The following is a 72,089-nucleotide window of genomic DNA, read 5'->3' on the forward strand; positions in this document are numbered from 1 at the left end:
TTCCATGATGCGTTCTACCATATCACTGAAGATGCTTAGCATACATCTTTGGAAAGTTGCAGGAGCATTACATAAACCAAATGGCATTCTCCTATACGCAAAAGTACCAAAGGGGCATGTAAAGGTTGTCTTTTCTTGATATTCCAAATCAATCTCTATTTGGAAGTACCCCGAGTACCCATCTAAAAAAACAGTAGAAAGGATGTCCTGAGACTCTCTCAAGGACTTGGTCCATGAAAGGCAATGGGAAATGGTCCTTCCTAGTCACTGAATTCAACCTCCTATAGTCTATACACACCCTCCATCCTGAGGTAGGACGTGTAGAGACTTCCTCCCTTTTTTCATTCTGGATCACAGTGATACCAGATTTCTTTGGAACTACTTGGGTGGGGCTCACCCACAAGCTATCAGAAATGGGATATATGATCCCTGCTTGTAGTAGCTTCAGAACTTCACCCCTCACCACCTCTTGCATGTGAGGGTTCAACCTCCTCTGGGGCTGTCTCACTGGTTTTGCATCTTCCTCCATATAAATATGGTGGGTGCACACCAGAGGACTAATCCCCTTCAGATCAGAAATTTGCCATCCAATGGCTTTCTTGCATTTTCTGAGGACTCCCAAAAGACTATCCTCTTGATCACTTGTGAGATTTGAAGAGACCACCACTGGACATTTCTCATCTTCCTCTAAATATGCATACTTCAAATTAACAGGAAGGGCTTCAAGACAAGCTTTGGAGGATCCTCCATAGCTGCTCCTTGTGAGTCCTCCTTATTGAATAGTGGTAAGATCTCTTCCCGTCTCCTCCATGGAGACATGGTAGCTAGCACATCAGAGGGTTCAGGTAACCCTTCTTCAAGCACTTCAAGGCTTTCATTCAAGGTCTCTTCTAAGCTCTTGTCACAATGCTCTTCAACCAAGGTGTTGATCAGGCACACCTCTTCTGGACCTTCATCCTCTTCTGGGTGAAGATGCCTCTTGCAAAGATGGAATATGTTTAACTCCAAAGTCATGTTTCCAAATGTGAGCTGCATCACCCCATTTCTACAATTGATGACGGCATTAGAGGTAGCCAGGAAAGGTCTCCCAAGGATGATTGGCACATAATTGGCTTCCATAACAGTGGGATCGGTATCAAGCACAACAAAATCCACGGGATAGTAGAATTTGTCCACTTGCACTAGAACATCCTCTATCACTCCCCTTGGGATTTTGACAGATCTATCAGCTAAGGAGAGAGTGATGGCTGTGGGCTTCAATCCTCCAAGTCCCAGTTGCTTGTACACAGAGTATGGGAGCAAATTCACACTCGCCCCCAAGTCTAGTAAAGCTTTCTCTACCAGTGTTCCTCCAATGTTGACTGCAATGGTGGGGCAACCCGGATCTTTATACTTGACTGGAGATTTACTCTGAATGATAGCACTTACTTGCTCAGTGAGAAATGCATTCTTTGTCACATGTATTCTTTTAATTTTCTTTAACCTCTCTAAATTTTTTCATTAGTGAAATAGATTCCAAATCAAGTAATATTTAATATATAGGATTTATTCATTTTTACAAATAATTTAAAACTCAAAAATCAATCCAATTAATACTAAGCAGCCATCAAACTCAAAGTCGATCCAATTAATATTAAAAAACGAAGAACCTTACAACTATATTGAAAGGTGATATCTTTTGAAGCATTCAAGACCTTACAACCATACTGAAAGGTGACATCTTTGAAAAATTCAAGTCCACACAAGATAATGGCCTTACAACCATATTGAAGGATGATATCTTTTAAAATATTCAAGACCTTACAACCATATTGAAACATTCAAGACCTTACAACATTCAAGTCCATGAAAAATATTCTCCACACAAGATGATATTAGATAAGTTTAATAAATTATTTTTATATCTTACTTCAAACTTATTTTACTTATTAAACTCTTCTTTATAAAGATTAAATGATTTAATTATATATATATATATATATATATATATATAAGTTTCTTATTAATTTTAATTATATTTTTTTTCTTATTTTCGATAGTAAAACCAAATTTGAGAAAATTATTTTTCTTAATATTTTATTTTCTTTCCTTAATATTTTTGAAAACCAAACACAACCTATATATTTCTTCAAATTCATTTATCTTATTTTTCTTCGATTATATAAAAATTAAATAATTTTAAAATGCATAAGTTTTTAAATAATTTTAATTATATTTTATTTTTTTTATATTTTCTATAGTGATACCGAATATGAGAAAATCATTTTATTTAACTTTTTTTTCTTTTTTCTTAGTACTTTTAAGAACAAAACATAGACTTAAGGAATGTTTCAAAATAATTTAATTAGTGAATTCCTTTGCAATTGAAAGTCTATGTATTCATTTTATTTAACATTTTTTTTCTCTTTTCTTAGTAATTTTTAAGAACCAAACATAGACTTAATATAATTGAAATTACCCGATTAAAGAGGATAACCGAAAGATCCAACCATTTGAGCATTAATAGAAGGGGCTCCAGCTATTCCCTAATTTTCTTAGTCTTTGTTTCCTATTATTTGTCAAAACTCCTTAACTCTTACTCCACGGAAAATGACTCGATATTTGTCAAAACATCAATTTCAGGTGGACTAAAACCTTGAGAGGTATAGAAAAAATTTCTAGTGACTGAATAACATTTGCCCAACGAAAAGAAGGTAAAGAAATTTGTGTTGAGCTTTTTTTTCAAGTACATGTGATATATTTTAAGATTATGTTTGATTTTTCAAAAAGTATTAAGAAAAGAAAAAAAAATGTAAGAAAAAATGGTTTTTTTTTTATATTTGGTTTCATTGTGAAAAATATTACAGAAAATCAAATATAATTGAAATTAGTTAAAAATTTTATAAATATTTAAATTATTCAATCTTTATATAATTAAGGAAAATAAGTGAAATAAGATATAAAAAAAAATTATTGATTTCAAATATATATATATTTTTATTTTCCTTTATTTTTTCGTTCCTTCTAATTTTCTTTTCTATTTTTTCTCTCTCGTATTTTCCCTCATATTTTTTGAGAACCAAACATAGACTAAACATTTTTTTGTTAGGAAAGAAGACATTTCAATTAAAAACTCTTCTATAGGAATAAATAATGAATCAAAGTTGCATCAAACTTCAAGTTAGAAGAGTATTTAGAGTTGATTTGATAGTAATTTTAAGAAGCGTTTCTATTTTTCTTTCAAATATTAGAAAAACTAAAAACACTTTATAAAATCATTACCAAACACACTCTTAATCATCCATATAACTTTTAAACTTGTTACACCGATATTACATTTTAAGTATTAGTACTAAACATATCTCTCCACGAGCTCCACTTGAATAATTATATTTTAGCACTAAAATAGTTCGATAAGTAATTCGTCTGAGGACTAGATCTAGTAGAATGTTAGCAGTAAATTAAGTGCAGTAATACGTCTTAGTTGTTGGAAGAGGATTTTAGTTGCTATTGACTGAGGACTAGATCCAGCAGAGTTTTCCTACGTGCCCCATACGGGAATTTATTTTCATAGTTTAGACCATAATGAACTGTCAGCAAAAAATTAAAAAATGAATGAAGTATTAGTGGAAAAGTATGGAATGGTGATAAAACGCTCATTCCTAATTCTAACATAAAAACCCTAAGTCGAATTTATTTCATTTATTTTTTCTTGTCTAGAGAATCGACAATCTTTTTGGTACATCCTTGCGTTATTCTTAAGAGCATTATTTCAAGTTCTATTTTTAATTTTACTATATATCTTCATAGTATGTTTTTAGATTATGTTTGGTTCCCAAAAAAATTAAGAAAATGTTTTTAGGTTATGTTTGGTTCCTAAAAAAATTAAGAAAAAATGTGAAAGAAAAAAAAATAGCAAGAAAATTAAATTAAAAGGAAAGAAAAAAATGAAGGAAAATAAAAATATAAATTTAAATTCTATAAATTATTTTTATGACTATGTTTGGTTCCCAAAAAGTTTGAAGAAAAATATGATGAAAAAGAAATAAAGAGGAAAAATAGAAGGAAAGAAAAAGTGAAAGAAAACAACAAAATAGATTTCAAGTTAATAAATTATTTTTATATTTTACTTCAAACTCATTTTATTTATTTAACTCTTCTTTATAAAGATTAAATGATTTAAATATATATAAGTTTCTTATTAATTTTAATTTTAATTATATTTGACTTTTTTCCCCCTATTTTCAATAGTAAAATCAAATATGAGAAAATCATTTTCCTTAATATTTTATTTTATTTTCTTAATATTTTTCGAGATCAAACACAATCTATATGTTTCTTCAAATTTATGTTTATTATTTATCTTTGATTATATAAAGATTAAATAATTTTAAAATGCATAGATTTTTAATCAATTTTAATTATATTTGATTTTTTTTATATTTTTTTATAGTGAAACCAAATATGAGAAAGTCATTTTCTTTGACATTTTTTTTTCTTTCTTGAGTACTTTCTAGGAATAAAATATAGCCTTAAGGAATGTTTAAAAAAAAAAAATTGTTAGCTAATTCCTTTGCAATTGAAAATCTATGTATATATTTTAAAAGATAATCTAACATAATTTGCTAATGTTGACATTGATACTTGGTTTCATTAAAATAGTATTAATAATTATTATTAAACGCTAGAAATATGTCCTCAAAAGATTAAAAAAAAATTAAAACAAAAGTGGCATAGATTAAAATAGTATTTTGTTTCATATTATTTATGTTTTCTTGACCAAGCATTCATTGGCTCCAAAGGTAAAAATATTAAAGTAGCTAATTTGGTTTTAACTTTAATTTTAGCTCATTTAAATTCTTTTATACCCTTGTAAATGACATAAAGAGAGAGAGAGAGAGAGAAAAAAAAGAGAAAATTTTTTTCTGAACATAAGAATTTTGGAATCCCAACATGTAAGTTGATATATAAAGCAATTAACATAGGTAAACAACCATCTCACTTTTCACAAACAGAAATCTTATAATTACATCGAGCAAGTGAAAAAATTTGTCCACCTAAAAGATAATGTCTACTAAAATTTCATTTGTCATCATTTTGTGTATTCTGTTCTTTTTTGTTCTTCCAGAGATCAAACTCGGGTTTTGATACCAGTTTATTATACTAACAAAAGTTTTAATGCAAACAATGTTATTTCAATAATACAAAGATAAAAATAATCCATATAAAGGTACAAAAAATTTTAATATGGGTTGACCAATCATACCTACATTTATAAACGAGAAAAAATCATTCCACTATACCATGGAGAAAATTACAAACAATAGAAATAAGATACAATTATCGAGTTCACGAAACATCTTATGCATGTTTTCTCATTCTTTGTATCTATATTCTGAACCACGAGTCCTCTCACCCCACTAGGTATCTCCTATTCACCTTGTATAGTCTTTACAAGTCTATCTTCATCTAATAACATTTTCTCCTCATGACTTAGAATGTTTATAAAGATATTCCTAATAAATTTTCTTATTTTATAATACAATTTAATATTGCAATAACATATCAACTTAGGAAATATTCTATATAATATTTTTTACAAAAAGAAATTTATACTAATTAAGAATTTGGAACATTTTTCAACACCAACAACGATTTGAGCCAATCGATCTTGCGTAAGTACTTCATATGTATAACTCAAAATGTTGATTAGGAAGCGCTTGGAGGTAATTCATTAATTTTATATCACTTTATGTGATAAGCATTTTGTTGCCCACAATAATTTTTATTAATTTAGCGATTGGACAGTACTTAGGTTTATTTTGAAGTACAATAATGGATTTTGCACGGTGTAGTTTCATTAAACATTTTTTAAAAATAAAATATTTACAGACTCTTTGTTATTGCTAAACAAAGCTTTTTCATAACAGAAAACCGATAAAAAAAAAACAAAAAAGCCTTGGCTTCTAGTATTTAAACTCTACAGCCTCGAAATAAAACATACCATTACAAATACATTTTATTGTCACCCTCTTTGGTTTCGACCATTGGTTGCTCCTCTTCTTGCTAACCCTAGTTTGTTCACAAAACTAAAGTAAGCTTCACACCAAGATCTCTTGAAGGCCAAAATAAAAAAGGGAAATAAAATACCCACTGCAAATCCCAACCCAACACTAGTAAAACCACTCATCAATGAAGCCATTTTCATTTTCTTCTTCTTGATCAATAGTACTTTGGCCTTGATCCTGATTCTCTCCTTCACATTTTGTAACAAGTGGAGCTCCACAAAGACCTGGGTTTCCATAAAAAGCACAGGCATCGAAGGTTGTTATTTGCCCTATAAAAGGGATTACACCTGAGAAATGATTGTTAGATAGGTTTAAATAACCCAGATATGATAGTGAAGACATGCTCCGAGGAATAACACCTGAAAGCTTATTACTTGACAGATCAAGAGATGCTAATTGACGCATCCACGAAATATTTTCTGGAATTGAGCCATTGATGCAGTTGCTTGACAAGTTCAGAATCACCAAACCCCGCAGGTTTGTTAGTTTCTTGGAAAACTCTCCACTCAACTTATTGTTGGATAGATCCATGCTAACAATCAGAGAAAGAGTCTTGGTATACTCTAGAATTTGGCCTTTTGTACTCACAACCAACCTTTCTTCGTAGTAGTGCCCTGCTAACCTCCCATATAACAAATACTTATTTATGGTTTCCTCTTGATCCATGGCTTTAAGATCACCAAAAGTAGGTGGGATGGTTCCTGACAAATGGTTTCCCGCAAGGTCCAGAACATGTAGTGAGCTTAAGTTTGAAAGCTCAAAGGGAAGTCCTCCAGTAAATGCATTGAACCTAAGATTAAGAATTCTAAGATTCATGAATGCAGCTCCAACCCATGCTGGAATGTTGCCTGACAATCTGTTGTAGCTGAGATCAAGGGTTTCCAAATTTGATAAATTGCAGAAAGAAAAGGGGAGCTCTCCTGAAAGCTTGTTATTTCTGAGGTGAAGCGACTGGAGCAATCTTAATGAACCAAACGATTGAGGAATGGTCCCAGATAAATTGTTGTTCCCAAGGTCTAGAACAATTAGGTGAGAGCAATTACTCAAAGTCCATGGAATGCTTCCTGCCAAACTATTCCTTGAAAGATCAATGACCGCAGCAATCCTCATATGTCCTATGGAGGGTGGGACGGGTCCAATTATTTGATTACCCGAAAGAGAAAGGAAAGACAAGTATGGCATGAATTCACCTATGCTCAATGGGATAGGACCAGAAAAGAAGTTGTTTGATAGATCCAGTAGCTGTATGTATTGGTTTGAAAGAGGAATGGGTCCTTCAAAGAGATTGGAACTCAAATCAATATATGCAGTAGGCCCAACATTTAATGGATTTGGTAACTGACCTTGTAACTGGTTGTGAGAAAGATTCAATCTCACTATATTAGAAGAAATGTCCCAAAACCAGTTTGGTATGCAACTTGAAATGCTAGCATTTGAGAGATCAAGATCCCAAACCTTCTTTTGAGACTGAAGCCAAGTCGGGAATGAAGGACCTAAGTTACATGAATTCATTCCAAGCTCAAAGAGCTGGAAAGGAGGGATCCAATTGGAACTGACATTCAAAATGAAAGAGTTGGAGCCCAAGTGCAATTCATTCAGACGAATAAGCTTCGAAAAATGTTCTTCAGAGAGACTTCTGGCCAATCGATTGCAAGACACATCGAAGTAGGACAATTCAGAAAGTTGTCCAAAGCTATCTGGGAGACTCCCATTAAGTCAATTACGGGCAAGAGATATACTTGTCAAATGTTGGAGTGTCCCCAAAGAAGCAGGGATGGGACCTTGGAGCTTGTTGTGAGACATAGAAAGTTCCACAAGATTTTCAAGTCGGCTCAACCACTCTGGCAATTCTCCATCGAATTGATTGTTGGACAAGCATAATGTAGTCAAATTAGGCAAAGTCTTAGGACCGCAGTTTTGGATCCCTTCGAGGGATTTGGGTAGACTTCCTTTCAAGTTATTACTATCCATGGAAAGAAACTGTAAGTGGCAAAGTCTACCAATATAGTTTGGAAACCAACCTGTAATATTACAAAGAATAAAATTAATTAATTAATTAATTAAACAATCTAATCTTAGAACAGAAAAAATAATCTATTTAGGATTAATTAACTTCAAAACCTAAAATTCCTTATTTTTAATTGCAAAGCCATCCAGATGTTTTTAGAAGTATTAGGATTAATTCAAATTTGATATTGCACCCCTTCTATATAGAAAATAAACTACTTTGAAAAATGTTGATGTTTGAAGATGGAGGATGAAAATATATAGCTAATATAACAAATAGCAATAAATTTATTATTTCTTTTTATTCAAATTTCTAAAATGAAAAACCAATTCAAAGCTAATGACATATTTACATGTTTTAAAAATCGGATTGGAGTAACTAGTTCAATCAGTCAAATCATTGATCAAACTAGATCGGTTGATTCAACTAGTCAGACCGTCGACCGAACTTTGATCCGATTTGATTCACCTAATTGGGATAAAATAGAGTTGAACTGACATCAAACCGGTCAGCCCCAACTGGGCTAGAATAGAGTTGAACTGACATTGAACTGGTCAGCCCAATGGGGTTCAATTGCTAGATCAGTGAGTTGGGTTGGTTGGTTCAACTCAAAAAAAAAAAAAAAAACCGCTTTTGAATGCCTATGTTCACAAGCCCAATGTTCAACTAACTTTTAACTTTTTTCTTAAAGCCCACCAAATTAATAGCCCAAATTGATGCCCTTTCACAAATCTTTGAATTGAGTTGATTGCTGCACTCCAGAGTGGCTTTTTATATGGTAGTTTGGGACCTTTGGGTCACTCATTTTCTGAGAGATTCACAAAGGACCTTTTGTTTTTTTTTCTTTTTTTAAAAAAAAAAGGCTAAAAGCTATTTAAAGGGCATGGAAGGATGGGGATTTAACCTGAGTCTTTAGTGGGAAAATACCAAGGGTGCAACACTATGATGTCTCAACATGCAATATGTTACTTATATTATATATATAGCTAATTGTTCAATATTAGTGATCAATTTGTCTTTCCTTGATTAGGTAGGAATATCATATTGAAATTGAATATAAATAATATAAAGAAAGTTATGCATAAGTAATAAGAATAGAAGTACAATTAAAAAAACAAAAACAAAAACAAAAAGTAATTCAACATGGTCAAGGATGTTTGATCAGAATAAACAACTTATTTCAACATACTCAATAGTGGAAAATAATAAATAAAACTTATTTTTATTTATTATTGCATGTTGAAAAAAGTAATATTCCACAATATGTGACTTTACCATAGAAAAATTCAGATTGGTACCTTGAAGGAAGTTATGGGACAAGTGGAGATCCACGAGATTTTGAAGTTGACCTATCCATTCAGGCAATTTCCCACTTAATTTATTATAAGACAAGTCCAAATATGTCAAGTTAGGCAAAGGACTTTCAGAATCACAGCCCCTAGTTTTATTGGGAAATTCGGGTAGCTTTCCTGACAAGCCAGTCTCCTTCATATTCAAGTATTTTAAGTTGCAAAAGTCTCTGATGGAGCTTGGAATGGCACCTATATCACAAAAAGGAAATAATAATTAATTTGATTAAAAAATAATAAAGATAATAAAAAAAAATATTATAATTATTTACCATTCTATTCACATAAAATCTTAAAACTTTCTATTCTAGTTAGAAGCTTACCATATAAGTTACTTCTACGCAAATTGAGAACTTCTATCTTTCTCCAACTCTTGCTAAATAGTTGAGAGAGGCTGCCTCTTAGATTTCTATTCCAAGATAAATCCAAGTATTGCAAAATGGGTAGCTCCATGAGACCAAGTGGAATCATTCCGTATATGTAATTGAAACTTACATCAATGAATACAAGGCTACTAATGTTTAGAAGCCATTGAGGGAACTTAGAATCAAAATTGTTGTAACTAATGCTAATAACAGCAAGTGAAGTAAAATTAATAAAGCTCGGAGATGAAATTGAGCCAAAAAGATTACAGCCTGATAGATGCAATTCAGTTATATAAGGAAGTTTATTTAATACCTCCACCCAATCAGATCCTACCATTGACATGTCAACACCATTCATATGAAGATACTTTAAAGACACAAGGCCAACCATCCATTCAAGATTGTTGGCAAATAAATAAGGAAGTCGGGAAGAAAGATCAAGATACTGCAAGTTAGAAAGATTTCCCAAATTTGAAGGAATTGCACCACTAAATCCGGCATACGATAGGTTTAGATATTGTAAATTCTTCAAAGACCCAAAGAATTGAGGAATCGGGATGTCATCAAATGAGTTGAAACTCAAGTCTAGATATTGTAAGGACCTAAGTTTTATCAATGAAGGTCTAATCTCCCAGACAAGCTCATCAAGCTCCAATTGTTATATGCATTCCAACGAGAATATGGATTACGGAGATCAATTGAAACAATAGCTCTAGTGTCATTTTCACAGTCGATTCCGTGCCATTGACAATAATTACTTCCTTTCCATGATGAAAGCTGATTGTTGGGATCTTTGATGCCATTTTTAATGTCAATAAGAACATCCCAATCAGATTCTAGGTTAGTGTTGAAATGTATATCACTGTTACAAGAAACTTCTTTTCTTATTATGCACAAACTAACTAAAATAAAACCAATAATTGAAATTATCCTCATATGATTTTCCATCCAGCTAGGAACACCTGTAAGAAAATAGAGTCAATATGTGGTTAATTGTTTTTATTAAATTAAACTAAAAGTTTATATGAAAAACATAACCCAAATTTTAAAAACAAGTGCATAGAGTCAAATAACTTATTTAAGCAACATATTTAAACAAGGGAAATCGATCTAATAACATTTAAAAAAGCCTAACTAGTACAAGAACTTAAATATATACCAAAAAAATATAATTGTAATCATCTCATAAATCAATCATGGGCTTTTGAAGAGATACACAAAGAAACACATAAGAGATAACTTACTATTGTGGAGTAAAACCTCACCTAATACCTTTGTTTTTGCTTGTTTATTTGATTGAAGCCAAATATATAGAAGAATGGTTATATAGAAGAATGGGTTGGACATTGAAGAGTCTTCTTCTTAATACCAAAGAAAGTAGGTAACTTAATTGAAAGTAAGTGGGCCCATTATCGTAAGCAATTAATTTCAGCAAATAATGCAGGAGAACAACATGAAATCAGATGCATACTAAAGAAAAAAAAAGTCATTGACGAGAAATCTTGTAAATATAAATTTTTATTAAATTTATTTCTATTCAATAATAATGATTCCCACAACTTTTTTTAGAACTAATTTTCATCTTACTTAAAATAATTTGAGAGTCAATTTTGATATTGCAAATTAAAAATTTTATTAGTATGCTCAACTTTCAAATAAAAAAGAAAACAAATGTTTGTAATTATTTTATATCTTCCAAAGTCTTTCATGGGCGCATATTAGGTCAAAATGATATTAAACATTGCACATGGTGAAGGAGTTGATCAATCCCTATCAAAGAGACTTTTTCTAGATAAAAGATGACAAGTTACCAATAATGTCATAGAATTTTCATAAACCTATGACCTTGTCCCGTGTAAGGAGGTAGAAATTTCATTAGTATGAGAAAATTTTCCACATCCATACCATCATTCACGGAAGAAATAATCGTGCCTAGCTCAACCCAAAAGGTTAGAAAATTGTAAATATAAGAAAATTTGCTAATCAAGTTCTCACCTAATGGGGTAAGTAACCATGTTATCACCTAGAAAAGAGATCATTTTCTTAACTTACATCAAGTGTTATACAATATCTGCTGAACTCTTATAAATCATGCACTACATGGAAACTCTTTTTTAGAAAATTTCTATTAAACCACTCACAGTGTATTTTCCAACAATATAATCTAACAAAAGAAGTAAAAGTTTAATAAATATAATACATATATGTTATGTTTAAAGAAAAAGATCTATATGATTGCATATTTTTCTCAAAATAATAGTGATGATGATAAGAGAATATCATTGACGCATCTTGAAAATCCATTAATAGTTAAAGCAATTAATTATAAGAATGAGAGGTTATTATGAATAATCTAATGGTATAATTTAATATTCTATATACATCCCATCAATTAAAATTACTATATAAATGATTTATATGGAAATCATGCATCAAGAAGTTAAAAGGTTTAGATGGTGGAGCACAGAAAAGGTGTTTCTGTCTTCTCATTTCTTGTTATTTGGGTTAAGAAGAATTGAAATTCTTAGAGATAAGGAAACAGACTTTGTAAATCAAGGCATTGATACAAGCATTTTCTATGCCCGTAATTAAAGGATTTGGTAAGCCACAATCAAAGAAATAATGCTTAAATCTAGAAGGCGTGTAATTAAGAGAGTTGACAATTCCTATTTGGTTCATTGTGTTTAGGAATATGTTTCAATCATTTCCATAAAATGTATCTCACATTCATAATATATCTGTTAGCACACTAAGTTGTTGAGTTTAAATTGACAATTTTATTCCGTTCATCATGCCTTAAGACTTTTCTAGTTTTTTGTGTCTTATTCTCTATTGAAGACTCAAAGTTGTTATATAATCAACAAAGGATGACATAAATAAATATAGATATTAAGGTATTTTAATTAAGTATAAAGTTTTAAGTTTCTTAAATAATAAACTTGAGCACTCAAACTTGGCACTTGCAATAATGGCTCAAGCATTGGAAGTGTGCAAACACTCCTAATAAGTACTCAAGCACACAAGACAAATTTTAGTTTAGCTTTTTCTATTTTTTAGAAAATCCTTTTTTAATTGAAAATTTTAGATTTCTATCCACTAGGGTTTTGTCTCTATAAATACTTTGCCTAAAAAAGCTTTTTCTTTTTTATGTGAATATTTTGAAAAAGACATATCATCAACTTTTCTCATATTAAGAAACTCTCAACTAGTTTATTTTTTCATGCACTTGGGTTTGTGAGAGAGATCCACATCCCCTTAGGTGTTGAGGTATTCATGAGTAGGTACATGTATTGTTTTATGGACATGACAATTGACATAGATATTGGGGAGTCAGACTTAGAGATAACATCTACCAAGTAAATTTGTTAATTTCTTACAATAGTTGATTAGTACTTTGTACTATTTGGACCCTATGATTTTTACATCTCTAAGGTCTTTGGAAGACTTTATGGTGGTTTTTCATATAAATCATTGTCTATTTGTGTAGTTGTTGTCACCTTTTTTCTCATATTCTAAAAGAGAAATCTTAAAAGAATAAGATTTAGGTTCATAACAAGACCTATTAACTTTCAATTGATATCATAGTAGGAAAAATTTGTAAAAATCAAAAGTTTTCAATCTTGCTAGATCCAAGTTATGGGACCATAGAGGATTGGGTATTCAATTAACAATCCAACCTATTTTGATGGCAATAAGGCAATACCTATCCACATTAGAAGGTCTATATGATTTTTTTCTTAGAAACGCAAGAAAAAAGGCTCTAGAATTCAGTAGAATTTGAATGGGGACCATTATTAAAATTGGATGGTCTAGAAGATCTATTGGTAAACTCAAGCTTAAATAAGATTGTGATAAACTTGATAATGAAGGCAATGAGGTGAATGTTTGAATTCTTGAAAAATCCATTCCAAGCCCTAGATTGTTAAGGTGTAAGTTGCTACAATCCTCGGGGTCTCTAAATCTATGCAATGGAAAAATTCAAAATAATGAATCTTAGATCTAAATGCATAAAGATTCACTAACAGCCCTTTAAATAAAAAAGACAACAGATGTTTATAATTCTACATTCTCCAATGTAGTCTTACCAAGGCATATTATGTCAAAATCATATGGAACTTTGCACATGGTGAAGGACATGACCAGTTGCTATCAAAGAGACATTTTTCTCAAAAAAAAAAAAAAAAAAAAAAAGGACAAGTGGCCAATAATGTCACAGAAGTCTCATAAACCTATAAACTTATCCAGACCAAGGAGGTAGAAAGTTCATAAGTATGAGAAAATTTTCTACATTCATACCATCATTCACGGAAGAAATAATTGTGCCTAGCTCCACCCAAAATGTTACAAAATTGTAAATATAAGAAATTTTTCTAATTAAGTTCTCACCTAACAGAGTAACCAGGTTGTCACTAAGAAAAGAGATAATTTTCATACAATCCAGTTTATTAAACCACTTGTGCGTATTTACTAACTATACAATCTAACAAGAGAAGTAAAAGTTTACCAAATATGATACATATTGTAATATTTTTCCTATATCTATGGACTTGCATTTTCATTGCATCCCCACTTGTTGACAAAACTCGCTTTCTAAGATCAAAAATTATATTTTATAAAAAATCGAAGTCACTACTTATTTTTATATATATATATTTTAAGGGAAAATAAAATAAGAAACTAAAACCCTAAGAAAAAATGACTCCTGAAACTTTTGGAAAATTGTGTCATTGAAAAACCCAAGTCTAGGTCCGAGAACGAGGTTATCTATCAAGAAAGTACCTTAAAAAGATAACACCTCTTTTAAAAAAATAGGTTTTTACTTATTAGGTTAAAGGAAGCATGACAATTAATCAATAAATCAGGAATACCAAATAAAGCAAAGGTAATCAAGTCTAAAGGCAAACAATATATATGCTATTATATCCTAATAAATATACCAAAGAAATTAATCACAAGAGAAAGGAAGATAGGAGGTACCTAAGCTACAACCCAAAGTTCTTTCATGAAAACATCAAAGTTAGTTTGACAATATAATCCAACATACAACATGCATTCTATCCATTCAAACAATCAAGCAATCAAAACAATACCATGCATTAGAAAGCACATAAAAAGGGTCTACATATTTATAAAATTAAAGAAGTGGAAAGTGCAAGGGATATATTTGAATAGCATACACAACCCGCAATGCGCTTCCATACAACTAGAAGAGGGTTAGCTTACAAATAGTAATAATAAATAGAAGAATAACAAATAACTATGACAATAAACCGTAATATACATGGTATATATACAACTGAAATGAAATGGTAGAAATATAAGGAAACAACTATCATGTAGGACATGCAATACAAGTCATTATTAAAGCTAAACTAATTTTCATGAGTGTCAAAGATACAAAATTAGTGATTAAGACAAAACATGCAGCAAAAGGGCAAAACAGTCAAATTCACTTGCAAAATCCTAAACAAATATTTAGAGACATTATTTCAATATGAGAAAAACCACACAACATCTCATTATGTCTATATTACAATACCAAATCCAAGATTAAGTAAAGATATCAATTAATTCCACATTGAAAGATAAGTTACATATTATATAGAAACTCCAGCATGCAATCAAAATAGGAGTTTTTACAAAACAAATCCTAAAAAAAAATCTAAAAGTGGAATTTAATTACAAAAATTTTCATGAAACATCTCGTACATGTCTAGAACGACATACAAAATCCCAAACATTCATTCAAGATACAAATTTAAGCAAAAACACCCAAAAGTTATAAAAGATCTAGAAGTGGGTAGAAAATGGTGATACACATAAAGTGAATTTGTAAAAATATTCGAAGGTCTCCTAAAATCATACGAAAAATCCTACATGTACTTTAAGGTGCCTAGTTTACAGAAGAAATAGGGAGTACTTGAAAGTATTTTTAAAACGCTCAAACTTATCAGTTGTCCAAAATCAATCATGAGCAGTAGGTGAGAATTTGTCAAGAAAATGTATTTTTTAATATTTTGTGTCAAAATTCAATTTTAAGAATCAAGAATCTGGAAAAAAAATATTCATTTAAATCAAAAAGATAAAAAAAATTTAATTTTGCAAAGGTCTCTCGGGTGTACATAAGTAGGCCTAAACAAAACATGCTGAAAAAGATGATCATAACTTAGCTTTGAGGAAAGCGTTTTAACTTGAGTAACATTCCAAAATCAAGTCCAAAGAGTGAAGAACATCATTCAATTTTTTTGAAAATTTTTAAAACACTCCAAAATAATCAAAACAATTTTTTTTTCGTGAAAGGTCCCTAGCTGAGTTGAAGCTGATGTCAAAGATGAGTTTTTTTTTTTCTTTCTTTCTTTCTTTCTTTTTCTTTCATATAGGGGTTCTATCAAGCCCTCATTCAATATTCATAAGTTTAACCTATGTATTCCCATTAGCTTAGGGGCATAAGTTCAAAACTATGTTAAGAAAACAAAGTTTTGGAAAACTAAGAAAAATGAATGCAACTTGGATAAAACTGAGTTGTATATTTTTAAAAGAAAGTGAGATCTTTACCCTAAAAATCTAGAATGAATTTTTTTATTTTTTATTTTTTTTAAAAAGTTTTTAAATGATTTAAATTCCGTTGAAAATGATTTTAGGAAAGCAAAAGGAGCCACATGAATTAATAAATCCAAAACATTGGATACAAAATAGATATTTTTTATTTCTAACTTAAAAGGATTTGAAAACATGAAACATTAAATTGGATTCCCCTTTTTGGCTACATTTCATTTGGAATCAAGGAGTCACATCTATGATGGAGAAAATTCATTTTGATGAAAGAAAAAAGGTTTGTTTTATCAATCCAAAATGGCAATTAGATAATTTTAAAAGGATCAAAACTCAAACAATTATTCTATTTGAAATATTTAATTTTTTTAAAACACAAATAAAAAAAATTCTATTAAAACAATTATTTTATTCGAACTATTCTGATTTCTAAAAGAGATAAATAACATTCAATCAAGACAATTACTTTATTCAATCTAACTAATTTTCTAAATCAAATAAATAGGATTCAATTGAAACAAATTTGAAATAAGGTCTTTAACACATGGGATTAATTATATTGACAAACTAAAAAATTATAAAAACTCTTAAGACTAAAGATGAATTAAAAACTAAACAAACAAATATCCATAAACACTCAAACCTAAAGACAAAAGAAAAATTAACCAAACGGAAATATATATATATATATATATATATATATATATATATATATATATAAACACTCAAACCTAAAGATGAATGACAAACTAAACAAACTAAATTAAAATAAAGATTTTTAACACATGGGATCATTTATATCAACAAACTAAAATATAAAAACCTAAAGGTGAATTAAAAACTAACTAAATAGATATTTATAAACACTCAATCCTAAAGTTAAAGATAAACTAACTAAACAAAATTAAAACAAAGATTTTTAACACAGATGATCATTTATATTAACAAACTAAAATATTAAAACCTAAAGGTGAATTAAAAACTAACCAAATAATTTTTTATAATTATTCAAAACTTTATATGAATGATAAACTAATCAAATAAAATTAAAACAAAGATCTTTAACACATGGGATCACTTATATCGGCAAACTAAAATATTAAAACCTAAAGATGACTTAAAAACTAACCAAATAAATTTTTATAAACACTCAAACCTCAAGATGAATGATAAACTAATCAAATAAAATTAGAACAAAGATTTTTAACACATGGGATTATTAAAATCAACAACCACTACAATAAGAATCACTTATAGTAGGGGCCAACGAACCCAGTAAAAAATAAAATTGGTGTGACTACAATATATGGTTGCATGCCAAATTGACGGCAACACAGTGTAGCCATAGGTGGTGCAACTATAACTTATAGTTGTCATTGTAAGGATGGTCGTGAGAATTAAAACATAAGTGGTGGGTGGAAGTGAGGTACAGGAAATGCATTCTTATAGTTGCATTTGAAAAGGACCCCACTAGAAGTTTGATTTAGTTGCATTTATAAATGACCCCAACTAAAAGTTTGATTTAATTGCATTTACAAGTAACCCCCACTAAAAGATGTAATTTTTTATTTAGTTGCAATTAAGATTTGGCTGCAACTATAGATTCTCAATTTTATTTTTTTATTTTTGGAATTTATCAAATGCAACCTTTTGTACCATTGCTAGCCAGCTAAAAATCTGAAGGGGGACAGAGCACAAGTAGTGGTGGAGCCTTTTCCTGACAACATTTGGAGAATGCAACCTAGCTAAAAATCAAATATTAAAATTTAATATGATATTATATCATATTCCAACCCAACTAAAATTCAACTATTCTTCATATGGTCCATTTTTAGTGGTATAAATAGATATTAGGTAGTATATAATGCCTAAAGAGGTTTTGTGTAGCCAAAACCCATAGAATCAATGGGATTATTAAAACTTATATACACAATTCAAGTGAAATTCCAAAATATCATTCAAAAATCATAGCAAAAGTCCCTATAAAGTAGTAGAACATTCAAAGCAGTCAATAACACTCCTATGAATCCTCTGAGCATCTTGTATTTCCTGCAAAAGAAAATAGCAATGACAAATATGAGTCCATGTATTAACTAAATTGCTTCCCATCAGAAAACTCCCGAGGATATCAACATTCTGTGATACTGTATGTTTCCATGTTTAGCATCTTCCCAAAGAAAGCAGAGCATTTTGTAGCAAAAAAAAGTTTTGAATAATAAGATTTCCACAGAAGTTACCTTCAAGAAATGACAATTCTCCACTACACCAAGAGTATTACAATAAACTTTCTTATTTTCTGTATCAATTTTGATACCTTCAGCTTCCCTGAAATGAATTTCTACATTTTTCTACAAGAGAAGCAAAAAGGTGAAGCATTGTGTCAGTAGCCTACCGGATCATATTAAAATGGAAGCAGCTACTAGTACTCCATATGAAAAGGCCAAACTTGATTTTGCAGCAACCAATTAACAGTCTATATTTTCCAAAACCTAGGGGTTGAGTCAAGCTCCGTGCCTGAGCTTACAACATCTCCCATAACTGACCAATTCCTTAAATAGTTTAAATTGGGATCTACATGGTCCTTACTTTCAACCCTAGCTATCAGAATAGAAAAGATGGATATATCCAACTATGTTCTCAAACACCCATTTTATTAAGAAACATCTATCCAAATTAAGCTTCAAAAAGCAAACTAGGGAAGGAACCCACTCAACCTGAATTTTCAAGATCACACCTGCCAACTATGATGTAGGATCCCCTAACGACATCACAAGCATAGTAATTGATCCAGTTAGGAAACGGATCCCAACCAACACCTTATCATTTTTAGCAATTTCTATGTTCCCACATAGTTTGGATGCTTCAAAATGCCAACAACAAAACATTCCATCAGTGTGTATAAAATAATTAGATTGCATGGTGGATGTTTTGGTATATTGTTGATTTTTATTTTTTAACTAATTGGGAAATTTAAGTCCATGGTATTAGGTCTAGAAAATGGCAATTGCTGAAGTGAGAGAAGGTTCCGAAATGGAATATATATATATATATTTATTTGAAATCAACAAATGGGTTTAGATGTGGAACCATAAATTCTAAAGAAGTTATAAATTTCAAAAGAGCTATTGGTTTAAATCAATCTCACCAATACTTATAATAGCATCAAGAAGAGAGCCAAGCAAAGGTAGAAAAACCACACCAGTAATTCTAGCACTAGCAACTTCCACCAGAATTTCACTCCCATCATACAAAAGCATGGCTGCAAACAACATCAGGGACACATACATAAGGATAAGGAATATGTTTCCAGTGCTCAAAAACAATAAAATCTGGTTGTTGAATCTCTTCCAACTCCATCAAAAACAATAAAAACTACAATTTAATTCATTTGGAAATTTAATTCAATGTCCGACAATGTCTCTTATACTACAATTTCTACTATCTGATGGTAATGTACTATCTCTCTTCATTGATTTGGGTTTATAAAGAACACATGTCAGCTTGAAGCTAATAGATTATCAATTTTTTTTTTATAGTAAAAATTGCAAGTGCATGAAAATAAACCATGAAGTACATGAATAATATTTCTTTTTATTATTTTTAGATTCTAATGAGCTCCTAATATTATTTTACTTAACATTTAAAAAAAAATTATATTTATAACAAATATACTTTTATAATTGAAATGATAAGGTAAAGTTAAAATTGAGATGAGTCAATTTTAACTACTATCAACTCCTCTTAATTAATCAAATTAATTTAGTAAGATACAATTAAATTGGGACCTTAATGAGTCAATTATTTTCCTACATCAAGCACATCTTGATGACAGTTCACCAGTTAAGCATCCTGTGATTGGAATATGAGCATTTATAAATGTTATATCCATTACAAGAACACTATAAGAGCTACCAAAAAACCTATTACAGTGTAGCCTTGTTACCCTATCTCTTCTGTGACAGGATTTAAGAGTATCAAGTAAATGCTATGCTGTCTTAATTTGTCTGTTTGCTTTGTCAGCACAGTTTCTATAAGGCAACATAATAAACCATATGGCTGAATCTGCTGCTCAGGCCAGCGTAAGGGCCAGATGGTTGATACTAGTATGAAAACCCTATTTGATCCATAAATCAGGAGTTGAGAAGTATTCATGCTCCAAAATGTATTTATGCTCTCCCCCTTAAGCCACAATTTTGTCTGAGCTACAGCATAATAAAGTTTGCATGCTTGTATAAAAATTTGTACATTCATATGATGCTTATGATGCAGGTTTTATCAATTAAACTAGATGAATGGACAGATGAACAGGTTGATACATTGACGGGTATGGGTGAAAATAATGAGGCAAACATGAAGTATGAAGCCTCCATTCCGGACTACATCAGAAAACCAAGACCAGATTCCTCTATAGAGGAACACTCTGATTTCATTAAGTATTACACTATTAATACACTTGGCATAAATTTCTAAAGGGAACTTGTATCATGCTGAATCAGAAACCCACTTCTTGAATACTCAGGAGAAAATATGAGATGCAACTATTTTTCAACTCTGATGTATGGATGTTCTGCCCCTTTCCACCTCAAGGTTTGTGTTCACCATCCTCCTAAGGTGGTCCTCTTGGGTAAGAACTCCATTAATTGGTACACTCTCTCTCCCAACATATCTATCCATCTATGTGTGCCCAGAATATCAAACAGGAAAAAAAAAAAAGATCGTAACATAGGGTACAATAAAGTACAGTGGAAAAATTCAGGGACCCAGACAATATCCATCTATTTTGTCAAGAGTATCAAACAGAAAACAAGCTCAAAATGTGCCACAATAAAGTACAATGGGATTATTTGATTGTCCAGATATCCAATATATTTGCTGGAAATTCTCTTCATCCTTCTCTGATGAAGTTGGGAAAATAGATTTGAGTTTGAATTTTCCATTTCTAACATGCCAATTTGAATTCAATTTGTGGTATGTTCGTTGGATCATCTTGTTGTGTACGTTCAAAGTGATCACCATGAGGTTGTTGCAGACCTGGTGCAAACAAGTTTTCTTTTTTCTATTCCCATGGATGGGCCTATGTCCTTTTGTACTCCCCATGTCTCTGTGCAGTGAGCTCTTCAATTTGAGTTCTTTACTACGAAAAAAAAAGTGGACTTGACAAGGTGTGACTAAGTATCTTCACATAAGCTGTTTGTTTCTTTATTATCTGGTGAATTAATTTGCTATAAGGGTTCTCATGGTTCTTACTGTACACTTGACTATCATAAGATTGTATGCTAGTGGCTAGGATGGAATTAGAAATAGGATTTAGGAGGGGGGGGGGGAGGATTTGAGGGGGCAAAAGTACAGAGATTAGTTTTCGGGGGGCAGATATGAACCAGAAAGCGTATTTGACTCACCGGTTGGTTTGTTTCTCTTTCAAAACTGATAGGATCAATACCTTATTTTGCATGCTAAGTTTTTTATTTTTGAGGGGGGCATGTGCCCCCTCTGAGCCCACCTGAATCCACCAGTGCTAATGGTATGAAATGTAATGACTCGCTCACAACCATGTAAATATTGTCCGCTTTGGACCCAAAGGGGCCCTCACGGCCTTAAAATGCATCTACAGGGTTACGAGGAGTCTATACTTATATAGTGCTAGAAACTTTCCCCCCTATTCGATGTGGGATGTCACAAACACCCCCGATGCAAACACAACGTCCTTGTTGTGTTCCACGGGATTGTGGGGCCAAACAAATCCCACACCGAGGTCAGGGATCGACTCTGGTACCATTTGTAACGACCCGCTCACAACCGTGTAGATATTGTTCGTTTTGGACCCAAAGGGGCCCTCATGGCTTTAAAACACATCTACAAGGTTACGAGGAGTCCATACTTATATGACGCCATCGGATGTGGGATGTCACATGAAAAGAAACTAGTTTGGTCTTTTTTTTCTTCACAAAAATAGTTATTAAAAGTAGTATTGAAGAAAAAGTGGTTTGATTGATCTAAAATATTGGCCCTCCTCTGCAAATGAAAAGGGGAGGGTTATTTTGGTTCACTATTGTTTTCTTCATTAAGCCTAAATAAGTTTGCTCACAGTAGAAGTGATGCAAATTTAGGGTATGTTCTATCAGAACACATTATTTCTTATTGTTTTTTACCCTTCAAGAAGCTATGATCTATCTAATTTGTATGAAAAAAAAAATATGATATTTTTCTTTCAAGAATTATAAATTTTAGCCATTTTTCTTCAACTTTAATTGGGTTTTTGAACTTGGGAAAAAAAATTTTAAAAATGGAAAAACGAAAAGATAAGGTTATTTGACATTGGACTAATAAAATGTTTTCACATAATATATACTAATTACATGATAGTGTAATATTGTAATATTGAAATGAAGGACCCAAGTGGCATGAACCCATCTAAAGAGCTTTCACCTAGAAATGGGGAACCAAATTGGGACTAACATTCAAACGGAAAGAATTGGAGTCCATGTATAGATACTCCAACTTAGCTTCCATAAATGTTGCTCAGAGAGAGTTCCACTCAAATCATTAAAAGAAACATCCAAGACTTGCAATTTAGAAAGTTGTTCAATCCTATTTGGGAGACTTCCACTCAAATGATTGAGAGAAACATCCAATTGTTGCAGTTGAGAAAGCTGTCCAATACTATTTGGAAGACTTCCACTCAAATGATTGAAAGAAACATCCAATTCTTGTAGTTGAGAAAGCTGTCCAATACTATTTGGGAGACTTCCACTCAAATCATTGGAAGAAACACCCAATTGTTGAAGTTGAGAAAGTTGTTCGACACCATCTAGGAGACTTCCACTCAAATGATTGAAAGAAACTTCCAATTGTTGTAGTTGAGAAAGCTGTTCAATACTATCTAGGAGACGTCCACTCAAATGATTGGAAAAAACATCCAATAGTTGCAGTTGAGAAAGTTGTCTAATACTATCTGGGAGATTTCCACTTAAATGATTGAATGAAACCAACAATTCTTTTAGTTGAGAAAGTTGTCCAATACAATCTGGGAGACTTCCATTCAACTCATTCTCTACAAGATTCATATACTCCAAGCATTGCAATGCCCCTAAAAAAGTAGGGATGGGACCTTTGAATTTGTTGTAAGATGAAGTCCCCTAAGTTCTTTAAGCTCACCCAACTAGCTTGGGAATTTTCCCATCAATTGACTCTTGTCCAAGTATACCTCCCTCAAATTAGGCAAAGGACTTTTAGAATTGCAGGTTTCAATTCCTTTGATAATCTCAAGTAAACTTCCATTCAAGTTATTAAGACTCAAATCTAGATATTTTAAATTGCAAAAGTTTCCAATGGAGCGTGGAATTGAACCTGTCATGACCAAGAGTAAAAAATGTGTGAATTAAAATTATGTAACGAACTAATAATAAAAATAGTAAATTAAAAAACAAGTTAATTCATGGACAATTAGTTTAAAGAAAAAGTTCATGCATTGGTGAATAAAAATACTGGGAATGGTACTTTTTTCTTTTCCTAATAACCATAAAATAAAGTAATTTCTTTAGATGTTGTAACAACAGTAAGATTACTAATTGATATTAATTATTTCTTTAACAATAAACTAAAATGATTTGAACAAAGTGATAGTTCAAGGAGAGAAGATAGAAAATAAAAATATAAACTAAAAGAATATTGCAAAGGAAATTATTAAAAAGATTTTTTTAACGATTATATGTTTTTCTGAACAATTCTTTTAGTTCAAGTGGGTCTTCTATTTATTTACAAACTCCTATAAAACATGAATAAAAAAAATATAGTTGTTAATTGTATGATATTTCGAAACAATAACTCTAAAAGAAACCAGGAAAAAAAAGAAGAAAAAAGAGAAGTTTCTAATAAATTAAAATCAATAAAATGACAAAGCAACATAATTTACAGTCTAAATCAAATGTACAGGGAATATACCATAAAATCAAGTACCTTATATGAATTAATGAGTGAGGATGTTCTTAAATGAATTATCACTCAAATCTAAATATTTTGAAGACACTAATTTTATCAACAAAGGTCTAATCTAATCGGTCAAGTTTATAAGAGACAATCTATTAAAGTAAAAATTCTAATGACAATAAGTGTTCCCTCTTTAGGATAAAAGTTAGTCATTCTTATTTTTAAGACTACTTGAAATTTATAGTAGCCAATTCACTAAATAGAAAAAAAAAACCCTTTTATATTTTTGGGTGGTGAATTTTTTATTTGTGAATTATTATTATTTAGTATATATATCTGTATAAGATAAACTAATTGAATAGTGCAATAGTAAGTTGAAAAAAGAAAAAAAAAGTTTTGAGTTATGATATGCCAAACAAATAAAGCAAAAGAAATGCATGCAAATTATTCCTATTTCCATCACATTAGGTGAATAATTTATTTTGAATTTCGACCCATTGAAGACTTCTTGTGGGGAAAGTGGTATTGACTTATTGGAAGTCATCAAGATAATAATAATATAGGGCTCTTGTGAGGAAATATTAGAGACCTCTACCGTCTTTTCAAGCAACTTGGTTCATGACCTACAACTCATCCAGATGAAGAAATTTGTTCCATGGCCACATAATTCATCTGTTTCCATTAAAACTTGATGTTTAAATGAAGATAGTGGCTAAAGTCTTTTTCTGTTTGGTTAAAAATTTAACATGATTTTGACTTGACATGGTGACAAGCATAGACCAAAAATTTAAGAAGGTAGAAGAGAGAAATATTTACAAGTCTGTTGATGTTATTGGAAGTCCGATTTTGTATATATTTTAAAATAATTTCAATAATCGTTGATAAGGTTGTGGTGAGGCTTTTGATATGAGTTATTATTGTGGACTTTTACATTTCTAGGATATTATAGGGTTTTTTCATGCAAATTATAAAAAAATATCTTAGGTATCCCTAATAATTAGATAATTAATTCCTTATATTAAATATTCCAATATAATCAAGAAAATATGATAAGGCATTTTAGCAAATAAGAAAGAATAATTTTTCTAGGTATAATTAATTTGTGAATGTAGGCTTTAGGGAAAACTACATAAATCGTGTTTTATGTGTTTTTTGTTTTTGTTTTCTTATTTTTCTTATTATTTTTTATTGTGGTTTTAATTTACAACTTATTTTATTTCTTTTCAAAATTTTCTCAAATTAGGAAACAAAATCAACTTTATAGCAAATCGAAAAGGAAAAATGAAGGCTTGAATGACTATATGCTTCCAACTTGTTTACTATAAGTTATATACTTAATTTTATAAAATTAAAATAAAGAAATTATGAAGCTATTAACAGTTACTTACCCAAATTACCTTATGTCTAAATGTAAAATTCAATTGGTTGGAAATTAAGTAATCTAAAGCAATTGATTTATTGAAGCACAACTAAATCATATATACTTCGTAAAAGCACCAAATGGATTAGGCAATTTTAAAATTTTTCTTACAATTCTACGTGAGGAAATGAATTTCTAGTGTAAAATTCTTTTTACCAAAAAAAATATATTTTTAATAAAAATAAAAATATATAAAATACCTATTATTTACAAATACTCATCAAAGTCTTGCAAAATTTAAAATGCAATTGACACTTTCAAATATTTCTTAAAATAAAGGGAAAAAAAGCTTAGAACTATTATTACAAAAATACAATTTTTAAGAAATTTCATATATTATAGAGTGGTTTGCTAAAATTTGTTGACATGAACTGAAATTTTAGTTTCTGTGTCCTTATTTTTGTATTTTTTGAGGCATAGGCAATTACAGGGGCCCAATCTAGATGACCCAAACATAAAGTCAAAGTCAAGCTAATGCAAAATTTTCTTGATGAGGTAGTAAGACATGGCAAAAACTTGAGGAAAAAATGGCCACCTTGGTAGACAAGCATAAACCTTAAATAAATAAATGAGGAAAATAATATCCTTAAATTTCCCTTGACATGACATGACATGACATGACATGACAAAAATGGCTTTAAAAAGTGGCCACAATCTTTGGAATATTTTGGGGTGGTATGCTAAAATTGTGGATACGCTATTGATTATTTTTTTCCTTAATTGTTTGTAAGATTGTGAAATATTACTTATATACTTATTGATAGGGCAACATGAAGACTGTGATATTTTGAGGAAGGTTTTTCCACAACTCAATTCATAGAGGTAATGACTTTATCATCTATATGTGCATATTATTTCTTGTGTGGGACATATAGTAGCAAAGTCATGCTCAAAGGGACAATGCGACATAATGCAAAGTTAAAGTTTGAATCAACATAATAGGCTAAGTCTCTCTCATTAAAAATAAAAAATAAAAGATTATAGATTAAGATGGTGTTTTTCTCTCATTTTTTTTCTACTTAAATTCAAATAGAACTTAATTTGAATTTTGTATCACTTAGCTATAATTATTCAACTATAAATTCAGATAGAAAATTTTGTTAACTAATACATAACTAATTTGAAGGTAATTAATTAATGGAAAGAATATCACTAATTGATGATAAAGTTCAAATAAAGGTAATTGTTAAAGCTCAAGCTCAATTTAAGTAGTTGATACGATTAAAAATGGTTCCTTTAATGAATGAGAAGATGGTTCTTGACTTCATAATTAGACTAGTCAATTCATATTTTATTATTTTATATACATCCTTGGATTGAAGTGAGGAGTACGTTTTGTTTTCTACAAGAGGACAAAAGGAGACAACTTCAAAAATAATGTTTTAAGTGAAGACAACAACATGTTTTTGGACCTTGAATTTTTAATTTATATATCTCTATTTTGTTTTTTTTTTAGCCACATACAATTGAAAAGGCTTGAATGTTGATGATCTAAACATAAAGTTGAAGTCAATCCAATGAAAATTTTCTTTAATAAGGTACCAAGATACAACAAAAATATATTAAAATGATTGAAGAAAAAGTTGTCATCGTGATAGAAATTAACAGCATAAAATTACATGACATACACCAGTTGCACAATTTTTGGACACTTACAACTATCAAAAGTTGACATGATTGGATTAGGTGATTATAACTTTTTTCCTTTCAGTCATATAGACTTAATAATAACCTCATATTAGAAAATTTTAAACTTCTAATATCATTATCAAACATGCTCTAAGTAATTACAGTAATGATTTTAGCTTATAAACTAGAAATCAAATTTCATATTCCTCTAAAGAATTCCTATAATTTAAAATATTTCAAAACCAATTATAAAAGCAACTAAGGAAAGATTGCTATATGAATATTCTAAGAAAATTTTTAATTTCTTAATTAATTTCATAAAACTAAACTATAGAGAAATATTTACAAACTTGTTGAAGTTATTGGAAGTCCAATTTTATATATATTTTAAAATAATTTCAAAAATCATTGTTAGGGATGTAGTAAGGCTTTTAATATGATTTATTATTGTGGATTTTTTTCAAGAGTGATATAGATGATTTAAAGGGTATTATATAGTTAGTGTGTTATTGATGAATAAGTATGAGACTAGTCATTTGATTTGATGAGATCTTTATTATATTTAAAATTATATTATATATTATTTATCACCAAGTATCATTCTTCTAACCACTTAAATAAATCATTATACAAGAGAGTGACAACATGTTTCTCTTTTAAATTAGAAGAAAATGTTCTATCACTAGAGAATTTTTCCTCAAAGCATAATGTTATGTAGTATAAAATATAACATCTCATAAACTTTTTTTTTTCTTAAGAAACTTTCATAGATTTTGTTAGATTGCTTAGTTAGTAAATACACTCATCTAAAAAGTTACAAGTTCTATAATTGCTTTAACAATTTTTTTTTTTTTCCCTGAAGCATTGAGGTTTTGAAACTTTTTTTTTAGTTTAACATTTATAAGTGTGCAAAGGATATTATAGAAGTCTTGGTACACATTATTGTGAAAATTGTCTCTTTTCCAAATGATAGCGAAAAGAGAATACTAGGCAAGAACTAAGAATATTTTCTTATATTTATAATATTACAACTTCTCGAATGAAGGCATAAATTTCCACGGATGATGGTATGGATGTGGAATTCAATGAAAGGAAATGTGGAAAATTCTTCATTGTAATAAAATTTCTACTTTCCTGTATAAGCAAGTTATGCTTGGTCCATGAAAATTCAATAAAATGATATCTAGTCCTTGTCGGGGGACTTGGTCTATTAGATTTAGAAGAAAAAAATTCTTTTAATATATATATAGACTCAATTTATTTAGTTATATTTATTTTGAGGAAATTTAATATTTGTAGAGTTTGTATTTGGGTAAATTACCCTTTTAAGTTTGATTAGGATTAGAACTTTATAGATATATGGTTTTATATATGATTTTAAGATAGAAGGAAAAAATGAGCAAAGAATGAATAGAGATAGTCAAAAGGTGTATGAGTTTTGGGTAAAGAAAGGTATGTTGAGAGAGTTTGAAGTGTGTAAAGTTTATTAATAAATTAATATGATCTTTCTTTCTCATAGATGTAGGCGATTATCTTAAACTAGGTAAATATTTTATCTTTTTTCTTATTTCACTTTCTTTTTTCTTATTGTATTTAGGTGTTTCAATTTTCCCAAGAAATACTTGTTCTGTCATCATATCTCTATCTACCACGTATAGTCCTCACCACCTTATATAAAATATTTCATAAATACATATAATGTGATTATAATTAGATTCTTTATATAGAATAAAAAATCTAGTAGTAATATCTCTACAAATATTATGTGACTCACATAATTAGATAATTAGTTCCTTATATTAAATATTCCAATCAAGAAAATATGAGAAGTCATTTTAGCAAATAAGAAAGAATCATTTTTCTTGGTATAATTAATTTAGACTTTAGGATTTAAGAGTTATAGGACTATAATCTTCTTAAACAATACTAGAAGTTCTCTTTTATCTTCATTTGTGAATGTAAGCTTTATGGCAAATTGCATAAATCGCACTTGATGTGTCTTATGTTTTTATTTATTTTTATTTTTCATTGTGGTTTTAAGTTTTAACTTTTTTATTGTCTTCATTGTGGTCTTACTCCAACAAGTGTCTCTCATTCTTCATCATATCTCTATCTACCGCGTATAGTCCTTACCACCTTATATAAAATATTTCATAAATATATATAATATGATTATAATTAGATTCTTTATATAGAATAAGGAAAACTGGTAGTAATATCTCCACAAATATTTTGTGTCTCAAATAATTAGATAATTAGTTCCTTATATTAAATATTCCAATCAAGAAAATATGAGAAGTCATTTTATCAAATAAGAAAGAATCATTTTTCTTGGTATAATTAATTTAGACTTTAGAATTTAAGAGTTATAGGATTATAATATTCTTAAACAATAGTGGAAGTTCTTTTTTATCTTCGATTTGTGAATGTAAGCTTTATGGAAAACTGCATAAATCATGTTTTATACGTTTTATGTTTTTTTTTTTTAAATTAGAATTGTTGATGTGTTATTGATTATTTTATTATTTTCCTTATTATTATTATTATTATTATTATTAAGTTAAAAGACAAACATCACCTAAATATTTTTTTTTTTGGAATTTTTTTTTTTAAAAAAGATAGTTGCAAATTCATCTTTTTACTTATTTTCTTTATTATTTTCCTTATTATTATTATTATTATTATTATTATTAATTATTATTATTATTATTATTATTATTATTATTAAGTATTATTATTATTATTAATGAGTTAAAAGACAAACATCACCTAAATATTTTTTCTTGGATTTTTTTTTAAAAAAAGATAGTTGCAAATTCATCTTTTTACTTCATATACACAATTTGATCATATTCAAATAGTAGTAATCGATAAGCCCAAAATAGTTTGAAAAGGTCACTTGAATTGGAAAGTGAATTGGTAAGCAATTGAATTGATTCAAGTGGTTGGTCCAGTCCATTTTTCAAAATATTGCTAAAAAGAAAGGACAGGAGCTTATCACTACCATCCACATGGTTTCTAGTTGAATTATCTTCTATATATGTCTCTGCATCCAAAGGAATGACTAAACCAGAATAAGAAAAAAAAAAGGAAGATAATTGGTAAGATCCTATTCCACTAATAATGCCAAGTTTTTTTATAGTGTTTCTCTCTATCTAATGCTTCAAGTTTTTTTGTAGGAGATTTCTATAGTTGGAATGTTTTGATCATTAGCAATCATCAAAGCATAATTGATATTTGTTGAGATGATTTCAATTATATTTTCTTTAACATGTATTCAAGTATGTTGTTTACTTGGCAATTTTCAATCTTTTGAAACAAATGAGTGGTTAAGTTAAAGGTGTTATTAATTGTATGATGTCTTGATTCCATTACTAATTGAATTTTGTCACTATTTTTATTGTTGTGTTGGAACTTAATTTTACTTGTTTTTGCATGTGTTCCTAGATGGAGAAAATTTTAATTCTCGATTTCCTTTTGATCATTCTATGTTCAATAATAAGAGAACTTGCTTGTAAAGGTGAGACTAATTTGGGAAATTGCTTAAAAATTGATAGAGATGCTCTTACTCACTTCAAAAATGGTCTCAAAACTACTAACAATTCGATTTCATCATGGAGAGGGCTTGATCGTTGTCAATGGGAAGGAATTGATTATGAAAATAAAACAAGAGCTATTATTTCAATTGATCTTCTTAAGCTATATTCTCCCAAGGAAGCATATGAGAATGGGACCTCTATGAACTTGTGTGGAGAGATTGGATCTTCATTGATAGAACTCAAATCCTTGAGATATTCAGATTTGAGTGACAACACATTTTAACGTATTTCAATTCTTGAATTTTTTGTATCTTTAAGAATTTACAATATCAAAACCTATCAAATTGTGGGTTCAGTGGTGCAATTCCTCCTAGTCTAGGAAACCTCTCTAATTTGAAATTTCTTGATCTTTCCAGCCATCAATATTTTGATTTATTTTTTAATTCTGAATCCTATGATTTATATGTTAATGATCTCAAATGGATCACTAGTCTTGTTTTACTTTACCAACAATGCCAAGTTGTCTCTAGTGTTTTCCTCTACCTAATTCTTCTAAGCTTCTCTTGTGGGTGATTTCCATTGTTTTGATACGCAAAAAATCATCAAACCATATTTGATATGGATATGTGTTCAAGTATGCCATCCACTTGACATGTTTTAATCTTATTAAACTTATGATTGATTAAAATAAGTGTGTTATTTAATATCCAATAACTTGATGTTTTGATTACTTATCAAATTTCATCACTATTTTGATTCTTTTGCTGAAACTTAATATTAATTACTTGTTTTTATAGGTGTTCTCAGATGGAGAAAATTTCGATTCTTGGTTTCCTTTTGGTCATTCTATGTTTAATAACAAGAAATCTTGCTTATAAGGGTGAAACCCTTGAGGGAAATTGCTTAAGAACTGATCGAGAAGCTCTTCTTGACTTCAAAAATGGTCTCAAAGATTCTTCTAACAATCGGCTTTCATCATGGATATGAGGCAATTGTTGTCAATGGGAAGGAATTGGTTGTGAAAACAACACAGGAGTTGTTATTTCAATCAATCTTCATAACCCATTGTCATGTGTAGCAATTTTAATTTATTTATTTCAAATATCTTGGTTTATTGAGTTAGTTCAAATAACTAGTAGTAGTGGGCTAGAGAGTCGGTAATGTGAGCTATTTTTTAGTAATTGTTGCGGTTTAATCTCTAAGTTGTTGAGTCTATTAAATTATAAATTTCCTCATTCTTGAGCAATAAAATGATCAGATGAAAAACTTCCAAAAACTTGTCTTTGTTTTCTGCTTTCCAAATTCTTTCAATTCTGCTCATATTTTGCCTTAGCAACATAGCTCGAGGGAGAGGTAGGGGGCCAGGGAGGGGACGGGATCGTGCCATTAACTTAGAACGTGACAGAGTGGTATCAGAGCTAGTTATGGCTGACGATCAACGACTCCAAAGGCTTGAAAATCAGGTTGAGAACCTGAGTTCAGGTCAAGAAAGGCTCCTTAAGTAGATGGAAGAACTAGTGGGGGTAATGAACTCCCGATTAGACTTGCCGGAAGAAGGGTTCGTCAATAGGAATCGAGGACCACATGAACAGGGTGGTGCTAGGTACGCAGGTGGACTAGTGGTTCTTAAGTTTGCAAAGCTTGATTTTTCTCGCTATGATGGCTCGGAAGATCCAACTTTATGGATTTTTCGCGTAGAACAATTTTTTGAATTTCAAGGGACATCATTGGAAGATCAAGTCAAATTACCAGCCTACCACTTGGAAAAAGATGCTCAATTGTGGTACCAGTGACACAAAAATCAAGGTCACTTGGTTACTTGGGATGGAATGAAGGCGGGACTGCTAGAGAGGTTTGCTGTAACTGAATATGAAGATTTCTTTGGAGACTTATGCAAGCTTAAGCAAATGGGAACTGTTTCAAACTATCAAACTCGGTTTGAAAGGCTTCTAGCACGGGCTAACACTTTGACAAATAAACAAGAAGCTGAGTGTTTTATTAATGGATTGAAGGATGGGCTAAGGGCGGATGTAAGAATCCAAAACCCTCAAAATCTGTCTTCTGCTGTTGGGTTAGCACGTACCTATGAACTCAAAGCCCAGGAAGTGAGGCGCCCAACCAACCCAACATTCTCTTCTTCAGTTCGCAACCCCAACAACCAATGGAACACCTCAACCCCTAGTGGTGCAAAAGGCACCAATCTAGAGAGAATTTTACTAATCCGTAAATTATCTCCAATCGAACTCCAAATGCGGTGACAACAAGGGTTGTGCTACAACTGTGATGAAAAGTATATAATGGGTCATAAATGCAAGAAATTGTTCTTCATTGAACTAGAAGAAGAGAATGAAGAAGCCATAGAAGAAGAGTATGAAGAAGATACACCGACTATCTTTTTACATGCCTTGGCTGGGGCTTAATCTCCACAAACTATATGAATCCACTCATAGATTGGTAAGACTCCACTGACTATTTTAATTGATTCTAGTTCCACTCATAATTTTTTGCATCACAAATTTGCCAAAATCATCGGACTTAAGTCGGAAAAGAGCTGCTTGTTTAGCGTGGTGGTTGCCAATGGGGAAAGGTTGTCAAGTCCTGGGCGTTGTAATGGGGTAAAATTGTCCTTGCAAGGCATCCCAATTGAGGTAGATTTTTTCTTACTTCCTATAGAAGGTTGTGATGTTGTTTTAGGAGTACAGTGGTTGGGTACTCTTGGTCCAATTTTATGGGATTTTGGAAGGATGCAAATGCAATTCACTATAGCTGGGCGAAAGGTGTTGCTACAAGGTTCAACCTCCTCAAAACTTTGGGCTCTTGAAGGTGATACTGTTTCTAAAACATTGAGGCAAAGTGATGGTAGGGGAATTATTTTACAGCTTTGTGCAATCCAGCATGAGCATACAAATCATGAGGAGTTACTATCAGATGCAATGGCTCCTTTGCTCATTGAGTTTAGCGAATTGTTTGGAGCACCTATGGGATTACCACCTCCACACTTTCATGACCACAGGATTCCCCTCCAGCCAGGAGCAGGTCTAATTTGTGTACGTCCTTATCGATACCCGCATTTCCAGAAACAAGAGTTGAGCGCTTGGTGAAGGAGATGCTATCACAGGGTATAATTTAGCCTAGCCAAAGCCCATTTTCCTCTTCGGTACTTTTGGTGCGAAAACATGATGGGAGTTGGAGGTTTTGTGTGGACTATCGAGCACTAAACCAGGTGACAGTCAAAGATAAGTTTTCAATTCCAGTTATAGATGAATTGTTAGATGAGCTACATGGTGCCAAATTCTTCACCAAATTAGATCTCAGATCTGGGTATTTTCAAATACGAATGGATCCTCTTGATGTACATAAAACAGCCTTCCGAACTCACCATGGGCACTTCAAATTTCTGGTAATGCCTTTCGGCCTTTCTAACTCCCCATCTTCATTTCAATCACTCATGAATGAGATTTTCAAGGCTCATCTAAGAAAATTCATTTTGGTATTCTTTGATGACATTCTAATTTATAGTAGCACGTGGGTTGAACATCTGAAACATGTTAGAATTGCATTTTCCATTTTGCGAGCTCATCATCTTGCAGTCAAGAAAGAAAAATGTCAGTTCGGGCAAACGCAAATCAAATATTTGGGGCATATCATTTGTCAAAATGGTGTGAAGGTGGATCCAGAAAAAATAAAGGCAATGATGGAATGGCCAAAACCAGGAACTATCAAAGCTTTGAGGGGTTTTTTAGGACTAATGGGTTATTATCGGAAGTTTATTGCAGGTTATGGCAAAATTGCAGCTCCTTTGACTGACATGTTGCGAAAAAAAATGCTTTTTCTTGGTCTGAAAAGGTGGAAGAAGCATTTGAATTATTGAAACAAACCATGATGCAGGCTCCAGTTTTAGCCTTGCCAAATTTCTAGCTCTTATTTGTGGTGGAATGTGATGCATCAGGGAATGGATTAGGAGCTGTACTAATGCAAGAACAAAGATCTATTGCTTATTTCAACATTGCCTTGAAGAGAAAACGCCTTTTGTTGTCCAGTTATGAAAATGAACTTATGACACTTGTTCTTGCGGTAAAAAAATGGCGACCTTACTTACTTGGGCGTCATTTTGTGGTTTGAACTGACCAACGCAGCCTTATATTTCTTTGGGTGCAATGAATAATGATAGAATCGCAACAAAAATGGATGCTCAAATTAATGGGTTATGACTTCTCCATCAAATTCAAGAAGGGTAAGAACAATATGGCAGCAGATGCTTTATCAAGAAAGGACACACAAGGGGAATTCAATGCAGTCTCTAGTCCCTTACCCCAATGGTTGGAATCCATCAAGGTTGAGAATCAATCACACCCGGAGCTGCAACGAATTCATCAGTTGCATGAGTAAGGAGAGGCTATTGGACCATGGGAAAATCGAAATGGCGTAATATTCTTTAAGGAGCGTATCTATCTTCCATCAAACTCAGAACTCATCCCAATCATTCTCCAAGAAATTCATGGCATTGGGCATGAGGGTCTTTACAAAACTCTTCATCAAGTGAATGAGGTATTCTATTGGAGGCAAATGAAGAAGGTTGTACTTGATTACATCAAGCAATGTGATGTTTGTCAACACTATAAGATAGATCACCAAAAGCCAGCAGGTCTTCTCCAACCATAGCTTATTCCTACACAGGTATGGACAGACATCTCTATGGATTTTATTGATAGCCTACCCCCTTCTAAGGGGAAGACAGTACTCCTTGTGGTAGTGGATCGGCTATTCAAATATGCACATTTTATTCCAATGTCTCACCCTTACACTGCACCAAAGGTGGCTCAAACATTCTTTGAAAATGTGTCTAAACTCCATGGCATGCCAAGTTCAATAGCATGTGATCGGGACTCCACTTTTATAAGTGTTTTTTGGAAAGAGCTTTTCAAATTGTAGGGCACTAGCTTCAATTTCAGCTCATCTTACCACCCCCAAACAGATGGCCAAACTGAAGCAGTGAATCGGACTCTTGAGATGTACTTACATTGCTTTACTAGTTCAAGACCAAAGGAATGGGTTCAATGGGTTCCTTGGGCTGAATTCTGTTACAACACCAGTTTACATACTTCTACTCACAAAACTCCCTTCGAAGTGGTGTATGGAAGAGAGCCCCCCAACTTGTTTTCCTATGTTCCTGGTACATCAAAAGTTGAAGCTATAGATAACATGCTCCAAGCAAGAGATAAAGTTGTAAAAGACCTAAGATGTCAACTCCAACAAGCATAAGCTAGAATGAAGACTGCTTATGACCAAGGGCGAGTTGAGAGAGAATTCGTTGTTGGTGATTGGGTATATCTGTGGCTACAACCTTATTGGAAAACTTCATTGGCTTTGAGACAGTCACATAAACTCTCCCTGCGATTTTATGGGCCATATCGTGTGCTAGAACGAATTGGTTCAGTGGCTTATCGACTTGATCTCCCGCCAGGAAGTAAGATTCATCTAGTTTTCCATGTGTCGATCCTTAAAAAACAGCTTGGTACAACTGATAAAATTGATTCTCCTCTTCCATTAGTATCAGAAACATCAGGTCACTTGCAACCTTAGCCTATAGTAGTTCTAAATTTTTGCAACAACAGGTGTAAACGTGAACTATTTATTCAGTGGCAGAGACTCTCAACAACAAATGCTACTTGGGAGGATAAGAACCAACTTCGAAACAAATTTCCAGACTTTGTGTGTCCTTGAGGACAAGGACGATTCCAAGGGGGAGGAAATGTCATGTGCAACAATTTTAATTTATTTATTTCAGATATTTTGGTTTATTGAGTTAGTTCAAATAACTAGCAGTAGTGGGCTAGAGAGTGGGTAACGTGAGCTATTTTTTAGTAATTGTTGTTGTTTAATCTCTAAGTTGTTGAGTCTATTAAATTATAAATTTCCTCATTTTTGAGCAATAAAAAAATCAAATGCAAAACTTCCAAAAACTTGTCTTTGTTTTTTGCTTTCCAAATTTCAATTCTGCTCATATTTTGCCTTAGCAACATAGCTTGAGGGCGAGGTAGGGGGCGAGGGAGGGGATAGGATCGTGCCATTAACTTAGAATGTGACACCTATATTCTCCTAAAGAAGCATACAAGAATTGGAGCTCAATGAACTTAAGCGGGGAGATTCAACCTTCTTTGATAGAACTCAAATCTTTGATATATTTAAATTTGAGTGGCAACTCATTTGAACATATCTCAATTCCTAAATTCTTTGGATCCTTGAAAAATTTACAATATCTGAACTTATCAAATTGTGGATTATGGGGTGCAATTCCTCCAACCTTGGGAAACCTTTCTAATTTGCAATTTCTTGATCTTTCTTCTCATGAATTTCAATTATTTGTTAAGGACCTTGAATAGATGACTAGTCTTATTTCCTTAAGGCATCTCAAGATGAATTATGTCAACCTTTCAATGGTAGGATCTCACTAGGTGGAGGCATTAAATAAGCTTCCATTTTTTACAGAGTTGCATTTACAACAGTGTGGGCTCTCTAGTCCAATTTCATTTCTAAGCTCTATCAATTTCTCTTCACTGTCTGTCATAAGCATTGGTTACAATTCTTTCCGGTCAAAGTTCCCAATATGGCTTGTAAACCTTAGCAGCCTTCTATACATTGATGTAAGCTCTAATAAGTTATATGGGCATATTTCACCTAGCCTTGGGGAACTACCTAACTTGCAGCACTTGGATCTATCTTGGAACGAAAATCTCATAGGTAGTTGCTCTCAACTGTTAAGCGGAAGTTGGAAGAAGATAGAATTTCTGAATTTGGCATCCAATAACTTTCTTGGTATGTTTTTGGCTTAGAAAAATTATTATTGCTTATTGATTTTGATACATCAAAATAATGTAGTGGTTCTACAGCCTAACACTTGTTTTTAAAAAATATTTGGCATTAAATTATTCTGACTTTCCAATAATCTCTTTCATTTTTATCATTAAACCATCAAAGTAAGTTCAATTATCTTCTCACCATTCATTAAATTATTTTCTCATAAACTCTCTTTTTATTTTTTTTGAAAATTATTTTAAATTATATTATTTTAACTCTTGATGGTGCATGATTTGTCATAAATCCATTGCAAAATTGACTAACAAAGGGGAATTTTTAGGGCTTTTTGGCTCATCTTCTCCTCCATGGCTTTTGATGGATTTGAAAGATTACACTACAAGATCTAGGTTTTGGTTGTAAACAATTTTTAAAATAGTTTTCTAAATCATTTTTTGAGTTTTTTTTATAATAATTTTACAAAAATTATAATGTATTTTGTTTCTTGTAAACATTTTAAAAATAATTTTTCAAAGACAAATTTTGAGTTTTTTATAATAATTTTTACAAATATTATATTTGAAACAAAATTTTGTTTGGAAACTTTAATTTTTGAAAACAATATTATCAATTTATTCCATGTAGACACTTATTTCTAAAAATAGTTTAAATTATCTTTTCACCACTCATTTGATGATGCATTAAGAAGGCAAAGTTTCTTACCTTTCTTATGAACTTTCTTATGTTTCATAAAAATAAATAAATAAATAAATAAATCAAATTATTTTAATACTCTTGATGATGATTGCATGTACAATTCCAAACTCCATCAGAAATTTTTGCAACTTAAAACATTTGGATTTGGCTTCCAATACCTTGACATGAACTTTCCTTGAATTTGTCAAAGATATCAAAAACTGCAGTCTGAAGGTCCTTTACCATAACTGAGGTATTTGGACTTGTCCGAGAATCAATTAGTGGGTGGATTGCCAAAACGGTTGAATCAGATGGAAAAACTAATGCATCTCGATCTGTACAACAACAAGCTTCAAGGTCCTATCCTTGTTTCTTTTGGGACATTCAAAAATCTGAATGAAATGTGGCTTGGATTGAATGAACTGAATGGGAGTCTCCTAGTTAGTTTTGGACAACTTTTGAATTTGTTCTCTTAGATGTTTTTGGGAATCACTTGACTAAAATTCTTTCTGAAGAACATTTTTCAAAGTTTGGTAAGCTGAAGATATTGTGGATGGAAGTATAGAATTTTATTCATACTTAATAAATTGGGCATTAGTGGGGCTCGACATCTATGATTGATTGCTTGATTGACTTTGACATGCATGTTATTATTTTGTATATGTGCACTAACCTTGTCTCTCATGATAGCACTCAACTTGCGACTAAGGTATGCCTAGTACTTGATCATATTTATTAATTTATCCATTATCATGCATGACTTATTTTATTATTTGATCATTGTTTGGTATCCACGATTTTCCAATCAATTGTCATACTTGACTTAGCTAATTAATAGAGACCTAATTTTTAGGGGCTTAGAAAGGTGATACAATCTATCACTGTACCTTCCCAATTGGTAACCTGACCCCTGAACCCAAACTCAGTTTTTTGCAGACTTATTTTTCCTTTAGGAATCACATTTAAGGTTTTTCTTTCTTATTTTTTTTTTCCCTTTAAAAATAAAATAAAAATAATTGGCAACTTTAAAAACTTTTTAAAAATAATTTTTTCTAATAAAAAGTGAGTCTCGCTAGAGTAGGGAATGCATGCGAGAAATGCAGGGTCCACAAAATGGCAACTCCACTAGGGAACACTAGAGGGTCAAGCTTAAACTTAAATTAAGGCAAATATGGCGTTTGATTGGTTGATTAGTGGGTACCCTTCTTTCTTTGTGCTTTAGTATGATTGAGTGTTGATAGCACATTAAGATTTCTTGATATGTTTATCTAGGATGCATGTTTGGCTAGTGTGTTCATTTGAGGCATGGACATACTGATTATATTGATTGATCCTCTTATTTGTCCTCACATATTGACTCTTCTTACTATATGATTACTTTGCTCACCTTGACATGTACATTCTTGTAGTTGTTTATCTCGTTCATCCTGACATGTTTGATTCTCTTGGTTGTATATTATCATGATTATCATGGAGCATGCTATCCTTGCTAGATATTAATCTCAATTATCCTATTTCCTACTTAGCTTATGTGTAAATTTGGATGATATATACCTGCTTTGCATGACTGCATGGTGCATGATTGCTCTCCTTCTACATGATGCATGTATTGCTTGTCTATGTGGGTCTCACACCTATCCCCTTATTTCCAATTCCCTAGTCTCGGTCAAACTTGTTTTCCTTGATCTCATATTTCATATGAAACTTGTTGCCTTGTTTGTTCTCCGACTGAGCTAGTGATTTGGAGTAAGGTCTAACAATGGGCTATATATATATGTTTGGGAGCATTCTGGAGGTGGTTGACACATTGATGCTGATTGGAGTTTGACCTTTGAAGACTTGTATAGCCCAAAGCTAGATTTCAAGATATTTGTGTGGCTAGTGTGTTTTCTTCTTAGTTTGATAGAATTTTTAGATGCACCCACACCATTCACCGTACATTCTAGATCACCATTGAGTGTTGAGAGATGCGAGATTCTTCACCATTAAGAAACCCCCTAGGATGCGAGGTAGTGCAGGTGTGGATGTGATGACCACCTTACATGGAAGCACCCCATTTCTTTGGAGGCGTGCAGAGGGATGCGTACCTTCGGAGGGTCCAATCGCTTTTGCTAGGGACCCTTGAAAGCCTACCTTTGTCCTTTTAAAGCCACCTTGACCTTATAGGATGACCTTAGATCCTTTGATTAGGATTCCTTCCTCATATGTGGGTGCATCTGTGAGCCTTCAGGGTCACCTTAGTCACCATTTGGACCCAGTGCTTTCTCCTTTTGTTTCCTATTGAGGGTGCTCAGAGATCAGTATAAGTTTGAGTATTAGTTGGATCACTTCTTACCTTGTTGCATTAGATTTTTTTTCTCCCGTTTAATGAGTTTAACATTCTTTCTCCCTAAGGCTTTCATCTTTCTTTCTTGGCTTGGTACATCCTTTCACTTTATTGTCACTTGCTAGATGCTTTGGGATATGTTCATTAATCATGATCACTTTTTTACATCGTACACCTATCATGGGCCCAATACCTCATTCTTTGTTCGATCCTTGATTCAATTTTCAACTTGATGCTCACATTTTCATTATGGAAAAATGAAAGGCACATTTTTCACATTCACTATTTTTTTTAGAGAGTCGCCTTGATCACTTTATCTTTTTTCTTTATGGAGCCTGGATTGAAGGTTGAGTCAAAGATATGTGGTTATAGATGGAGTATCGATGTCATGATAGGGTGTTTCTCACACATCTTTTATCTTGGATTATTGATACGAAATCTCTAGTCACATTTGTAGCCATCTCATAGTGGACACCTTTACAACTCTAAAGTCCCTATCATACATCCAAATTTCGAGTTGCCATCTCAGGACCATGTGCTTACATGTCGTACTATTGTCTTTTAGGGTCTTATCTTGTGTCCTTCATCCATTTAGTTTGCATTGTAGGAAGTTAGTTTAGGTGTTGGTTAAGTTTAGAGTCGCATTCTTGGAAAAGAGTTGGAGCCCCGATTGATTAGATCAAATTCATACTTAAGTTCAAATAGTCCAAATAGGATGTCAGACGAGTTGGCTTCTACATTTACTTCTATTTAACAGTTCATGGCAGGAATCAATAGACGCTTGGATCAAATAGAGAGGTCACACCAAGCTCTTCATCTAGTTAGCATAGGCACAAATGAGACGATTCCTTATGCATCTCAAATAGCACAGACTCTTCCACTTAGGACGTCATATGGTATTCAATTCCATTTTCCAGATCATTATGAGACCATTCCACTAGCTGTTATCATAGTGCCACATCCTCTTGTTCATACCATTGATGATACTAGATTGGTCAAGCAGTATGAGAGGCTTGAGTCTAGGATAAGACATATCAGATTTTAGGATGGAGGTTTGACTTGGGATGACAGGGATGGGATATTGGTAGCTAGCTTGCCCACTAAGTTTCGGATGCCATACATTGAGCGCTATAGTGGGATTAGTCATCCCAAGATCCACTTGAAACTATACAGCATAATCATGAGAGCGAATGGGATAGATGTTGCACAGTTAATGACTTTCTTTCCCATGTCACTTAGTGGGGCATCTCAAAGATGGTTTGCCTCAATTAAGCCTTAGAGACTCTACACCTCAGAGGATGTGGCTCATGAGTTCCAACTCAATTCGCTTTCAGTGTTGACATTGATGTATCTAGATGAGAGTTAGAGGCTACCAGATAGAGGCCAAATAAGTCTATTTCTTTCTTTGTCAATCGTTAGAGGGCAAAGGTGGCTGGTATGATAAACCGAATTAAGGAGCAAGATTAGATTGATATGGTTCTTTGGAGCCTACAACCGAGGTATGTTAGACGCCTTGTGGGCATTCCATTTTAGGATCTCAAGAGTCTAGTTTAGGCAACTTTCAATGTTGAGGAGGCCATTGCTTGAGGATTATGGATAGATACTACTCCTTCCCCTGACTGTAAGGGAAAGAAGTCGATTGGATCATCTAACAAATTTAGAGAGGTTAACATTATTAGTTATCAATATTAGAGGCTTACGCATCACTCACCTTATAGGCCTCTTACAGTAAGAACTCATTTATCTCATTCACAATATCAGTATCAGTCAATTTATGTTCAACAGTCTCAATCCTACTGAACTGATAGTACCCACATCTCCTGGTCTCTGTCATCCCGAGGGCTTCTTCCATTTTGAAGTAGAAGGGGAAAACTCGGGCCACAATCCTCTAGCAATGCCTTCCTCTACACCATACAAAGTGTCACACCCCTGAAGATTACACTAAATTTTTCACGAGTGTGCGGTGCTAAGGACCCTTCCTTCGCCAACCTTCCTTCCTAGCTTTTATAGAAACCAAGCAAAAGCAAAGTAAAAGCACAGTAAGAACAAAGCAACAAGGACACACACGAGGTTACGGGAACCTTTTCCCAACTTGTATTATTTCACTCTACAAGACAAAATCGTTTTCCTGAACCAGAGTACAATGCTCACTCCCAAGCATACGAGAAGAACCCTATCCTAAACTTTATTCCTCTGTTTCAAGGCTACGGGAGCTTTTTTAAAAGACTCAAGCTGTAGTTACAAATTTGAATTTTCCAAATTCAAATGTTGGAGCCAACTTGGTGGTTATGCAATTGGCCAGAACTGCCCATAACTGCCTTGCATAACCACCCACCACCTAGATAGTGACCTGCACATGCCACCCACTTGCACTAGCCATCATTCCTCAGCCACCTGCAGGTCAAATGACTTCTTGACTTGGTCACTTGTTGTCTGAGCTAGTTGCCACTAGCTAGCTGCATTACCATCTCCTTAAGCCTTGCTCGCCAAGCTGCTAGAGAGTCCCCCTAACAAGCTGCCTCCTTTCCCGCAAAGTGCCTCTTGTGACTGGGTGCCCATCAACATGTCTTTAATCAAGGCCTTCTGAGCCAAGCAGCGTGCACCACCCAACTGACCAAGCATCTGGTGCATCAACGTGCCTTCCTCACACTGATGTATGAGCCCGTGCCATATCTAGGTGCCCATGGATTGGGTTTGTTGCTTGCTTCCTCTTGTCCGGTCCAGCTTCATAGCAACGAGCCATGGCATTATGCCCATGGCTGATTCCTCTTGGTGCATAGGGCATTGCACCCCTGTGTTGTGCGTAGGCATCCTAGTGCGAGTCAGCTATTTGTTTGGTGCCATCATACCATGACATTGTGCCCATGGTTTCATCAGTTGGCTCATCGAACAAGGCTTAAGCACCCTCGTGCCTGTGCGGGAAAGGGGTAGGCCGCACCAGGCCCTGTGCCGTTGCGGCCACGAGGTGCACACCACACATGTCGTTGAGCCCATGTGTGCGTGCTTAAGTTGCGTCCATGTGTCCTAGGCATGCCCAAGGTCGTGCCATGGTGCCCCCTTGGTGAGTTCAAGGCTTCCCTTGGTGCTCCCTCCTTTGAGTCACCTACCCCTCTCCCCTTTAAAGAGCAATACGGGTCGTTTTCATTGTTTTTGGAGGAGACATCAATATGCCTGAGGAGACATAATGGAATAATAAATAATTATAAATTAAAATTCCAAAAGTCCCTCAGCCTTCATTTGCACCACCTAAGTCAAGTGCGCGCGCGATGCCCATCTGGTGTGCATGCGGTGTATGTCTGGCTTTCCCATAGTGTGCTCGTGGTGCTCGTTTGGCTCTCCCGTGGTGCGCATCTGGCTCGCCTGCGGTGTGCGTCCAGCTCGCCCGCGTGGCGCTTATGGTTTGCCCGCGACCTCCTCACATAACCCCTAGAGTTTGAACAACCAAACCTCCAGGTTTTCCTTGCTTTCAGCCTAGGCTCTCATGAGTGCAAGGCCTACCCATGAGGCCTATTCCTCCATGGTTAAGTCAAGAGGCTAAGGGGCTGACAAACCCACCCTCGCCTACTGAAGTCGACGACCTCGTCGACTTAGTCTGCCAGTATGCATGGACCGTCGTCCCAAATTGCCACAAGGTAACATCTCTTTCCCAAGTACCTTCTGCTTCTGAAGTTCTCTTCCACTGAACCAAGAAATCAGTTTACCGGTTCTTTCTGCTATGTCCCATGGTCCTATGATCCAAGATCTTCTCTATCTCTAGATCAAACTGCTTCATGACCAAGAGAGGAGCCTGCTTTGTTTGCACTCTCTCTGCATCCAGATCCTCATAGTAAGGCTTCAGAAAGCTCACATGGAAAGTCGGGTGAAGCTTGAGCCTCTCAAGCGGCTTCAACATGTAGGCCACCTGCCTAACTCGTTTAATCACCGCGAATGGTCCATCATACTTAGGAATTAAACCCCTCTGCCTTGTCTTGTTGTTGATCTTCTTCCAAATTGAAGGAGTCAATTTTAAGAGGACCTTGTCCCCAACCTGAAATTCCAAGGGTTTGCGGTTAGGATCCGCATATTTCTTCATTCGTCTAGCTGCCTTCTCTAGATTGTCCCGGGCTTCATCAAACATCTCCTATCGGGACTGAGCCATTTTGTATGTTGCAGGATTACTTCCTCCTGTTTTTTGCTTAGCCACCTCCAAAGGCATCCGTGGCTGTACCCCAATAGCTAGCTCAAATGGGCTCATCCCTGTTGCTGAGCTCCTTTGCAAGTTGTAGCACAACTGGGCAGTATCCATCAAGTCCACCCAATTCTTTTGTGTTGTTGTCACATACTGCCTGAGGTATTCCTCCAGCAATGCATTGATCTTCTCCGTCTGCCCATTAGTCTGAGGGTGGTTGGATGTAGAAAACTTCAACTCTGAACCTAAGAGTTTGAACAGCTCAACCCAAAACTGGCCTGTGAACCGTGCATCTCGATCACTGACTATGTCCTTAGGCAACCCAAAGTGTTTGACCACATTACTGAAAAACAACTTAACCGCTTCCTCCGTAGGGCAAGCATCAGGGGCAGGTATAAACACAACATACTTAGAGAATCTATCTACAACAACAAAGACGGATTTAAAATCATAAACCTTTGGGAACCTAGTCATGAAATCTATGGAAATGTTCTCCCAAGGTCTCTCTAGAATGGGGAAGTGCTACAGCAACCCTACAACCTTCTTCCTTTTAGTCTTGTCCATCTGACAAACCAGACAGGATTTCACATATGCCTGGATATCCTCACCTATCTTAGGCCAGTAGTAGGATCTGGCTAGCAATGCTAGAGTCCTTTCTTCACCGGGATGGCCTGCCCACTTTACGTCATGAGTTTCTCACAACAATTCCTTTCTGAGGCCGCCTGCAGGAACATACCATCTTCCTCCTTTTGCCATAAGGAGGTCACCCTCTAGCCAATACCTCCTGATCACACCCTCCTTTACTTGCTGTTTCAGCTTGCCATGTGCAACATCCTGCTCCGCAGTTTGCTTGATCTTCTCATTGAAGTTAGAGATGACTTCTGAGAGGGCCGTGATGTAGGTAATCACCTCTTTCCTACTCAAGGCATCAACCACAGTGCTATGTCTTCCTGGTCGATGCAACCACTCAAATTTGAAGTCGGCCAGGAACTCCTGCCATCGCACCTGTTTAGGACTCAACTTCTTCTGAGTTTTGAAGAAGATGTTGGCCACATTGTCAATGACCACTATAAAAATGCTCCCAAGTAGGTAGTGCCTCCACTGCTGCAGGTAGTGAACCATAGCCATCATCTCCTTCTCGTGAGTGGAGTACCTCTACTCATCATTGTTTAGTTTCCTACTTTCAAACGCCACAAGGTGCCCTTCCTCCACCAAAACTCCACCTAAGGCTCTATCTGATGCATATGTTTGGACTTCAAAGGGTAAGTCCAAGTTTGGTAACCGTAGCACAAGCTCAATGGAGATGGCTTCCTTCAAGCCTTTAAAGGCCATTTGACACTGCATGCTCCAATCCCACTGGTTGTCCTTCTTCAATAGGTCAGTAAGGGGAGACACTCTCTTTGAATACCCCTTAATGAATCTTCTATAGGAATTGGCCAAGCCAAGGAAGGACCGCAACTCTGCTACTTTGGTAGGGACTGACCACTTCATAATAACTTGCACCTTGCATTTATCCATCCTGATCAAGCCTGCACTGATCTTGTGTCCTATAAATGTGATATCCTCCTAAGCAAACTCACATTTCTCTGGCTTCACATAAAGCCTATTCTCCCTCAATCTTTGAAACACCAATCTCAAGTGCTTCTCATGCTCTATTAGGGTCTTACTATAAACTACAATATCATCTAGATACACTACCACAAATGCATCTAAGTAATCAAATAAAACATCATTCATCAAATTGCAGAATGTAGCAGGGGCATTAGTCAGTCCATAGGGCATTACCAGAAACTCGTATGATCCATACCAAGTTACACAAGTGGTCTTCCCCTCATCTCCTGCTGCAATTCGAACCTGCCAGTAACCCGATCTCAGGTCCAACTTGGTGAATTAAGAGGCTTTTGACAATTCTGTCAAACAACTCAGCAGCCAAGGGGATCGGGTACTTGTTCTTGATGGTCACCTTGTTGAGGGCTCTGTAGTCCACACACATACAGAGAGAGCCATCATGCTTCTTTTGGAACAGCATTGGTGCACCATATGGGGCCCTTGAGGGTTGGATTAGGCTTGCATCCAACAACTTTGCAGGAGGCATCCGGTAAGGGGCTTGAGTCGAGGCCTTTGTTCTAGGCAACAATTCGATCTTGTGGTTAATAGGTCGCCGGGGTGGCAATTCCTTGGGGAGTTCTGCAGACATCACCATGTCTTTGAACTCCTTAAGGATCTTGACCACTGAATCAGGGACTTCCACAGACCGTCTCTCCTTGATTTCGATCAGGGCTACAACATAAGTCTCCTGGCCCTTTTTCAATCCTTTCTTCAACTGAATAGTAGACAACATCTCAGACTGTCCCTTACCACCATCCTTCGCCCTCAAGGCCTTCACGAAGCAAGACTGCTTCTCTTCTAACACCATTAGTCCACCAAGATGTGGGATCAAGGCCACCTTGCTCTTAAGAGAAAATCTACACCAAGGATCAAGTCAAAATCATCCAAAGGCACACAAAGTAAACTGCACACACCCTTCCAGTCACCCATTTGCATAGGGACATTCTTAGCTACCCTTGGATCTCTTGGGCTTTGCTATTGACTGCCTTGATTCGACTAGTATCCTCTTCCAACTTCAATCCCAACCTGGTTGCTTCTCTGGTGGCCACAAAGTTGTGGGTGGCACCGTTGTCCACCAAGGCCTTCACTTGCACACCATTCACAACTGCATGGACATGCATTAGGGACTTTTGGACTGGGGTCTCACCATTGATCATGTTCAAGAGTTGCAGTGGGTTGACTTTAGGAGGGGTCTCCGAGTCAGAGTCTCCCTTGTAGTTGGCAGTCATAAGGGCTGAGAGTTTCTCTCTTTTGGGGCAATCTCTAGCTCGATGAGGGCCATTGTAGATGAAGCATCCTGCCATCCGGGTGGTCTGCTGCACAACCTTTGTGGTCTTCTCTACTGGTTTTCCCTGCTGAAGCCATGGTAGCAGGGATATCACGAACCCCTTGCCTCCTAAGTTTTGCAATCTCGACATGAAATTAAAGAGCTTGTCCTCATCTGACATGTTTTTTATGTCTAGCATCAAGGAACTGAACTCCTTGACGTATTCTCTCACATATCCGATGTGCCTGAGCCTTTTTAGCGCTTCTCTAGCCACCCACGCAGTGTTGGTGAGAAGGAACTGATCCTTCAATTCCTTCTTTAGAGTCTCCCAAGTGGTGATTTGGGGTCTTCTCGACTCTACATCGTGTTCCATCCTAGTTCGCCACCATAGCTTAGCATCACCAATCAGATACATGCTGGTGATGGACACCTTCTCGCCATCAGGTATGTGAGCAGCTTTGAAGAATTGCTCCATGTTTCATAAGAAGTTTTCCAACTCCTTTGCGTTTCTATTATCATTGAAGCCCTTAGGCTCTGGGACTCGGACCTTGGAAGGGGCTTTAGGGCCTGATGAGGACCCTTGCAACACAGCCTTCTTAAGCACTGCAACATCCTCTCCATAGGACTGCAGGGCGCCCTTGAAATCATCCATCAGGGACTGCATCTCTGCTTTGAACCTAACAAGTTTCTCCTCAAAGAAATTGTCATGGGTCTCCAGCAAACTCCTCTGCACTTGGATTTTGCCCATGGTGTGTTCAACCCACGAAACCACAATGCCTTCCTCACTTGGCCATTCTCCCAATGCTTCTTCCATCCGAGTTATCCTTTTGCGTAGGGCGTCCATTGCACTACCACTAGCCATCTTTGGTGTGAGCTCTAATATCCTTCCCCACAAAGTGCCTCTTGTGATCAGGTGCCCATCAGCATGTCTTTGATCAAGGCCTTCTGAAGCAAGCAGCTTGCACCAACCAGCTGACTAAGCATTTAGTGCATCAACGTGCCTTCCTCACACTGATGTATGAGCCCGTGCCATATCTAGGTGCCCATGGCTTGGGCTTGTTGCTTGCTTCCTTTTGTCCGGTCCAGCTTCATAGCAACGAGCCATGGCATTGCGCCCATGGCTGATCCCTCTTGGTGCACAAGGCATTGCGCCTCTGTGCTGTGCATGGGCATCTTGGTGCAAGTCAGCTATTTGTTTGGTGCCATCAGACCATGACATTGTGACCATGGTTTCATCAGCTGGCTCACCGCACAAGGCTTAGGCATCCTCATGCCTGCGCGGGGAAGGGGTAGGCCGCACCAGGCCCCATGCCATTGCGGCCATGAGGTGCACACCACACATGTTGTTGAGCCCATGTGTGTGTGCTCGAGTCGTGTCCGTGTGTCCTAGGCATGCCCAAGGCCTTGCCATGGTGCCCCCTTGGTACGATCAAGGCTTCCCTTGGTGTTCCCTCCTTTGAGTCACCTACCCCCCCCCCCCCCCCCCTTCCCTTAAAGAGCAATACATACCTTTTTCATTGTTTCTAGAGGAGACATCAATATGCCTGAGGAGACATAATGGAATAATCAATAATTATAAATTAAAATTCCAAAAGTCTTTCAGCCTTCATCTGCACCACCTAAGTCAGGTGCGTGTGCGATGCCCATCTGGTGCACATGTGGTGCATGTCTGGCTCACCCGTGGTACACGTCTGGCTTGCCCGTGATGCACGCGCAGTGCATGTCTGGCTCGCCCACAGCCTCCTCACATAGCCCCTGGAGATTGAACCACCAAACCTTCAAGTTTTCCTTGCTTTCAGCTTAGGCTCTCATGGGTGCAAGGCCTACCCATGAGGCCTATTCCTCCATGGTTAAGTCAAGAGGCTAAGGGGTTACCACAAAGCCTGTACCAAGGATCCAAAATCCGTATGAGGAAATCCCATCAAGTGTCTAGCAAATCTAGGCTGTAAGCTCCTCAAAATCATACTAATTTGATCATTCTCTGAAGGACGATCAACAATCTATGCAATCTTCTCCCTCCATCGAGAGATAAATGAAGTCATCGAATCCTCTGGTCCCTGTCTCAAGGCCTCTAGCTCTCTCCTCAAGACATCAATGACGGTGTTAAACACAAATTGTCTCAAAAACTCTTGGGCTAGATCATCCTAGGTCCTACGATGTGAAGCATCTAACGAAGCAAATGAACACTACACTGCATAACTCAAGGACATGGGGAAAAACATAATCAATTGGGTCTCATCCAACCCATGGGCCCTCATCATAGTACTGTATAACCTCAAATGGATCTTAAGACAACCTATGCCCGTATACCTCTCAATCTCCGGCATCCTAAACTAGGCCGGTAAATTGGCTAACAGTGCTCCATCAAAATCATCCCAACTAATAGCTCCATTTGAAATCCTCATCTATCTCATCCTCTGCTCGAGTCTATTCATACAAGTGTGTGCATCCTCTAAGGCCGGAATGGGTGCTACGACAGGAAATGGGGTAGCATTAGTCTGACTATACAAAACATACGGTACAGGGTGTGGAACCGACTAACTAAGTAGAAGAGATGGTGGTACTGCAAGGTCATACTATGTGCCATCCTAAGGCGGGATCTACTAAGCTTGCTGCCCATCTATCCTTTGGCCAAGACCTGCTATAACCTCCTAAATCAAAGCCATGGCCATAGCAAATTAGTTAATGATAACTACCTGTGAGTTTATGTCTCTCTGATCTAATCTCTAGTCTGGCTGATTTGATGCTCTGGTCAACCTACCTCTAACTTTAATCCACGAAGGCGAATCCAGATTGGGCGTGAAAATACTCTTATAAAAACAAAAACACTTGATGAGACACTGTATAGGGGTAGCTCTGTAGGAACTGACTAAAAAGTATTCAAGCATATATCCCAGGTATACTCAAATTGATACTCGTATCTGATTACACCAAAATGAGACTATGGAGAGGATATTCGAACCCAATTGTGACCAAGGCAACTCTGAAGGTCCACAAATGCACCCACGTGTAGGAATGAGATCCTAATTGGGTCTAGGTTAACCTACAAGGTTGAGGTGGCTCTATAAGATAAAATGAGTGGGTTAAAGGATCCCTAGCAGAGACGATCGTACCCTCCGGTGGTACGCAACCCTCTGCACACCCCCAAAGAGATGGGATGCTTCCATCTAAGATGGTCATCACCTCCACACATGCATTCCTCGCTTTCCCAAGGGGTTTCTTAATGGTGAAAACTCTCTCATATCTCAACACTCAAGGTAATCTAAAGTTCACAACAAAGGATGTGGGTGCATCCGAAAAATCTAAGATTTAAAGTGAGATAGTGAACAAAGACAAGCAATCATACAATCATGCAGGATCATATATTGTCATGCAACAAGTAGTCATACTGAGCAGATAGGTATCATACAAGCAAAGTCCTATCTAGCATATGTGAAAGTGAATCATGTTAAAGTGAGCAAGCAATCAAGTGATCATTCAAGGCAATCAAACATGTTAAGATAGCAAACTAAGCAATCAAGCAAATTGGATCACCTTGCTTAAAAAAGGGGTACCCTCTAATCGACCAATTAAATGCCACATTTTCCTCAACTAGTGTTCAAGCTTGATCCTCAAAATCCCCATCAGAGTCACCAATTTGTGGACCCATATTTTTCACGTGCGTCCTTACTCAATTGGTGAGACTCGTTTTTATTGGTGAAAAATTCGTTTTGGAAAAGTCGGAGTCAGAGTCGCCACTTATCTTATTTTATTTTAAAAGGGTAAATAAATAAGAAAGAAAACCCTAAAAAAATGACTCCACGGTTTTTGGAAAAACGTGTCTTTGAAAAATTCGAGTCTAGGTTTGGGGATTAGGTTACCTATTGGGAAGGTACCTTTAAATGGTAGCACCCCTCTAAGCCCTACAAAGGTCTCTACTGACTAAGTTGAGAGAATTGGGACAATTAATTGGTTGATTGAGGGTACCTAGGTAGACTAAGGTGATTAAAAAAAAAAATAACATGCTAAACAAGAGAACCGATCACAAATCATAAAGAAGATTTAGGGTGCCTACTCGGACTGCTTCTTAAGCGCTATCACAAGACATCAAAGTTAGTTCCAATAGTATATCATCCAACATATGCTTTATAAAAAATAATCGAACAAATGAATCAATATATCAAGACACCCAAGCACATCAAACATAGGCGCGGTTCACAATGGCAAGCATATTTACATAATTTAGATGGTAAGTGATAACGGGTGTACCGAGATAGCATAGATAACTTGTAATGTGCTTCCGTAAGACATGAGGGGTTAGATCATAAATAATAAAACATAGAAATCCTAGCATGCTTGCTATCTAACTAGCATAGCAAAAATGATCAAAGCATACAAAATCATCAGTTATCACATACATCTTGTATATAATTCCTAAAAAATAGATAGATATGATTTCAATAAGTGGCAAATTGACAACAAAGATGATTTTTGAAAAAAATTCTTTTATGTAGGGGTTTCACCAATTCCCTAATTGATATACATGAATCTATCCTAGAATTATCCCATTTATTTAGGACCACAAGCTGAGATTCATGTCTCACTCAAAACCGTAGTTTTTATTGCAAACTAAGAAAGATGTGAACCGATCAAAACAAGATTGCATATTATTTAAGAAAATGAGATTTTGATTCTAAGGACTTTGAATGGGCCAACGGGTATCTAAATGGGCCTTGGGTACCTAAGTGGGCCTAAGGTGGTACCTAATGGGCCAAGTGTATCTAAATAGGCCTAGGGTGCCTAAGTGGGCCTAAGATGGTGCCTAATGGATCAAGTGTATCTAAATGGGCTTAGGGTGGTGCCTAATGGATCAAGTGTATCTAAATGGGCTTAGGGTGGTGCCTAATAGGCCAGGTGCATCTAAATGGGCCTAAGGTGCCTAAGTGGTCCTAAAGTGGTACCTAATGGGCCAAGTGTATCTAAATATGCCTAGGGTGCCTAAGTAGGCCTAATGGGCAAGTGTATCTAAACGGGCCTACGATGCCTAAGTGGGCCTAAGGTGCCTAAGTGAGCCTATGTTTAAATTAAGGCTGCCAAGAGTCACAATGGGTTAGATAAATCCCTCAACCAAAGTCCCCAAGGTGGCTTAGAAAAGATAGGCTACACGAGTAGTAATGAGCCACCAGGGAATTGCAATAAAGTACTAAACAAATGCCTAATAGGACATCTGCTAGGAAGACAAAATGGAGGGTCTACACTTACACATTTCACCATGACACATGACCTCACACCTCTTTCTTGATTAAAGAAGGATGTAGATTAGTCCTCGAGTTTTCTAGTCAAGTTTTCATACATCTTTTGGACTTTAAGTTTAGCATCTTCCATGATGGTAGGACCTAGCAGATTATTGGTTCATTAGTGATGGTGTTTTCATTTTGATAGTCACATGTTGAGTTTTGACTTGCTTACACTTTACATTTCGAGCATTGGTCATCATTGTTTTTATCCATCAATTAGTTTTGTTTTGTCAACATGGTATCACAATACATGGTCTTGTTTAGTATTACCTATTTGAGGTTGGAAATTTTCATTACATGATGGATGAGCATATTTCAAAGCACAGTAGTTTTGTGTCATTTCATATCTCAGTTTGTTCACCATCACACATTAGGACATACTCCCTTATCTGAGAGCACTAGACCTTTCAGTAGACTTTCACTCACCTTTTGATCTAGTTGTTGACCCTAAGAGTTGCATACTTGGGCATACCCCCTTCTTTGGGATCATCAAACCTTTCACATGTTTCACTTCCTCTCAACTTAGTTGTGACCCTACGAATTGCATACTGGGGCATACCCCATTCTTTGAGATCATTAGACCTTCAGTAGATTGTATCACCTTTTGACCTAGTTGTCGATCCTTATGAGTTGTCATACTGGGGCATATCCCCTCCCGTCGATTTTTCTTGCTTTGTTATCCTAGTTATCCTTTGGATTTGAGCCACTCGGTCATTCATCTCATCAATTCAGTTTTAGTTTTTTTTTTTTTTGGGACCACACTTAGATCGATCGACCATCTTCCTATCAACTTGTGTTTAGTTTGAGTTTTCGGGACCGTACCTATATCGATCGGTCATCTTCCATGTCAATATGAGTTTGAGTTTTCAAGACCGCACCTATATTGATCGGTCATCTTCTATGTCAGTATGAGTTTGAGTTTTCGGGATCGCACCTATATTGATCAATCATTTCTATGCCAGTTTGTGTTTGAGTTTTGGGACCACACCTATATTGATTGATCATTGTCTTGTTAGTCTAATTGAGTTTGTTTGGCTTTGAGTCGTACCTTAGTTTTTTGGTTCTGTTCAGTTTCAAATCATACCTTCTCCTTCCTTCAATTTTTTTTTTTTTTTTTGTGTGTCAATCACTCCCTATCTTAGTCATCCTTATGCTATTCATTGTATCACAATCTAGTGCCATTCATTGCACATACACTCTTGGAATTGCCCGTATTTCTATGCTAAGTTTGTTCCCCTTTATTTGACCTTGATCTTGAGCTTGTCATGTTATGTGTTTAGACCAAATTCGGGATCCTTTCTATTCTTCGGTACAATACACTTCGTTTCATTCATCTCTCACATATTCATGATCCATTCATTACATTTGTGATCTCTACCGAAGAGGGGCATATTTGTAGACCCTCTTTTTTGGTCTAAAGGTAGGGGATATTTTAGACCACCTTTTTACCACATTTTAGGAGGTTTTAGGCAATTGGTGTGTAGGAGATAGTGGGCTAGCAAAAGTCCTTTTCTTGAAAGAACCTGATAGGTGGCATGGGGAATTCAGAGACTGTTAGGAGGCTTAGAGAGGAGGTGAGTGAAGCAAGAAAAGTTGGAGAGCTTGAGAGAAGGAAATGAGGAGCTTGTCGGTTTTGTCCAGGTATGATTACAACATGCTTCATATTTCTCTACTTCACATGGTCTTACCTCCTACTGATTTTGGGTTCATTTTGATGCTTGATTGTGGACATTAGATACTATGTATGTTTGTGGAGTCTGAGACTTTTTTCTTTTAGGTATTTTATGTCTAGTTTTAGCCCTGTCTCTTTGGGCTCTATTTTAAATTTGTTTGGTTTCACTCACTTGCTTAAGCCCGTTGATTAAAGCATGAAATAGGGTTTTGTTTGATGATTTGTCATTTCATTTTATATTCTCCTCTTTTTTTTTTTGTTCACTCTCTATTTTTGGTTCCCACTTCTCTCGAAAATGTTAGACTGTGCACATCCTTTTGGTTTGTTCTTGGTTTGAACATCAATAGATGCCTGTTTGGGTCTTTATCATGTCTCTGTTTCCTCTTTAGCACACCGGTCAAAGAAAAAACATCAATATGATCATTGTCACAGTCCTTGAAGAGTTTCAATGAGAAGTTCTTGCATTTTCTATGTTTCACACAACCAACTATGCACACGATCAACTCAAGGCTTAAATGAGAGATTCATTATTTGCTTCCAAGGTCATGAAGGTATTAATGTAGTTGGGTATTTTAGAGAAATGGTTGAAGCTAGGTTGAGACTGAACTGGGGAGTCCATGGTAAGATGGTTAATGGTTTGGTTTTCTTGAGTGGATGACAAGATCTCACAACCTCATTATGGTGCTTGGGCGATATGGAAGCAGTTCATCATGCCTCATTAGTGTATACAGTTTCATAAATATATGGTGTACTCTCTTTCATGGTGACCAAAATTTGGGGACCTGGATGCATTCACACAAAGCATTTGAGACCTTCTAAGTGTTGTGGTTAGGAGTTGCAAATGGGGTTGGGTGTGTGGACCTAGGTCTCTCCTTGTGGACCCACATTTTTCATGATGTGTTCCCATTCGATTGGCAAGACTCTCTTTTGATTAAAGTGAAAAAAAAAACGGATTTTTATAAAAAGTTGGAATCGCCACTTACTTTTATTTATTTTTAAAGGAGAAAACAAGTAAGAACAAAACCCCTAGAAGGACTCTTGATTTTTTGGAAAAGTTGTCTACAAAAAACCCGAGTTTGGGTCCAGGGATCAGATTACCTATTAGGAAGGTACCTCCAAAGAGGTAGCACTCCTCTAAGCCCTAAAAAGGTTTCTACTAGCTTAGTTGAGGGAAATATGACAATTAATCAATTGATTATAAATACCTAGATAGGTTAAGGTGATTTCAAAAACTCTATTAATTCTAAGATGACAAACAAGGATTCAAACCACTATCATAAAAAAAGGATAATATGCATACCTAGATCTATAACTTAAATGCTATCACAAAACACCAAAGTTAGTTCAGGTATTATATTACTCAACATGCATTTTATCAAAGGAAATCAAATGAACATCAAGGCACCCAAAGTCAATATCAAAGAGGATATAGTTCTTAATGACATACATATTCATGGAACTTTGAAATGGGAAGATAGAGCGTACCTATGCAACAAGCGTCAATGCTTCTATAAAAATGAGGTTAATTCACCAATAATAATGATAAGATTAAAGAATAATAAATAAAAAATAACTAAACCTATATATATACACTTAGCATGTCTCAAGTCAAGGAAAGTTCACAAGTATGATCAAAAGTGACTAAATTATCAAAAGCCAAGGAAATATCATTAAAAAGGTAGAATATTAGTTCACAAAATAAACTCCATATAAATATCAAGAAAGGTTATCTCACCAAAATAAAAATTAGGTAATTCCAATTAGTAACAAATTTATTAAAAAATAGGATACTACACAAAATAAATAAATAAATAAATAAACATAAAATTCCTAAGGAAACAAAGTAGTGTGTGTTGAATGTGAGTGAAGCATGCTGAGTTGTGTGTAATGAGAGTGGAAGTGTGGCTGATGTGTGTGTTCATAGTGGCAGCTTGGTGGTCTTAAAATCTGATGGTGTGATCAAGTGCTTTTTGCTTTTCTCCTCACAGTCATGAAAACACGCACTAAAGTGGCTGAAATTCCTCCAAAAAACAAGCATCAACACAACACTAATGTGGCAAAATAGAGCAGTGCGTCAGCAACTTGTTTCTCCACAGAATTTATGCACTAACACATGACCATTATATGTATGATTCTCCACAAAAATTCAGACATGGAGATTTAACATACAAAGTCACTACGCATCCATGAATCCTTCATGAATTCTCATAAAAATACTCCATTCATGGTCACAACACTAGCAGCCACAATGTTTTATAAATCAATCATGAGAGGAGCACTCCATACACGGCCACAACATCCCCATTATTTCATTTTTAAAATGCATTAAACATCAAAGCCACTAGCATGATCTCAATGGCTGCTGCATATAAATTCAACCATTCATTTTATTTTTAATTCCATCCACCATGTCATTGTATTATGAGTCTTCATTAAATTCTCTAAATATTCATCCACACAACATTCACATTTTCATTTTCTTTTTTTTTTAAAAAAATATTTATTTTAAAGAATAAATAAACATTGAAGCCACTAACATGACATCCACTCAAACACCAACACGACATGAATTTCAACCACATAATGACCAATTTCACTTGTATTTCTTTTCTCCATTAGCACAACAAAGTGGCTTCACATGAAGGTGGTTGTATTCTCCATTAGATCTCCACACGAAAACATCTTCCATTAAATATTTACTCAATGTGCCACCATTTTCTGCCATAAAAAAAAAAAAAACAAAAAAAAACTACCAACCTACACGCAAGATCTCTAGTAAATCAACACCATTGAATCATCTAATTTCCTTGTTGAATTCAACCACTAGAACACATGGCTGCAACTCTCCAAAAATTCATTTCCTCATTAACAGAAAGTATCTCCACCAAAATCATCCGACCACACTCATAACTAAGGCATTGCACCCAGAAGAAATGCATGGTGGTAAACACTACAACAAAAATAATTTATGGTGTCACTATTTATGGTGTCACTTTTAAAATAATGACACCATATGACTTAAAATTCATAAAAGTGACACATCATATAAAAAATTTTAATTAGGATAGATGATATTAATTTTAAGTTTAGTGTCAATTTTAAAAAAGTGACACCATTTAAAATAAAAATTTTAAAATATTATAACTAAATGGGCCCACTTTGAGAATAATGATAATATATAAAAAAAAAATCATTGTTTCCACATTCCCACAATCCAAAAAAATCGCATTCCATAACCCATAACCATAACTTTCTTCTACCTTTCTTCTCACACCCATAGTTCACACACAACTGCTCTTCTCTACTTTGTGAATTCTCAGGTAACCCAAAATCTCTTAGATCTATCATTTTTTTTTTATTAATGCCAAAATCTTTATTAGCACAATTGATTTACATTCATTGATTTGGTATATTTGTAATGTAGATTGTGTAAATAGTGTTTTTTTTATTGAGTTGCGGGAAAGTAAAAATTAGGTTTAACATTCCACCATATCTTTTGTTTCATTGTTAAATCCATAAACCCCAAAACGAATGAAAATAAGATAAGTGAATGATTTTTTAATATCTTTTATACTCAAAATGAGGAATAAACATTTTACAGTATGAAATTTTCTTTTGATCTTACAAGAAATTTCTTTTGATGAGATTTTCTGTTTGTTTTCTAGGAATATTGTAGTATATTGTGATGAGGATATGTATCGGTGATATTTGAAAAATAATTTTTTTAGAAAATTATTCTCAATATTGTCATCTCCCACAAAAGGAAAAATGAAATAGTTTCCATATCATGTTGGAGTTGGTTTAGAATGTTGGAATTAACAATGAGAAATTAATTTTATTTTCTATTTATTAATGTAAATGATTTTTTTTTTAAATTTAAATAGGAATGAAAATTTTTATGATTATAAAAATGATCAAATCTCATATTTTGATTTTTTTTTTTAATTCTTTTACATGGTATTATGTTTAATATCTCATCTTGTCCTATTCATATATATTTTTTTAATTCTTAAAATATGTTTTTTGTTTTTTATTTTTACATTCTTTTCTTATTGTTTTTATATGCGTTCACCAAAATTTAGAGTAATTTGAGATTGATGATGAAATTTCCCTTTCAAGGTTAAAAAATTTCTATAAAATCCTTTTATTACATAAATTTTCCTTCCATAAAACTTTTTTTTTTTTTTTTGAAAAAGATATTTTATAATTTTCTTTTGATTTTCTATGAAATTTCCTTTAATTTGTTTATTTTCTAAGAATATTATAATATGTTGTGATGAAGATATTGGTTGGTAATATTTGGAAAATAATTTTTGAGAAAATTATTCTCAATATTGTCATCTCCCTCAAAAGGATTCTAAAAATTTGTTTTATTTTTGTCTTCTTTTCTTATTGTTTTTATATACATAGACCAAATTTTGGAGTAATTTGAGATTGATGATGAAATTTTCCTTTCAAGGTTAGGAAATTTCTATAAAATCCTTTTATTACAAAAAATTTTCCAATCCCTTCCATAAAACTCTTCATTTTTCTTTTTTCTGAAAAAGATATTTGATAATTTATTGATCTAAAGAATATCAAAAGTAAAATTTAAAATATTGAATATCTTTTCCTTTGATGTTTTTAATCTTTTATTATTTTTACTTGAACATATTTTTCATATCCGGATTTTTTATTAATTATTTTAATTAGAAAAAATAAATATTAATTGAAGTTATGACTGAAAAATTAATAATTTTTATGAAAGGTTCTTTAATTCTTTCTCATACTAATTTTTCTCTTAACATTTTTTAATAATGAATTAGGTTTTTTGTCTTATATACACAATCTTCAAGCTTGTTATAATAACATGTCCTCTCATATTAGTAGTTGAAAACATTTTTATATTCTGTTACTAAAATTTTATTTTATAAAATTGAGATGAAATTTAATGGGCATTGTTATTTCACAAAATGAACATTAAAAATATTGAAATTAAAAAAATCCTTCCAAGAAATAAAAAAAAATATATAAAAAGAATTAAATGTTAAAAATGATTTTTAAAAGCACAATGAATTATAAAAAAAATAAATTTAAAAAGTGCAGACTTTAAGTGGAAGATTACTATTTTCTAAAATTTTAGATTTATTTTTTGATTTTCTAGTTTTGCTTTATTTTTTATTTTCTTGAATTGTTTTTATTTGAGTTCAAATGTGACTGCTTTGTTATGAGATTTATTAAAGAGATAATTGTTGATTCTACAATTATTGTATTAAAGGTTTTACTCATTTAATGAATTGTACTTAGTTTCATACTTCCAATTATTATGATATTAATGTTATTCTCATTTGATTTCAGTTTTATGATTAAAAAAAAAACATATTCTCAGGTAGAATTTGATGAAATTAGAGGGGAATTAACTTCTTTTATGTTATAACTAATCATGAATCATATTGATAAATCATGATCATGCATGGTGAGTCTCTTAGTTGTTATATGAATTTTCCATTGGTATTATATAACATTACTTATTCTTTACAAACTATTTTTATATCAAAATGGGAAAAAGAAAAAAGAAAACATTAGTACTTAGATTTGTTTATTTTTTATAACATCAATTAATTTTTATTTTCAATAAAACTCTAAATCTCATTAAACTATGAAATGCAGGTATACACTCTTGGGAAGACATTATGAAGAATAAAAAGAAAGGAGAAAGAAACAACAACATTTTGGGTTTTTAGATGTGACTCTTATGTCATACATTATAGGACATCAATGTTACTTTATTTGGTATTGAGAATTTTGGGTTTTTGGATGCAACTCTTGTGTCATTTTATGATTAGTCGGTTTTATGCATATGAAATGCAGGTATACATGAATGTTGGAATGCTTAACATTTCTAAATCATATTTTAATATGTATTCACTTTTCTTTTTTAGTTTCGGTGGGTTTGATGTACTATCATTTTGTAAATATTTGATATACAAATATCATTGGATGATATAATGTATTACAGGTTAATCCATAAGCATTACGAAAATATAAGTTAAATGTGATATGATTATTATATTTTGGACAAAATATACACAAGTTGATCTTATTTGTTAATCAGCATTACAAAAATCAACAGGCTAATTAATAAAAAACAACCATATCTTCCATAATCATTTACAATGATGTGACACCTTAACTCAAAGGTGATGCATTTAACGTGACACCATAACTAAAAGGTGATGCATTTAATATGACACCTTATATATCTCATGCAACTCTATATCAAATTAAATATAACTAAAAATATATGGTGTTGCTTCTGAATGTGTCACCATTTATCTGCTTTGGTGTCGCTTCCAAATACGTCAACAATTGGTACCCTCTATGGTGTCAGTGGATAAGGTGACGCTATGTTGTAGCGACACCCTATGTTTATAGTGACTCATTATAAATGTCACCATATCTCTTTTTTCTTGTTGTGAAACCACCTGATGCACACTACGGGATGGACACCAAAACTAAAGGAAAACAACAATAATATAGCAACAAAAGAAACATATTATAAACACAAATCATTAAGCCATTAAACGAAGCTTCATCTCATGGAATATCAGTGAGCTTACATGCCAGGTGAGACAGACCATAAATTCTAAGAAAAAAATGATAATAATAAAAAGATGATCTTTCAGCATCACACAACGAAACTAGACCAAATCTATATTATTTATCCAGCATAAACAAAGAAACATTAGTTGGAAAAAATGGCAACCAACTTGCAAATGTCTCAAACATTAATAAGCAACATATGGCCGTCTACTACTCATACCTCAAATTGAAATATAAAAATCTAGGAATAGCATGCAATGAATGAGGAACAGGGTAAAAACGAAAATAAATAAGAAATCTGCAATAGTCATACCTCAAGGAGTTCCTCTGATTCTACTCCTCTATTTGGCTTCTTCTTTGTTTTACTTCTCAAAACCCATTTTACCGAAACCTCTCTTTCTACCCAGAAAATTAGAAAATCTCTTCCTTATGTCAGTCCTTTCTTTCTTCCTGTGTTGTCTCTCTCTCTCACTTTCTACCACTCTCGTCTCCTTCCCAGTTCTCTCTTTTGTCAAAACCCACTTTTTTTTCTTCTTCTTTTCAGCCTTTCTATCAGGATTTTTCCACCTTCCTTTTCTCTCTCTCTCTCTCTCTCTCTCTCTTTTTCCAAAAATCAGAACCTCTCAACCTTTTCTAAAAAATTCCCCAAGATCGTCTCCTTCATTTTTTTGCTTTTCCCATTCCCTTATATTAGAATCTTTTTTTCCTCAGAATCGCCATTCCCTTTGTTTTTTTTTTTTTTTTTTAAATCTCATCTTTTCCCATGCAGAAACCCTTTGAAAACCCCCATTTTCCCTCTTCCCAATCCTCTCTCTTTTCCCATGCCTCTCCATTGCTTCCACAACTTCTTATGTAGCCCTAGTGGGCTGCCACTAGAGTTTTCAAGATTGTGATGGGCCTAGCAATAGGAGAAAGAAAAGAATGGGTCCAATACATACAAGATGATGCATCAAAAGTGGCAATGTTAGCTGGATTGTGCATGGCAACCATGAAGTCACCAATGGACTTCATTCCTTATAAAAAATAATTCTTTTATTTTTCTTTAAAAAACTTTTTTTTGCCTAAGTAAATAAAATAAAATAAAATAAGTATTTTGAAAAAAAAAAGAAAAAGAAATAAAAATAAAATAAAATAAAATAAAATGAATGAAAAAAAACATAAAGTAAGTAAATAAATAAATAATAATAATAATAATAAATATAATGGTAAGAATAATAATGATAATAATAAAAATAATGATAACAGAAATATACAATGACCATATATATATATATATATATATATATATATATATATATATATATATAAATAAGAAATGAATCAATAAATAAAAAATAGATAAATAGATATAAGTAGGTGACACATATTCATATAAAAAAAAACATGCAAGCTATGTAAGCCATGCAAATGACTTAAGGGTGTTGGAGCAAGCCCTAAAGGACTAGGTGTACCTAAATGGGCCAGGTGTGCCTAATGGGCCTAAATAAGTCTAAACAAATTGTCATAAATGTGTATTTAGTATCCAGAATGACTAAAAAAGTTAAGATATGTGAGTAACAATAAGCTTCCAAGAACTGCTATAAAGTACTGAAAGAGTACTTAATCAAGGTATGCCAAGGGGACAAAATGGAGGCTCTACACCCCTTTCTATTCCTTAAAAGCAAGAAATTATCCAAACTGTGTGATGGCTATTACACACCTGTTTTTGGAAAAAGTTACCAAACAGGGTCTTACTCTCTTTCCTATTTTTTCAAAAGATCCATCAACCCCTTCTTTTCAAATAGTTAAGTGAAAGAGTTCTTAAGAGTAACTGGATCTCTCCATTCCTAGCCTTGGATCACTTAGGGTGTATATTACTAGCCCTAGGACTTTCTAGATTTAATTGCAATAGAAAATATGGTAAAAAAAATTCATAAAAGTCATAAATCTAGAAAGAATAGAGATCATACCTGTGATTTAATTATTCCTATATCAATTCTAATTTGACAAAGCCATGTAGAATGAATAGCAAGTCTCGCCAACCAAACAACCTTTTGCCCAATCAATCTCTCTCATGGATCTAGGCACTAGAGAAGGGTGGTCTTCTCTCTAGAGAGGGAGGTTAGGGTTTCTCGAATCTTAAAAGCAAAGAGCATAAAAACTGAAGCCTTAAACCCCTAAGAATATTTATATAGGCTTCTCTATGAGCTTAAGTTAATTAAGCCAAACTTAGGCTTAAGTAACTTAATCTAACCCACTTGGGCCATAATGAATTAATTAGTCATATTGGGTTTCAATTAATTAATTAGCCTAGTCTAAAAGACCTTTCATATGACCCTATGCAACTTGACATTTTTGTCAAAACACCCTTATGCATTATATATGAATTATAAACCCAAATATACCCTCAAAACAATGTCACTATGAATCAGGGGTTTGAACGGGGATAACTAAGACCCACATGAAAATATTGGCTCTCTCATAATTCAATTCTAAAGTTAACTTAACATCTTAATTAGTACAAAGAGTCATTCTGTATTAAGTAACTAAGTTGTATAAGGTTTTTATACTTTTATTATGAGAAGTTTCTATTTGTTAAAGCATAAGCATCTACAAATAAGAAGCGGTGTAATAGTTGAGAAGGGTTGTGGAATACGGTAGATTTTTTATTATTATTTATTTATTTAAAAAAAAAATCTCAATGTCTATCGATATATAATTGCTTATGTGTTGTGAGTCCTATTACTCCAACAAAACTTTACTTTTGGGGTAGTGTGGTCTTGCCCTCTTGTATAAGATAGTATATTGAAGGATAAAATATCTACTAGCTAATCTAGTTATAAAGTTGGCAACTATCTTATCAATCATGAAATTAGAAAACAATACTAATAACCTCGAAAGCCCTAAATTATTATTTATTACAAATGGTAATGGATAAAAATTTTATGAACTAATGAGCTAATCTAGATATGAATTCAACAACCATCTTATCATTCATGAAAGAAAGTATCACTCCAATGTTCAACATTGTAAGTTTTGCAGTATGTTGTTAAATAATTATAGATATAACATATTTTGATTTGTAGCTTTACCAATTGTCTAGATCATTTAATGTTATTACAATTTCATTATCAATTAGCACTCCTTTCGTAAATTCAGTATCCTTAATTTAGTTATATTTCAATTAGTATTTTCTAACTTAATTTATAAAAGGCTACTAAATCCATCTCTTTGTCAACTCATGCAACAAAATTAACACCTTAAGTCATACAGAAGATTGAATTAATATGTATCAATTCATATATTTCATCTAAGTTCTTAGATTAGCTATATATAGTCCCTTCAATATTGAATGATCTTATAACTGCTTGATTATAAATTGAATATTTTTAAACATTATTATCCTTGAAAATTTGTTCTATTAGGCTAATAATTTGAGCAAAACTGTTAGGAACTTGAGCTAAAACTATAACTTTTCAAGTCACCAATAAATGAGAAAAATGAATATCCAATAGGTAACACCCAAATGGTGACAAATAGGGTGTCTTTACTCATGATAGTCCCAAAGTCATAATTTTTAATATGATTAATTCCTTAGGGTATAGAAAGATTAAAAATCATTCCACACACAAGATAAGATCCTTTTTATGTGAAAAAACCTCTACGCAAAGTACAAAAATAAAAAAGACCACAAGGTCATAGACCTCGAATATAAGAAAGAAATAAACAAAATTACATAACAAATGCTACCCTTAGACTTACTCTATAGAACCTATATTATAATGCATGTTCACAACACAATACCTTGTGTGCTCTAGTCGATCTCGCCTTAGTGTCTAGGGAATACAAGGTTCCTTCACAAATTGGTGGAAGTACAAAAGCTTCTTTGAGAATTTTTAGGAATGGGCAGGCAAACTAGGGCTTTAGCTAGTGCTTAAGTGCCCCTACAAATTTTAAAACCAATAATTTTTTTTTTTGCACAATTTTAAGCACACTATCCAACCTATATCTTTTAAATCCTCATTCATCTTTTCTCTAATCTTTCTAAACTTACTTGTGACATTCCATTTGATAAATCAATGATCTTTAGTCTTTAATGGAAATTAAATTACAATTTAAAAAGATCTTATACCAGAATGAATAGAAAAAAATTACCAATAGTAAACTACATAACTTAATGCACTAACAAAAACTTATATATGGGTTCTCATAAGTCAAGATTTTGATACCTTGTTAAGCTAATCATTTAACATGATAATGTATATCACCAATGACTTGGTTTGAAAAGAATAGAAGCTAGTCCAAGTTCAAACTGTGTATACCATTGTGATCCTTTTTGTCCTTTCATTTTGATCTTTACTTAAGCATCTATAGATCAAGTAAAAATCTCATAACAACTATGTTTTAAAAATTTTTCTTCTAAGGAAAATTGTTGAAAGGAGGACTAGCTAAATCTATTATCATGGTCCCATACTTTTAACTTTGAATGATGTCGTCTTATTCCTTGGAGTGTGACTTTTCTACCATGTATCCCATATATTGAAAAAACTTAATCCACACAGATAGATGATAAGGTCATTGGCCCTATGATTTAGGTCATGGAAAAACCTTCCCAATGACATCAAACTCTTCATAATATCTACTAAGTATCCAAATCATGCTTTCTTATCAACAAATTTTAGCATACCATTTAAAAAAAAATTAAATTTCTTAAAATTTGAAAATTTCTATTATGAGTTTATCATTTGTAATAGAAAGACCATGTAAGTTAATGCTGGTTTAGTACTATATAATAGAAATAAAAATAGTTACAAATCATCCAATCCAATCACGTGGGCACTTCAAGTGATCAAAAGACTCCCACCAGAATCACATGCAAGAGAAATATGAAGACATTCTTTGACTCAATTCAAACTTTATGTCTAGTCTATCATTCAGTTTCATGTCGTGCCTATCACGGTGACTACCTTTTCTACGATCATATTAATATAATTTTTGTCTTATCCTACTATCTCATGCAGAAAATTTTGTATTAGCTTGACTTCAACCTTATGTTCCATTTCCTATGATCCAAAATGGAGAGAGAAATATATATACATAATAAAATCATTTCAATAGATGTCCAATTTTTTAAATCATTTTATTTATCTTACCTCTTCAATATAAATATTAAATAATTTTTAAAAGTAATAAATTTTTAACTAATTTTATTTATATTTGATTTCCTTTTATATTTTCTATGATAATAACATAAATTATGAGAATTTTTTTTTTTTAATATTGTTTTTTTTCCTTAGTACTTTTATTGAATCAAACATAGTATTAAAAAAAAAAAACTTAATATTTCCATAAAATTGTATATGTTGAACTTAATTACTTTATGACCCATGAATTCCTTAGAGGAATTTGAAACTAAAAATTCTATTGCTATCTACTTTTGGTTGCTATTGTTACTCAGTCCATTCCATAGAGTTGAAAAGTCTCATTTTTAGTCTATATATGCTTAACACCATCTCAGTCAAAGTCATATTTGCTCACAAGAGCCATGTAGTATCTCATACCTTTCTACGTACTTGTATAAATCATATATTAGAGTCCATAATATATAGTGAAGAAGACCATACGACTTGAGTAGTTTTCATTGTATTTACCAACTACATGATCTACTTAGATGAAAAAAGATCATATGTACCATAAATATCTATTAAACACAAGACGCCTCAACACTGCAAAAATCAAATTGAACGACATGCCTTTACCACACACTTAGTATGTCACAAATAGAATGATTTGGTTTGATTTTTTATTTTTTAATTATTTGGCATATTATAACTCAAACCATTTTAGTGTTTTTACTTCAAAGGTCCAAATTTGGTATTGTATTTTATAAAAATAAACTAAATATAATTTCATAAAAAAATTCTACACTAAAACATAATTATAAATATGTCATTTTTATTTTGATTTATTATTTATTTATATTATTAAAATTGTTCAAATTTGGGCAATTTGCCTAAATTGCAAATTGAAACATTTATAGAATACAGTTAAAAAGTTATTAAATACATTATTAAAAGATAGGCCACAAATACAACTTATTTTAAAAGATAAAGATATTTTCATTGCTAATGGTTTTTGGGATATAAAATTTTCAAATGGTCAAAAGGTTTGAAAAAAAAAAAAAAGAAAAAGGAATACAATATTCAAGAGAGATTTAGGTGGGCTATTTTATTTGAAATAAAATGGTAGGTTTTACTTGGTGTAGATCTAAATATACATCTAAATAATATATATTTAGATGACCCATTTACTATGACTCTTTTAATTTCTTCTATACATGACTCATAGAGAAAAAAAATATATATAAAATTTTTTAATGAACCTAAGAATTTTGGAATCCCAACATGTAGGTTGCAATTAACCTAATTCAACAACCGTCACATTTTTTCATAAATGAAATTCTTATAATTACATCAAAAGTAATGATATTTTTTCTTATCATCGAGGGTAATGATCTTTTCTTATCATCAAGAAAAATATCCAAGTAAAAATTTGTTGTCCACTTAAAAGATAATGTTGAAAAAGACTTCATGTTTTCAATTTCTCATAAATAATACTTAAGCAAATATTTGAGTTAATGCAACATTGTTATCAACCCACAAAAAGTCATTACCTAATAAAATGAAAATCAAATATTCTCCCCAATAACAGACAACTTACACAAATGAGATGGAATTAATTTCCAAAGCTTGCAATAATACATTAAGCATACATAGTTCTACTAATGAAATTTACCCCCCTTGGGTGGGTGATGTTTATCATTGGCTGCTCCTCTTCTTCTCAACCACAATATATAGTTTGACAATTTTGTCCACAAAATCGAAGTAGGCATCCCACCAAGATTTTCTCATTAACAAAATAAAAAATGGAACTGAACTGCCTAGGGCAAATCCCAACGCAACACTCATATAAAACCACTGATCAATAAAGTTATTGTCGGTTTCATCCTCAACATCACTTTGTCCTTTACCTGAACCTTCATCTTGGCATTTAGTAACAAGTGGAGCTCCACAAAGATTTGGATTTCCAGCGAAGGCCGTGGCTGTAAAGGTTGTCATTTGTCCCATGGAGGGGATCTGACCAGAGAAATTATTATTCGATAAATTCAAATAACTCAAAAATGTTAATGAGGACATACTAAGAGGGATAGTGCCAGAGAGCTTATTACTTGACAGATCAAAAGATAACAATTGATGCAACCTCCAAATGCTTCCTGGAATCTGCCCGCTAATGTGGTTTTTCGACAAGTTCAAAACCACTAAACCAAACAAGTTTGTTATTTCCTTGGGAAAGTCTCCACTTAAATTATTGTGGGAGAGGTCTATGCTGACAACCAGAGAAAGAGTCTTGGTATATTCTAGAACTTGCCCTTTTGCATTCACAAACAAGCTTTCTTCATAGTAGTGGACTAACATCCCATACAATAGATACTGATTTTTGTTTTGCTCTTCAGCCATGGCTTTAAGATCATCCAAAATAGCGGGAATGGTTCCAGTCAAATGATTTTCTGCAAGATCCAGGACATGCAGTGAACGTAAATTGGAGATGTCAGACGGAAGTTCCCCGGAAAATGCATTGGACCTCAAGTTAAGAATTCTAAGATGGCTGAAAGCAGCTCCCATCCATGATGGAATGCTACCTGATAATTTGTTGTAACTGAGATCAAGGGTTTCCAGATTTGATAAATGTTGGAAAGATGGAGGAAGCCCTCCAGAAAGCTTATTCTTGTTTAGGTGCAGAGACCGAAGCTGCTTTAATTTACCCAATGATACTGGAATCATTCCAGACAAACCATTGTTCCCAAGGTCAAGAATCCTCAGGTTAGAGCAATTATTTATGGTCGAAGGGATGCTTCCTACCAATCCATTCCTTGAAAGATCAATGACCTCAACATTCCACATATGTCCCACAGAAGCAGGGATGGTTCCTTTTATTTCATTATCTGAAAGAGAAAGGAACCACAGTTCTGGCATGAATTCACCTATGCGCTGTGGGATAGGACCAGAAAATTTATTGTCAGATAGATCTAGTGAGTAAGCCCCACGGTTTGGAAGAGGAATGGGTCCTTGAAAGAGGTTGGAACTGAAATCAATAGACGCAAAGGGGCCAAGATTCAGTGGATTTGGTAACTGACCTTGTAAATGATTGAGAGACAGATTTACCCACCCTATGTTAGAAGAAATATTCCAAAACCAGTTTGGTACGGAACTTGAAATGCTAGCATTTGAGAGAACAAGATACTCAACTTCCTTTTGTGACTTGAGCCAAGTTGGAAATGAAGGACCTAAATGACATGAACCCATCTCAAGAAAGTGGATTTGGAATGGAGGAACCCAATGGGAACTGACATTCAAAGTAAAAGAATTGGAGGACAATAATAAATATTTCAGCTTAGTTAGCTTGGAAAATTTTTCTTCCGAGAGAATTCCAATCAAATTGTTGAAGGAAACATCCAGGTAAACCAATTCAGAAAGCTGTCCAAAACTGTCTGGAAGAGTCCCTTTCAGTCTGTTGGTTCCAAGCCACATTTCGGTCAAGTGTTGCAATGTCCCTAAAGAAGCAGGGATGCAACCTTGAAGATTGTTATCATCCATTCTGAGTTCCACAAGCTCTTCAAGCTCACCCAACCATTCCGGGAGTTTTCCAGTTAACTGATTGCTTGACAAACTTAAATAGGTGAGATTGGGTAAAGGACTTTCAGAACTGCAATTTTCAGGCACCTCAGGAATGTTGGTAGACCTCCTGTCAAGTTATTAGACCCCAAGTTCAAATATTTCAAGTTGCAAAGAATTCCGACAGAGCTTGGAATTGTACCTGTATAAGTTAAAAAACACATTAAGCAATAGCTTAATTAGCTAATAGTAACAATAATGATACTAAATAATAAGAAACTAAATTCATAGACAACTGAATTAAAGAGAAGATACAAATTTGTACTTCTTGTAAAGTATTAATCAAATTACACATACACATGAGTAGAAAATAAAGAAAAAAGAACCACTAATCAAAAGGAATGTGAAGGGTCATAATGGTAAAACTCTTGAAAAAACCCGCTCAATTGCAATCGCATTCTCTAAAAACAAAACCCTAAAATATCAATAGGCTAAATATATAATAAAGAAAAACTCATTATTCACCACATAAAAAAGAATTTCTCCATAGACACTACCTCCTTCAACCCCTACAAGTCAGCAGAGAGTTCAACCTCCAATATCCCGAGCTAAATGCAACAAAATTGACTTAGGCTTCACAATCCGATATAAAGCACTAATGAAACAAAAGGGAAAAAAAGTAACTGATTTTTCCTTCGTTTGGATATGCAGTAAAGATGTTTCAATAGACATTTAATTTATGTATATAAACAAATTCCTTTTTATGGTGCCCTCAACATTATTCATCTGATACCAAAATGATGAGTTAATATAAATTTTTGTAGGCAAGAGAGGGAATTTACCATGTAAGTTATTTGAAGCCAAAATGAGCACCTCTATCCTTCTCCAGCTTCCCTTCAACAACTGGGCGCAACTGCCTTCCAGATTTTTATTACCAGAGAGATCCAAGTACTGCAAATTAGGTAGCTCACTGAGATCCAGCGGAACCCTCCCCCATAACTCACAGTTGCTTATGTCTATGGATACAAGGCTGCTGACATTCACAAGCCATTCAGGAAACTTCGAATTGAAGGCGTTCTGACTGATAGATAGACTAGCAAGTGAACTAAAATTGGAAGAACCTAGGGATGAAATTGAACCAGAGAGGTTACACCCAAGAAGATGCAGCTCAGTTAAAATTGGAAGCTTAGTTAACACCCCAGCCCAATGAGGCCCCACCATTGAAAGGTTGGCATGGTTCATGTTAAGATTCTTCAAGGAAACAAAACCAGCCATCCAGTCAAGATTATCAGACCATAAGTAAGAAAATTCGGAAGAAAGATCAAGAGACTGCAAGTTAGAGAGGTTTCCCAAATTTGGAGGAATTGCACCACTAAACCCAGAATTTGATAGGTTTAGATATTGTAAATTTTTTAACGATCCAAAGAATTGAGGAATTGAGATGTCATTAAATGAGTTTCCACTCAAATCTAAATACCTCAAGAACTTGAGTTTCTTCAATGAAGGTCTAATCTCTCCACTCAATTTCATAGAACTCCAATTCTGATAATCACTAAAACTATCATAAGAGTTATGAAGATCTATTGAAATCACAACTCCTGTGCTATTTTTGCAATTAATTCCCTCCCAGTGACAACAGTTGCTACCTTTCCATGATAAAAACTGATTCTCAGAGCATTTGAGACCATTTTTGAAGTCAACAAGAGCTTCTCGATCAGATTCTAAGCAATTTCCCAAATGGACATCGCCATTACAAGCAAATTCTGTGGTTATTAGACAAAGGGTGGCCAAAATGAAACCAAGAACCAAAACTCTCTCCATTTGATATTCAATTCTGAAGCTGCAAACAGATTAAAAAAAAAAAACTAATTCTCATACATAAGTACTGTTTTCTTCATATGAAGTAAAATATTAAATCTTCTGACACATTTAAATAACAGATTTAACAATGATTCTCAATGTAATAAGCTTACAAAAAGGCAGTAATAAATAGAAGCACTGTAGAGCATTAAACAGAAGTATAATCCAGAAGTACAACTTACCCAGTTAAAGAAGCGATACAAAGAAGATAACTGAAAGATCCAACCATGTGAGCATTAATAAAAGGGCCTCCAGCTATCCCTTAATTTTCTTAGTCTTTGTTTCATATTATTTGTCAAAATTCCTTAACTCTTACTCCACGGAAAATGACTCGAGATGCTTTTCTTGACTTA

The 72,089-nt window shown here is 33.7% G+C and overlaps 2 pseudogenes; both read right to left on the reverse strand.

The window, feature by feature from the left end:
• Positions 1-6,004: 6,004 nt before the first annotated feature.
• LOC117921877 lies at positions 6,005-42,504 on the reverse strand (annotated as a pseudogene).
• A 25,518-nt stretch (positions 42,505-68,022) lies between these two features.
• Positions 68,023-72,089, reverse strand: part of LOC117921878 — a 9,425-nt pseudogene continuing 5,358 nt past the window's right edge.

Source organism: Vitis riparia, chromosome 9 (assembly GCF_004353265.1).
Source record: "Vitis riparia cultivar Riparia Gloire de Montpellier isolate 1030 chromosome 9, EGFV_Vit.rip_1.0, whole genome shotgun sequence".
Classification (NCBI taxonomy): Eukaryota; Viridiplantae; Streptophyta; class Magnoliopsida; order Vitales; family Vitaceae; genus Vitis; species Vitis riparia.